Source organism: Girardinichthys multiradiatus, chromosome 21 (assembly GCF_021462225.1).
Source record: "Girardinichthys multiradiatus isolate DD_20200921_A chromosome 21, DD_fGirMul_XY1, whole genome shotgun sequence".
Taxonomy (NCBI): Eukaryota; Metazoa; Chordata; class Actinopteri; order Cyprinodontiformes; family Goodeidae; genus Girardinichthys; species Girardinichthys multiradiatus.
The window spans coordinates 5,565,109-5,637,197 of record NC_061813.1 but is presented as its reverse complement, the minus strand read 5'-3'; the positions used below and the strand labels follow the sequence as shown (position 1 = coordinate 5,637,197).

General features: G+C 40.5%; 1 long non-coding RNA gene across 1 annotated transcript; it reads right to left on the bottom strand.

Moving 5' to 3' along the window:
• Positions 1-35,207: 35,207 nt before the first annotated feature.
• On the bottom strand, positions 35,208-35,827 carry LOC124858428. Its single transcript, XR_007035832.1, has 3 exons — positions 35,526-35,827; positions 35,349-35,455; positions 35,208-35,275 (listed from the first exon to the last, which is right to left on the bottom strand). It is a non-coding gene; the product is annotated as an uncharacterized LOC124858428 (long non-coding RNA).
• Between the last annotated feature and the right edge of the window lie 36,262 nt (positions 35,828-72,089).

Genomic DNA, 72,089 nt, shown 5'->3' with positions numbered 1-72,089 from the left:
TAAACAAATTTTGAAATACTATAACTTACTCCGGGGACGGGTCTGTGTGATAAAACCTCCAGATTTCGCTTCTTGTTGTACTGGACTGATGCGCCTGTGTGAAACGCTGCCTTGATCTTTGAAAAGCGACCTTCTGGTGGGCGGCTTCAGTGTCGCATCTTTGGGTGCATCTGTAAACAGATTTATATGATATTTTATTGAATTATGCTTAAAATACATATATATATATATATATATATATATTGTTGTTTTTATTTTTTTTCACCCACCTTGCTGCTCGACAGTTGATGGCAGTATTCCAAGTTCGGCTTTAGTTTGCTTGATCAAAGCTGCTTCTTCTGTGTCTTCCAGAGCGTTCTCTGTCGAATCTGTAAACAGTTTTTATCTGAGGATTAATACACATTCACTCTCAAAGAAGACAAACAGCTTTTCAGGGCTTACTTTCTGGCCCGGGAGCAGCTGGTAACTTATCCGTTGTGTTTTCAGGGGAAATTATGATAATTTACGGAGGCGTATTTAACGATTCCGATTTTAATTATTTGTTAGAAGAAAGTTCAGAGTTTGTCGGGTTTTCTTTTTTGGAGATAATCCGCCTTCTCAACGTTGATTGTCGGGGGGAAGGTCGATTCCAGCCGCTGATCCCTCCAACTTGATCATTCGGGTTTACCTCTCTCATCAAATCTATAAATGTGTTCAATGTTAGCTGATTTATTCATTAACTATAAAATATTGTTGCATTTAACATTACTTACCATATTCTGATTGTGTCAAGATGAAATCCTAAAGGTCATCAGTGGTGGGTTCTAAGACAAAGAAACTATATATATATATATATATATATATATATATATATATATATATATATATATATATATATGTATATATATATATAAACAATATTAGAGAACATTCACATGCATTTAATGACTTCTTAAAGATGAATACTCACTTCTAAAGATGGCATTGTACTTCTGAGAATCATTAGAAGCAGATGCAGCAATTTCTTCGTTTCCTGAAATATGTACCGACATTTTTTTTCTTGTCAGTACTGGTATTTTCAATGTAACAAGTTTAAACTAGAGTTCTACTAGTATTTTTCAGTGTAACAAGTTTAAACCTATTTTAGCTGTAGCAGACTTGATGCTTGATGATGTACACAACTCTGAGGTCTCTGGGACTACTGTGAAACTAAACCTGTTTTTATTGCCAACACACTGAAATGCAAAAAAAGAGGTCCAATTACCATATTGGCTTTTCATTGCACTGTTTCTTGTGGACATAACTCAGTGAGCTCTGACATGGGAAAGCTGTGTCTATAAACTTTACCAAAATCAAAAAACAAGAATTTCCTTTTAGAAGCACGTATTAGCAATGAGAAACCAGCAAACTTTGATATACATCAGGCCCTGGGGGTCTCACCTGTTCATGAACCTATGTATTGACTCTTTTGGAGCGGGGGGTTCAGAGAGTTCTAATTACTTTATTGCCCTGTGTCACACACTTGGTCAGGAAATTGACTCAGAAGGCCGAGGGTGATGTTGACTGGGAGTTCAGTTACAGAATAACATTTGTTCTAAGAAGAAAAAAAAAATGTTTTAGAAAAGCTACAGGTAACTAAAATTATCATTCCTTTTCCTTTCATGTGACAGGCCAGCATTAAGTTGAGCATACCTTTAAAAATATATAAAGGATGTATGTCATTTTTAGATGTATTAACGCCTGAAAAACATACAGATTGTTAATAACACCCTTAAACACACCCCTGGGTTGTAATTGGTTCATTTAAGGCCTTCCCCGTAACACCCTTAAACACACCCCTGTATTAAAATTGGTTCATTTAAGGTATCGCCCCTAATGACGACAACCAATCAGCATCTACGGTTACGCCCCTCGGACACACCCCTGTTGACCCCATGACCTCCCCGCCCCCATCACCCATGACCCCCCTTAAGGTCAAAGGTCCCCTGTCAAGAAGTTTGATTAAAGGGTGTATTTTAGTCTCTCTCCTGTCCATCTGTCTTCGGTGAGTAAATAAATCTCATCTCAATAAAAAAACAGCCGATTTTTAATGTACGCATCTCCTAAGTATAAGATATTTGTGCCTAAACCTAACCAGGCCAGGTCCTTTCTGTACTTGTCTCAGTAAAAGTAATTAGTTGTGTCACACAACTCTGGCTTGCCGCACACCGCCACTATGATCTGGTCCTCCATCTTCACTGACAACCGCTTCTTCTCCGCTGTGGTCTGTCACCCTACTTCACAGCCACATCCAGTCCAATTGGTTGACGCGACACAAATTTAGGAAAAAGTTCAGATTTTTCAACTCATCCATCGTTCTTGCTCCGCTCTCGCTTCGCTCGATGCGCCTTCCGCACCGCGTCCTTCGTCTCCTTCGCGTCGCACCGCCTTGCGCCTCCTGAACGCGGCTCTACATAGGGATAACATGTAAATCGGCCGCTCCGATCCCAGAATCCGCGTTCGGTGTGAACACACCATAAATCGGCTACGAATTTAACAGTGTCTAGCTTTAATAGGTGATCAGATTGTATTTTGGATTAGTACTATTACAGTTCTTACAAAACACTAGTACACTAGTTCTTACAAAATTATATTGTTTACCAACTAGTCACATTGATGTGTGAGTGTCGAAGTGACATTTTCTAAGACCTGGTTCATTTATTAAGCTTTATTTTATTCTGGAAATACAAATGTAACCTAAGAATAATTAAGTGATTGGTTATTCCATTTGGGAAGTAAGAGTCGCTTACACGTTGTGCAGGCTGTTTTTTTGTTGTTGATAGAGTCTGCTTCCAAAGACTAAGCCGAGATGCCTGAGGACTGGATGGGGGAAGTATCTACTCAGGACGATCCATGCCATCACCACCTGTTCCTAGGAGGGTGGTAGGACTTGGAAGGATTTATTTTCTTTTTTCTTTCTCTCCTTCTTGGAATTAATTTTTTTTTTTTGGGTCAGGCCTGATTCCAGTTAGTAAAAACCCCGGGACAAGTGTATTGTAAGTGTGTAAACTGACACAGGCATCAAATTAAATGGACATAAGAACTGAAAAGAACCAAATAGTAGATAGGAATCGAGGGAAGCTTAAAGTGTCTTTAAGCAACCTCCTGTTGGTAGATAATCTATTAAAACATAAAAGTAATAGCACCCATCACAAAACCGAGCCGGACGTTTTGATATATATATTGTGGGGTTGCGCGCTACGGTTCGGGCCGCATTAAAGTGGACGGAATAATAATAAATAAATAAAGAGTCCAGTTTAGAGGTGAATAACAATAGGTGCCTGCCATGCATTGCATTGCTTTGGCAGGCCCCACGTAGAGTATACTGTGATCAGCGGTCATAATCTGTCATAATTGATCAAAGTCAACTCGTCAATTTTTCAGACAATAGTGTACAACTCAAAAAATGTTTTTATGACCCTTTAACTTCATAATTCATGAAAATAATTACAATGAAGTGAAAGAGCAATGTATGGCGATGCAGATGTAAAATGAGGGTATGAATTAGCAAATGTGGGAATTGACCCAGAGCCATTCCAACACTAGAAAACTGAGAATAGATCATAAGAGGCTTTTGCCATTCAAAGCAAGTGAAGTTACTTAAAATTAAGTAAATTAAGTTGTATAATGTTATATGTGAATTGTGTGAAAAACCCACATTTATCTCCCAGAATAATTTCCCAGCATAACCAGTTTGGGTGTTTAATAGTGTTTTTTTCAAGGGAATATGGGGCTACGAGGATACTTTTATTCAAAATACATGCAGATTCGTCCTTCCTGGTCACTTACTGTATTTGAAAATAAGTGGATGCAATGTGGTCCACTTTAATAACTTTTGTCAGAGAAAGATTGGTCCAGCAGACTTGAGCCAAACAATTATCTCTCCTGCCTTTGTCTATGGGGGGAAGACAAAAATATATTAGCAGTCCTTTCTATTCGCAGTGGGAGCACATCCATGCAGCATAGCCAACCACAGAGGAGAAAACAAGGACAACACAGAGGAAAGGACACAGACTAACAGATTCCCATCATTCATTTAGGTTCATTATGAGATGTTTCACAAAGCAGCCATTGGAAAGGACTTTTTCAATGCAGAAGTGATTAGTGTGAAGATGAATGGTATACAAGATGTGTTTACATTACCCTTTAAGATTATTGGCACCCCTAATAAATCCAGGAGCATACACTCACAGCATTCACTCACTGGAAAAAAAATGAAAATCCAACCTTTCATTTAAGTACATTTGTTCAGTGTTCAAAACTAACCAATATTAAGAATATCTTGTGATAAAATCACCAGTAAATCAGTGCTGTCAAAAAGTACTACAGTTGGCGCGGTGCACATGTAGCGGCTGTAGTCCTCAAAGTGGCCGTCCTGGGTTCAAGTCCCAGACCTGATGACCTTTGCCGAATGTCACCCCCTCTTTTTGCCCCTCCTTCCTGTCTGCCTACTATCAAAAATAAAGGCCTCTAAGGCCGAAAAAATTCTTAAAAAAAAAAAAGAAAGTACTACAGTTTATCCATCGATCCATTGTCTATACCCACCTACCCCTGCAGGGTCGCAGAAAGGGTGGGGCCTATCTCCAGCAGTCATTAGGTGAAAAGTAAGGGTAACATTGATTTGGACTCATAGATCTAATCTATGTTCAGTACACCTTTTTTGAAAATGTATCAGTAATTGAAACGTATTCAAGCTGCATTTATAAAGACCACTGTTAGCATAATTTCCTATGCAATTAAACCACTTTTTAATATTAAGTTTCTTAACCATATTTAAAAACAGTGAGTCTGTTAGCGTGCTGCTGACAGTGCAAGAGTGTGTATACAAATGCTCCATACACAACAGGAGTGTGTCTGGGGCTAAGCTTTCTGTGACTGTTGTTATAGGATAGTAGAGTCATATAATAACTAGGAATACAAGGCTGCAAACAAGCTCTGCACAACTGTGCACAATGCGATAACGACAAATTTAAGCAGAAAAATTGTTAACATCCAAATATTTTCAATGACTTAGGTCTTAGACCTGATTCCAGTTAGCTATTGCTAGGTATACTACAGCTAACTAACTAAAGCATACATTAAGCTTCCTACTAAAAGTAAAATTTCATATCTGACAAAATAAATATGTGGCTATATAAAATTTTAATTTGTGAATAAGAAGTTAGCACACAAAGTAGTAACCACTATTCTCTTATGTCTAGCTGTAGCCCTGTAACAGACAGGGATGTTTACAGTGTGTCACTGTATCAACACAGCCAAAGATATGCCTGTTTCAAAAGCTGACAAAGTGTGTGCTATCAGAACATATTAACACTACTTGAAAAAACGCCTAAATATTAGCCAATTTTTTGGCAGGCTAACCTAAAGTTTAGTCACCTGTAACGATGTCTTTAAAACAAATGTATCTTAAGATTTTTTTCAATGTCCTTTTGCATGTTAATCAGAATCTGCAGGAACCGTTAATTAATAATTGATTACTTTCTATTTCTTTGGAATTTAAAAATGATGTTATACAGAGACCTATTTTGCTTTTCCCCTCTTCAAAATCAGTAGAAGAAAAGTCAGAAAATATATATGAAAACAGAGAGCCACAGCAATAGTGATAAAAGCAACAGTTCAGTGCTGAAGAAAGAAGATAATTCTAGGTTAAAATATATCAAGGTTAATTATTCAGTCTCTCCCACCTTCTATCAAAAGTCCTTAAGAAGGATGAATTCTTGACCTCTTCGTATCACATTAAAAGAAGCAGACAATCATTTCTGTATATTTCACAGGATTACAATTTAGTTGAAATGAATTCAAAGATGACAAAAACCTTAAATAAAATTGAGTGATTATGAGAAGGATCAAAAAGAACTAGTTAACAATGTGAGCCGCACTGAAATATATTATTCATCAACACAATATATACTGTATATACACAATGATTAACTAAATGAAAAGAAACAAAATAGACATAAAATCTAAACATAACACATATCACTAAAATCATTTAATCTTTTAACTACTAATTGTAAAACATTTCTAAGTAGTAAATAACTGTTGAAATGCTATTATTCTAAATGCTTAATATCTCAGAATTACACATCATTCATGTTATGAATGGAGTATTTCAGGCCCACTGGGGTCCACAAAGCCTCCTTCAACCTCCAGTGATGAAACATCCTCCAGCTCAAAAGATCTATCCGTGGCGAAATACCAGTGTCGCTTTGCTCACTCTCAATGTTTCAATAAGTCAAATTAAGCTAGCTGCCACTTTCCTGGGGCGACGGTAGCGACAGTATTAGGGGTTTGTCATGTAACCGGTGGGTTGCCAGTTCAAACCCCCGCTCTGTCTGTCTCAGTTCTTATCCTTGGGCAACATACGTCACCTGCCTTGTCTGCTGATGGTGGTCAAATGCATGCAGCCTCACTTCTGTCAGCTGTGGCTACAGTGTAGCTTACCACTGTCAGTGTGTGAATATAAAGCTCTTTTGGGTCCTTGGACTTGATAAAGCGCTATACAAATGCAGGCCATTTACCATTACCTCCTGACCACAACCCCACATAATCCCCTCTGCTCATCCCCATACTTGACTGTTCCCCTCAGTGTCTCTTGACACTGCCCATGTTGGTGGCATTTTTAGAAATTTATCTGGGGGCAGGGTTATGCTTTTACATCGAGTTTAGTTCCACTTTAGGTGCATTTCAAGTCATTCAATAAACTAATTTTACAATCTCTAGTCATATAAGCATTTTATTTTTGACCCCAGAAAACCACTTGAGTGGAATAAGGGGTTATTTGGACTAGACCTAGGGTCTGGCAGTGACACACAGGAGAAAGGCAGTTCTGCTGGTAAAAGGCTAAATCTGAGGTGTTTGTGTGCACTACAAAGGAAACCAAGCAGAACATCAGAGTGACAGATGAATAAGAATATGGGTATGCTAATACAAAAACTAAAATTAGGTGTAAAAGAAAGTGTCACACAAAAACTAATGAGAAGAATTTTGTCTAAAAAAATACAGGGGCTTAAGATAACAATGTGGAGAATGTTGAGGAGAAAAAACCTTTCAGCATTAATCCAAGATAAAGAGTTATGACACTGAAGTGACAAGGTCAACCCAGAAACAAGGAAAAAAAGATTGAAACAAAAAACAAATGGACCATGACATTTTCTTACCTCCATATCACCTTCGACCTGAAAAAAACTGAAACAACTACAAGGAGCAAACATAGAATAATGAGGGGATGGTTCAGTGAGGAACAGATCTTACTTCAGAAAAGATGACTATGCAATAGAAGCAAAATGATAAAACAGACAATAACCTGGCCAATGTGACTGAGTATAATACATCAATAAATGGAGGAATAATAAGGAAATGGGCCACACAAAGGAAGAGCTACCAACCATGTCTGCTTCTTTGTGACACCATTTTGTATCTTAATAAGAACTTACACACACATACACACACTCAGTTTCAGACAGGGACAGGAGAGAATGTAATGATGTGGAAAGACTGCTCGGCACACTCGCACTAGCTTACCAGCCAATGATTCCTGCAATATTTTACGGCTTATACCTACCTCAGGTCCTTTGCTTAACACCCACTTTCTGATTTTCTTAAGTGGATTCAATGTTTCATCATGGCTCTCTCAAACAAAAAGCTTCTCAAAGCATTTTGTAGTGGAATTTTCTCATCAAAGTGGAGAGAAGTTGACTCACAACAAGAGAAAATCCGGACTTTGTCTTTGTAAGTTTTATTCAAAGGCATTAAGTGTTTCAAGACTCCATCACTGAGGTTAGTCAGTGAAGCAGAGCCCCGATCAACATTTACACACAGTATTTATACCAAACATGACAGTGTTATCTCAACTTCAAAGAGTCTGTGTTTTATGGCCTAGACCCTCCTCGGGTTCAGAGGTGGCAAAGTTATCTAGGAACAGACCCATCTGCTCTTCCTGAGACATCACCCTAAATGATGGGTTTTAACCATTAAACTTCTGATAATGGTTTTACAGCTTCCTCCTCTAACACAGATGTTCTGAGGAGTGAGGTAACCTAAAGGTCATACACTTTGGAGCACTTAATAAAATAATTTCCATTACAACTCCTTTCTTCTGATTACAAGATAATCACAACTAAAGGGAAATTCTTCAAAACCATCACCCCTCTCAGCTAACAGATAATCGAAAGCCATTATATTTTGCAAACTCATCGCTCTAAGAGCTTGCTGCTCCTTGGTCAGAACAGTGAAACATTCCTCTCTAATAATGGGCTGATTGAATTATAAGTTGTGACTGTAGGTAGTAAGTGAGCTAGATAACATACCCCAGACCAATTAGCAGGCAGATACAGATATGATCTATTTCCACACATCCAAACCATGGTCTTAGGACACGAGTACCCATCTCTACTAGGAAAAATAACAAGAACCCTGGTTAATTTACCTGCCTGGTCATACAATTTACTTCCATTCGGTAAGGCTGTAAGATTAAGAGTTAACACAAAAGGATGTGGGACCAAAGATCCTGAAAAAGTATACGCAACAGTTCTGATAGGACATGACTCAAATTTATGTCTGTTGATTAAAGCACATGAAACAGATATAATAGCTTTGCAACCTTCTGTCTTCCCAGGGAAATAAGGTGTGTTTTCCTCCTGTGCGATACAAACATCTGTACCTATATCTGGATATCCAATTGATTCCTATTACCCCAAAATCCATTAAGAATTCCTGTAGTAGCATATATTAAATTGGGCTCACTAGAAAATCTACTAACATTTCTGCTTTGCCTTACAATATTATTCCTCACCCAAGGACAAATAACCTCCACCAGCTGGTTATGTTGCCTATCTGGAAAGAAAGTATTATCAATAGGAACAGGTACTAAAAATGGTTGATCATTAATAGCACGTGAAATCAAACAACAAACGTAGCAACTGTCATTTATTATCTTCCTCACGGTTTGATGCATCAGTTGCCACCAGACACTATCAGCATGATCATGGTAGTCAGAAAAGTGATGAATCTCTCTTCGAATCAGCTGAGTATTATTGGCGTAATTACTCAGATTAGCCACAAATTATCTTTGCTGTACCTTTCCCCAAATGAACACAAGAGTAATAAAATACTTGCAATACCAATCATTAGCATCAGAATTAGACCATCTTGTAGGATCTCTGCTCCTCCCCTTCTGGTTGGTTCTGGCAGCTCATTGTCTGCAGCTGCAACGCATTCTCCTAATGAGCTCATGGGCTTCTTAAGGTGGCTGCTGATACAGACCTTTGCTGGAACATAACCTCAGTTATGTGGACTCCTGTGTGTCTGCCTATCCGTCTGCCTGCCTGTTGACCTGCCTATCTGCCTACCTTCCTGCCAACATCTGGTAATACTCCCTCCTAAGGACTGCACTGTAAATATTCTCATCACCAGTACTCTCTCTCTCTCTCTCCTGGGATTCCTGGGTTTACCTCATCCTCCTCTGGCTATTATGATTTCTAACTTTCAGGCAATTCGATGGCCTTAAGTAGATTCGGAAATAACGTTGCACTGCCCAAGGGATTGTTGTGCCCTTGTAAGAACAGTGTTCTTCAACCACCTCTTCAATCACTCGCCAGTGATGAGCTTACAGTTCCTTGTCTTGTAGTGGTCCGCTGTCCTCACACCTTTCAGGCCGTGGATGATCCAGTTGGAAGATGACTTGTGTCCTGGAAGCCAGATGAAGCTGGAGGAGCTGGAGCTTTCCTGCAGCTTTCCTGGGTGTCTAGTAGGATCTGATATGGGCCATTCCAGCGCCTGGACTTCCAGTGTTTTCTCCTAGATTCTCTGACCAGAATCCAGTCGTCAGGAATAAAGGACTGGAGGGTGGAAGTGGCTGTTTCTGGTAATGCAGCCTTCACCATCTGTGAAACTTGAGAAAACGCAGTGGACAGGTTTTGACAGTAAAACAACATCCTATCTTCACACAAAAATGTGGAAGAAAATGATCTTGGCAATATCCCCATGTCCAAATTAGGAGACCTGCCACACAGCACTTCAAAAGGACTGAGATTTGCCTGTGTCCTTTGTCTCAATCTCATATAAGTGAGAACAGAGCCTTCACAACGCTTGGCTAATTTTCAATTCAAAGTCCCATTCTCAAGCCTAAGTGCTTAACTACATGAACTTTATCAAAACATCCTACAAAATCAAAAGAATTGATCTTCTGACTTCACCTGGTATACTAGCAGTGACCATCAGCTAAATATTCTGAATATCAAAAAGGTGACATGATGTTTGAGGAAGGTCTGATTACAGGTCAATATTTCCATAGTTTCAGAATACCCAAAGAGAATTTCAAAAATGGTCTAATCGGTATAGATGTAAAATTTCACAAAAGAATCAACAGCATCCTCTCAGAGAGGTTTTCAGAATGTGGTCTTAGGGAGCTATGCACCATTTATATAAACAAAGTACAATGTCTCTCTTGCATTGTCACTAAGTCCTCACTGGAGGTATGAGCTACCCTTTTTCCCATGAGTGCTAAAACTTTTGGAACCCCATGTTACTTTATTCTGACATTCCCCTCTCCTGGCGCAGGGTCCAACCCATGCGACAATCCAGCAAAAAGTTTGTACAAAAATGGTCTAGTAACCAAGATCACATTACATAGAACCAAAGAAATGAATTCTGACATAACTATGTGTCACTATGAATTTACCGAAAGCAACATAAAGAAAATCCAGATGTTTTTAACTGCAATTCAGTCCCATTAACAACAAAACACAAACTTTAGTTATTCAGTTCATCAATGTCTCACTTAGAAATTAGTCACATATCATCCTGATTTGTCTTGTATGAAGATGAGTATTAGATTAATGGACATCTAATGTTATTCGGATGCATAAACCCTACAAATTGAATCTAATAAATAATTCCCACCAAGTATGAAGTCATGACTCAGATTCTGTATCAAAAATATATTCCTTACTTTTGGCATATCTTGAACTGTCAGCTAGCTTAATAGCACCAGGGAAAACTTTGATTCTAATAAATCACCAATGATTCTGCATGCAAAACAAATTCTTCAAACTAGTTTAAACTATTTCATTAACCTTTTAGTGGTAAAACACATACAGGTCCTTCTCAAAATATTAGCATATTGTGATAAAGTTCATTATTTTCCATAATGTCATGATGAAAATTGAACATTCATATATTTTAGATTCATTGCACACTAACTGAAATATTTCAGGTCTTTTATTGTCTTAATACAGATGATTTTGGCATACAGCTCATGAAAACCCAAAATTCCTATCTCACAAAATTAGCATATCATTAAAAGGGTCTCTAAACGAGCTATGAACCTTATCATCTGAATCAACGAGTTAACTCTAAACACCTGCAAAAGATTCCTGAGGCCTTTAAAACTCCCAGCCTGGTTCATCACTCAAAACCCCAATCATGGGTAAGACTGCCGACCTGACTGCTGTCCAGTAGGCCACTATTGACACCCTCAAGCAAGAGGGTAAGACACAGAAAGAAATTTCTGAACGAATAGGCTGTTCCCAGAGTACTGTATCAAGGCACCTCAGTGGGAATTCTGTGGGAAGGAAAAAGTGTGGCAGAAAACGCTGCACAACGAGAAGAGGTGACCGGACCCGGAGGAAGATTGTGGAGAAGGGCTGATTCCAGACCTTGGGGGACCTGCGGAAGCAGTGGACTGAGTCTGGAGTAGAAACATCCAGAGCCACCGTGCACAGGCATGTGCAGGAAATGGGTTACAGGTGCCGCATTCCCCAGGTCAAGCCACTTTTGAACCAGAAACAGCGGCAGAAGCGCCTGACCTGGGCTACAGAGAAGCTGCACTGGACTGTTGCTCAGTGGTCCAAACTACTTTTTTTGGATGAAAGCAAATTCTGCATGTCATTCGGAAATCAAGGTGCCAGAGTCTGGAGGAAGACTGGGGAGAAGGAAATGCCAAAATGCCAGAAGTCCAGTGTCAAGTACCCACAGTCAGTGATGGTCTGGGGTGCCGTGTCAGCTGCTGGTGTTGGTCCACTGTGTTTTATCAAGGGCAGGGTCAATGCAGCTAGCTATCAGGAGATTTTGGAGCACTTCATGCTTCCATCTGCTGAAAAGCTTTATGGAGATGAAGATTTCATTTTTCAGCACGACCCGGCACCTGCTCACAGTGCCAAAACCACTGGTAAATGGTTTACTGACCAGGGTATCACTGTGCTCAATTGGCCTGCCAACTCTCCTGACCTGAACCCCATAGAGAATCTGTGGGATATTGTGAAGAGAACGTTGAGAGACTCAAGACCCAACACTCTGGATGAGCTAAAGGCCGCTATCAAAGCATCCTGGGCCTCCATAAGACCTCAGCAGTGCCACAGGCTGATTGCCTCCATGCTACACCGCACTGAAGCAGTCATTTCTGCCAAAGGATTCCCGACCAAGTATTGAGTGCATAACTGTACATGATTATTTGAAGGTTGATGTTTTTTGTATTAAAAACACTTTTCTTTTATTGGTTGGATGAAATATGCTAATTTTGTGAGATAGGAATTTTGGGTTTTCATGAGCTGTATGCCACATTCATCCGTATTAAGACAATAAAAGACCTGAAATATTTCCGTTAGTGTGCAATGAATCTAAAATATATGAATGTTAAATTTTCATCATGACATTATGGAAAATAATGAACTTTATCACAATATGCTAATATTTTGAGAAGGACCTGTACATCTAAAAGTCATGCTACATCCAAAAAAAACATGTTATTAGGGTGACAATGAATACAAGCATTTTGATTGTATTATCTCATAAACAGTGTTAAAACTCAGGAAGGGAGGTGCTGAGCGTTTCCATGAAAGCAAAGGCATGAACAAACCTGGTTGGTGGGCGGAGTCAAGCAGAACTAACCTCTGATGGGCAGCCTATGTGCCGGACCCACAGTTTCTTCATTCCAACCCATCTTAGTGAACCTTAAACTGCAATACTGTTAACATGCACCTACTTCAGAAACAAGCTGCTTCTTAACTCTCCTGAAAACTCAAAGTTTTAATCAATCTGGGATTTAGAAACATTATTCTAAACATGGATTATTGTGACATACAACATACAAACAAACATTAATTCCAACAAAACAAGACAAAACATCAAAGACAGACAAATGACCAAATTTGAAGCTTCAAGAATTAAAAAAAATTTTTAACAAACTCTTTTCAAAATATGTTTTCTCAGCCATATCTTTTAATGCTATAATTGATCAATTTTGTTATGACAATCGTCAGGATCCTTTTTAAGATGAGTGCACATAGTCCAAAGAGATCTCAAACTATTTAGAAACACAGCAACAGTTTTCTCTTAAATGAATCCAAATTAACTGATGCTGAAACCTTTTGCCAATTCTTTGTAATGTAACTCTGTAATAATAATAACTACAACCCTGAGAGTTATTTTTATAATTCTCTTTTTGGTTGGCTCAATTTGATCGCAGCTGTATTCCAGAATTTCAGGTTAAATGCAAAGAAGTATTTTAAGTCGGCATTGACGTTTTTATGCAGTGTTAAACTTAACCAGAAATGAGGCTAAAAAGCTTGACTCCAAACTGGACTTTGTTCCAACATAGTGTTTCAAAAGGAGAACAGACATCATTTTCTTTAATTTGGCTTTTTAAATTTTGGGAGCTTTTACAATCCAAATGCTGATAAATGTTCCAATATTTTATCTCTTAGTAATCTGAAATCACCTTGTGTACCTTTGTACTCCTAGGTATTCTTTTAATCTTTAAACCCTTAATCTTAATCGCTCCAGAGTCAGACTGTCATGGCACACAGTCCTCTATCAGTCCAAAAAACAACCCAGGCCCTTCCCATGTCTGTTGGTGGGACATTCAATCCTTCTTTGTCCACTTTAACTTCTCCAGGAGGGAGAAAGAAGAAACTTTGCTCCAGCCTGTTTCTCTTCTGCCCGCATGAGATGTGCTTTCAATATAAATCCAGTGTATCGCTCTTGTGGCTCTGCAGCAGCATGGATCGTTGTCCATCTCGTTCTGGTGGAAACTCAAACTGTAATTTGCAGCAAGCAGGCAGGCAGGCAGACCCTCTCTATTTCAGGCCATGCTGAAGAAGCGTCTCTGGCAGAGTAACCATGGGAAGGGCAGGTTTCTAAATCTAGACCCAAAAACGCATATGTTGTACTCAAATCCCATATATGTGTATATGTGTGTGTGAGACAGGCAGAAGAAAAAGTTTAGTATAGGTTCAGATTTTGCACACAGAAATATTATCAGTCAATCAGTCAGTTGTCCACCTGCCTGTCACTTCCTTCCACAACATGAACTATACTCCTTTCTAAAACAACTTTCTTTTCGCATCTCTAATGTCCCTTTTCACTTTTACCTTCTTTTCCGACTGATCGCAATATTTAAGACAAACGAAACTTCCTTCAGGAAAGTTTCAACTCTTCAACCCCGTAATTGATGCACTCTGTGCTTTTTACCCTGTTTCTTATATTTTTTTATTTTTTCATCTCCATCCATCAACTGTTTTACTTGAAACTATTTAAACAATTTTTTTTTTCAACTATTTAACTTATTTACACTCAAACTTCCACGCTGTGAAAACCCAAACTTATCTTCCAAATTAAAGCACATTTAACACAATCATCCCCACATTTTCCTTTCATTATTTTATAAATCACAGAGTCTGGAGAAGGAGGCACCCCTGATGTCTCAAGGTTCCGGAACCATTTTTTTTTCCCTTTTTACCCATTCAGCGGCACGTCTGCCGTTTGGCTTTTCTCCTTTATGAGGTGTAGAAAATTGCAAAAAACTACCCACAAAACCCTGTGTTTTGCTTTATCTTATTGTTACCAATAAGAACCTCCCTGTTTTTCCTAACAGGGTGACCTGGCCCTCAGCTGATGTCCTCCCTCTCGCAACTCCAGAACTTAATTAATTACTTAGGAGATGATGGTTAATGTGTAAATAAAAATAATATACATTATATCATACAGAGCAACTTCTCACCCAGATATATTTGAAGACAAATAGTTCGGATCCAATCGGCCAGAAGCCGCAGGCAGGCATGAGGACTCCCCTCCGTAAAATGGAGGTGGACTGAGGACAACGTCTCAGGCTGGCCAGGCGTCCGTGTCCCCTCCTGCGGATTCCTCTGGCACGTTAGATCCTGTTCGTGATGCTAAAATTGTAGTGGAATTTTCTTATCAAAGTGGAGAGAAGTTGACTCACAACAAGAGAAAATCCGGACTTTGTCTTTATACGTTTTCTTCAAAGGCATTAAGCGTTTGAAGACCCTGTCACTGAGGTTAGTCAGTGAAGCAGGGCCCCGATCAACATTTACACACAGTATTTATACCAAAGTATAAATAGTCATCTCAACTTCAAAGAGTCTGTGTTTTATGGCCTAGACCCTCCTCGGGTTCAGAGGTGACAAAGTTATCTAGGAACAGACCCATCTGCTCTTCCTGAGACATCACCCTAAATGATGGGTTTTAACCATTAAACTTCTGATAATGGCTTTACAGCTTCCTCCTCTAACACAGATGTTCTGAGGAGTGAGGTAGCCTAAAGGTCATACACTTTGGAGCACTTAATAAAATAATTTCCATTACAATTTATAAAAACGGGCTAATCAACTGGTATTTATAAAAAGGGGAACAAAAACAAAAACCCAAATAAAAACATATCCCTTAATCAGCATACACAGTGCCTCATAAACCCTTTCATGATTTATTTGAAGTTTTACATTTTGTCATCTGACAACCACAATCTTAAATATTTTGTGATATACCAATGCAAATTATTAAAAATTGTAAGGAAAAAATCTGAAAAGTGTGGTGTGTACTTCTACTTTGCCCCTTACCCTAATACCTTTAAATAGCACTAGGGAACAAACAGCATCATGAACACAAAGGAAGACAGCAGATGGGTTTGGGATGAAATTATGAAGTAGCTGATTTCAGTCCATTATCTAAAAATAGAAAAGGTTTGGCACAGCCACAAACCTACCAAGACAAGGCCGTCCACTTGAACTGAGAGACCAAAGCAAGGAGAGCATTAACCAGCGACGCAGCAAAGAGGCCAATGGTAACTCTGAAGGAGCTGCAGAGATCCACAGCTCAAGTGGGAGAACTTGTCAATAAGACAGCTACATTAATTGTTCCACAGACCAGACCATTAATGAAGAGTGACAAGAAGAAAGCCATAAGAACTTCGGTTTAAAGTTTATCAGGAGTCACGTGATCTGGTCAGATTAGACCACACCTGAACTTTTTGGTCTACATGCAAAACATGATGTGTAGCAAGAAACAATCCCTGCACTCAACAGTATCATGCTGTAGGAGTGTTTTTGCTGAGTAGGAACAATAAAGCTGGTCAGAATTAATGGGAAGACGAATGGAACTAAATTCAGAACAATCCCTCAGGAAACATTTTAAAGGCTGCAAAAGACTTCAGATGGGTGGCAGAGGTATACCTTCAAGCAGGACAACAACCCTTAACATATAGCCAGAGCTGTAATGGAATGGTTGTGATCAGTGCATATCTGTGTGTTAGAATGGCCTAGTCAAAGTCCAGACTTCAATAGAGAGTATATCAAGGCTTGAAAATTCATGTTGATAAACATTCTACAGCATCCCTGTTCTTCAGAGTTTTTCCTGAAATCTACTGGGGTGACTATCCCAGTTTGGGGCTCCTGCAGTCTACATATCAGTAGCCACTGGTAGCATTGCTCAATACCAACCCAGTTTGCTGGAGGTACATGCAGAAAATAAAGGACTCAAATAAGCTGACCCAAAGACTGACTGAAAGTATGGCAAGACTATTTATTTTGGAGAATCCACAGACCCAAACAACAGTGAATCTAAGATTAACTCAGTTAAGAGATGCCATAGTCGGGGGAAAGAGGATGTATCAGTAAAGATACGGAGACACTTGTGAAGCACTTCAAAGGGAGTTGAAAAAAATATATTTCCAGAAATCTCCCTGTTGTGAGCCAGGAAGTCCTCAGATATATGATCAAAATAGTCTCGGCTTGATGAAGATAAATTTGTCTTTCCTGCCGTGATGCCAATTGTCCAGTATGAGCCACCAAGTGAGACTTGCCTCTCCAACAATCAATTTATAATCAAATATTTAAACAAAAAAACAGGCCAGTTTGTAAAAAAAAATGTGGGACTCATATTTATGTTTTTGCTATAATTTTTTCTTTTTCATTGTCCTTTGGAGTAGTGTGCAGAAAATGCTCATCCCATACACAAAATACTTTGGCAAGTGACCTGGCAAATGACTCAACATGTGACCCTGGCTGAATATTTCTTTACCTGCAGCTAGTGGTTAGCGACCCGCAAATAAAATGAAGATACTGCTCTGCATAGAAGCTCTAGTTGCCAAGAAACTAACCCCCAGGGGGTGCGAGAGCACAGGGGAGGCCCAGAGGTTGTGAAAATATATTTATTGTTTGTATATACAAAATACAAAAAACAAGTCAATTTGAATAATTAAAACTCTTCAGAAAAAAATGATGGGTTACCAACAGAACAACAGACAAATGTGTATATGCCACTATAGATGCACCTGTGCTGGCTGCATACACACTCAGTGAGAATTACGTAATATGCCTGGTATGTGAGCTTCTATGATCTTTCATGCAGAAGCAAGTTTCATTGGGTCAATAAGAATTTCCATAAATAAAACATGTCTGAGAAACCTAAAAGTAACAAGGATTTACCCTAATCAAAAAAAAAACAAGACAATACCTCGACATTTACCTTGATTTGGATTAATCGAAGCACAGGACATTTCTCAGCCAAACTGTGCAATTTGTGCTGAGAAGCTAGGTAATGACAGCATGGAGCCAAAGAACCTTAAATGACACCAAGAGACTAAACACCATGTAACTATTGGTGAAAGTCAGGAATACTTTGACAGGAAAAAGCAATTGGCACTGTCAAAAAGATCCACTGACATTAGAAAAATCTTTGAAAGAGCAGGTAGCAATTTACACATAGCCACAGAAGCTTCTTTTGAGTGTTCGGTTTTAATCACCAAGGCTAAAAAGCCACACAATATCAAAGAACAGCTTATCTAACCCACCTGCCAGAAAATTGTGGAATTGATGTGTGGGGGGCAGGCAGTGGATAAAGTGAAAACTGTCCAACTCTAACAACACTGCCAAGGACAGAACAGATAAAATGGCTGAAAATTGCCAAAACCAGCTGCATAGTAAGATTAGGAATGCTCCCTTTGCTGGATGAAAATACGAAGGTGACAGACGAGTCCGTGCTCATTGTTTATGAGCAGTATATTGGTGATGACTTGAAACAAGACATTCTTATGTCCATAAATTTAGCGACAAGGACAACAGATCATGGCATATCTACAGCTGTGAACTCTTATTTTATATCCAACAATCTGACCTAAGAAAACCTGGTTGCACAAACGAGGCTATAGCAATGATGAACAAAAACAAATGTTGTGAAAAACTGCTTGAAAGAAAAAGACCCAGGGTGTTTGATTTTTCACAGCATGCTTCATCGCCGAGCTTTGGCAGGAAAAAAACTTTTAGAAGACCTCAGGACCATCCTCTCAATGGTTGTTACCATTGTAAGTTTTATCAAAGCTCTCCTTTTGAACAAAATAACTTTTGCCCATTTGTGCGAGGACAAAGTGAATCAAACGCTGCTGCTGCATAAAAGAGGTGTGGTGGCTGTAGCATGGACAAGGGCTTGTGCATTTTCTGGAACTGTAAGAAAATATACATCTTGAATTTATTTGATGTTCCAGCCTTACAAATGAAAAATCACCGAGCAGTGCTAAAACAAGTTTATTTAGAGAGTAGTTCAAATTGTAGTACAGAAAATAAAAATTATTAAAAAAGAATATTGAAATGTTTACACCTGAATTTACAGCATAATGATTCTGATTTTAATTACATTTTCCCATCTAAAAAATACTTAATTGAGTAATAAATTAAGGTCCTATCCAGCTGAATTTGATTTTTTTTTTTTTTTTTGTATCTGCATTCCTATTCCAATTTTGGATTTGTATAACAGCCTTTTACAGCAGGAACATCATCTAGAACCTGTTTAAGGGAGGAAAACTCAAAAATCAATAAATATAGTGAAGGGAAGACAGGAGGGGAAGACGGGAAGCAGATAGGAGAAAGAGAAGACAGAATGTAGTTTCATGTCTTAAATGGTAAATATTCAATAAACTAGTGTTGGACCATTATGGTCCCAGCATGGATTGCAAATGCATTGCAGCCCAACGGCGCTGCAGCTCAACAGCTCTGCATTGCAGCTCTGATGTCACCAGAGTTATAAAAATGCGGAAAACAAATTTCGGGCCCATTTCCACCATGGGACGACGCAACGGATGCACATATCTGGAGCGACAGAAGCTCGCAGGTGAGTTAACCTTTCATGGCCATCCCATAAGAGTTGAAAGCTGGAATTCTGTCTGATAAAAGAAGGTCAAAAGATTCATAAACTGATCAAAGACCCTGCTGACACTCTGGCACAGATGAAAGCCCACAGAGGTGTTTCCAAGGAGACATGTTTAGTTCTGTTCTGGACGGAGAAGTTGACAGTTTTTGAGTGATCACGGACGCGTGACGCTCCAGCCCCTTTGTTTATCTTCAGACCCACGACCCACCCTCAAGCCGTTGAAGAGAAGAAATCAATGTCAAAGTAATGTCATTCTTTTTTATATTAAATTGGATAGGTGCATTTAGAGGTCTGAGCAGAGTGAGGCATAGTTATGGTGAATTAGTATCACCATTAATTAATCCAAGGTATCAACTAGTTGCATGCAATAGTGATTTAAGTGTTTTATGCTGAGCTGCTTTGATTTGCTGTGTGAGTGCTGTAAACCGTGATTTGCGGCAGCGTTTATATTTTTGTCTGGCTGATCCCAAATCAGCTAGAAGTTAAAGATGGACTTTTTAGAAGTTTTTTCATTCAAAGCAGACTGCAGCTGCGGTCTGGGCCTCGTGGCCTGACCACTTCTTTGTCCCACCATTCTACCAGCTGATAGCCGCCATCGAGACATCAGCACACCAGGATGACTTCTCTTTCCAGGTAAACCCAGTTTGCACATTTTGTCCATAAAACTGTCCATAAAACTGCTTAAATGCCCCTGGTAGGGTCTCCCATGGCTAACAGGCTGTAGGTGACGGGTCAGACGAAGAGTGGTACAAGAACCCCTCATGACGACCATTAAATCGAGGCACATGACGTCGCCCGGTACAGCGGAACCGGGGTCCCACCCTGGAGCCAGGCCTGGGGTCAGGACTCGTCGGAGAGCACCTGGTGGCTGGGTTGCTCCTCGCGGGACCCGGCCGGGCCAAACCCGTACGAGAGACGCGAGGCCACCCCCAGTGGGCCCACCACCTGCAGGGGAGCCATGAGGGACTGGTGCAAAGAGGATTGGGCACCAATCTCTGGATGCTTAGGCTGGATCTAGGGACGTGGAATGTCACCTCGCTGGGGGGTAAGGAGCCTGAGCTTGTGCGGGAGGTCGAGAGATATCGACTAGAAATAGTTCCACGCACAGCGTGGGCTCTGGAACCCATCTCCTTGAGAGGGGCTGGACTCTCTTCTACTCTGGAGTGGCCCATGGGAAGAGGCGGTGGGCTGGAGTGGGTTTGCTTGTTGCCCCCCAGCTCAGCCGTCTCGTGTTGGGGTTTACCCCGGTGGATTAGAGGGTCGCATCCCTGCGCCTTCGGGTTGGGGACAGGTCTCTGACTATCATTTCAGCCTACGGGCCGAGTGGCAGTGCGGAGTACCCGGCCTTCTTGGCTTCTCTGTCGGGGGTGCTGGATAGTGCCCCTCCCGGGGACTCCATTATTCTGCTGGGGGACTTCAACGCCCACGTGGGAAACGGCAGTGACACCTGGAAATGCGTGATCGGGAAGAATGGCCTCCCTGATCTGAATCTGAGTGGTGTTTTGTTACTGGACTTCTGTGCTAGTCATGGATTGTCCATAATGAGCACCATGTTCAAACATAAGGATGTCCATCAGTGCACATGGCACCAGGACACCCTAGGCAGGAGATCAATGATTGACTTTGCTGTCGTGTCATCAGACCTTTGGCCGCATGTTTTGGACACTGGTGAAGAGAGGGGCTGAGCTGTCCACTGATCACCATCTGGTGGTGAGTTGGATCCGCTGGAGGAGGAGAAAGCCGGACAGACTTGGCAGGCCCAAGCACATAGTGAGGGTCTGCCGGGAACATCTGGCGGAGCCCTTGACCAGGGATGCATTCAACTCCCACCTCCGGAAGAGCTTTGACCAGATTCTGGGGGATGTTGGAGACATAGAGTCCAAGTGGACCATGTTCTCCGCATCTGGCAGTAAGGGACGCTGTCAAGCTGAAGAAGGAGTCCTATCGGCTGTGGTTGGCTTGTGGGACTCCTCAGACGGCTGACGGGTACTGTGGACATAGTCCCTCCAGGACACGCTGGAGGGACTATGTCTCTCGGCTGGCCTGGGAACGCCTTGGGCTCCCCCCAGAGGAGCTGGAGGAGGTGTCTGAGGAGAGGGACATCTGGGTGTCTCTGCTGAGTCTGCTGCCCCCGCGACCCGGTCCCGGATAAGCGGAAGACAATGAGTACGAGTACTGCTGATTTGATCTTAAAAGACACTCATATGTCTATGAAGATCAAACCAGCAGCATAGGTTTTTTTTTTATTATTAGTTTTAGGTAGTCCTTTTACTCTTTTTGTGAATAGTGCATGTTTAGTTAGGTGAAGGTTTTTGGACCAGTATTGTAATTATATCAGGGCTATATGGATTCAATAAATGTTCATATATTTAAAGAGAAGCGTTTGTGTTTAGGTTGTGCAAAAGAGATTTATCTCCACCATTCGGTGGAGCAGCTGATTAAACAGTGACATTTAGTGTGGTTTTGGTTAATAATCATAAATTATTAATTTTAATTAGCCAGTCATTTTCTACCGCTTATTCCATAGTGGGTCGCAGGGGAGCTGGTGCCTATCTCCAGCAGTCTATGGGCAGGAGGCAGGGTACACCCTGGACAGGTCGCCAGTCCATCGCAGGGCAACACACAAACATTCATTCATACACCTAAGGGCAATTTAGAGTGACCAATCAACCTAACAGGCATGTCTTTGGATTGTGGGAGGAAGCCAGAGTACCTGGTGAGAACCCACGCATGCACAGGGAGAACATGCAAACTCCTTGCAGAAAAACCCCAGGCTGGGAATCGAACCCAGGACCTTCTTGCTGCAAGGCAACAGTGCTACCAACTGTGCCAATATTAGGTAATCAATAATCATAAGATCATCTAAGATCATCTTGTTCTTGGCCAGGGTATATATAATAACAAATCAAAGATATACATCAAGAGAATTAAATAAACATAAAATGGGATGAAAGTTTAGACGGGTGATCCAAATTCCACTAAGTGTGACTCGTGTCTAAATGTAAAATAGGTGATAAACACTTAACTGCTGACATTTATAGAAATTCTGCTTTAAGACAATTACAATTACAGGCTTTAAGAAAAAGCCCCTAATGCATTTACAGCTCAAAGGCCTTCCTCAACATAAACTGGAGATGTGTATGTGCAGATATATATGTTAAAGGTACTCTGTAATTAGCAGGCAGGGAGATTGCTGTGGGCTGAACCAAGCTGTTCTGGTTTGCACTGATGCCTCCCAGCTGTGATGGCTTTCTGAGAGGATTTTAAATGTTCTCCTGATGTATGTGTGAGCTTTCTCTGGAAGAAAGAGAACAAAGATGAATCTGCAAGTCAAAATCCAGTGTAGATACAAAGAACTCTTATTTATGAATGACATTAATTTAAAAGTATACAAATAAAAGAACATGCAGTGTAACCATCTGCATAACTATGATGCATGTTATAAACATTTTATGTTTCACCTCTGGGTGGTGAACCAGTGTCTGCATATTTGTAGGGGCAAGGAGAGGGCTTGTTTTAATTGTGACAGGAAGCTAAATGGTTTAGGTTAATGACAAACAAGCATCGTCTTTGTAAATATCAACAGCATACATAATCTGATCACCAGCTAAACCAGGCTGACACATGTTTTAAAACAATGTTGAAAGGTTTCTGTGGCTTGAGCTTTGCAACTTAGAGATCCATCCATCCATTCATTTCTATACCAGCTTCTTCCATAGTGGGTTGCAGGGAAGCTGGTGCCTATCTCCAGCAGTCTACGGGCAAGAGGCAGGGTACACCGTGGACAGGTCACCAGCAACATAGAGATGTCATATACAAATAACATCTTTAATGTGATAGTACCAAGTTCAGCCCCCCTTTTCAGAAGTGCCTTATTTCTTTGTGGCATTGATTCAACAGGGTCATCTTAAATGGTAAAAAGCAACTAATTTAGTCCTTACGCAGTAGCATACATACAGATTTAATACCCTTCATCCTAATACCCAGGCTCTATACAAAATGAGGGCCCGTCATAAGCAACAGACATACTTCATACACCTGACAATACTAACAGTTTTATAGAATATGTTTTATTACTTGATGTTTGCCCCCCCCTTGAAATAATTATTTAAATAGCCCACTATACTTTGCAAGATGTGAAACAGTGTGAAATTATCTTAATGTTTTCTTTGACAATCCCATAATTCCAAACTTTTATCATCATCACTGTCAGGAAATGACTCTTTGACTTTGAAACCACTTAAAACCAGGTAACTTTATCTTATATGTCCATTAACAGACTAATATAGTTACCACTGATAGTGGTAACTATATTTTACCACTCAAGAAGCTTCTATGTCTGACTTATGACTTATGACTTATGATTTTCTTTTAAAATAACTTCTTTAAAAGACTCTCCTGCTCTCCTGACATTTTTCAAATACAAGTAATTTATTTAATAATAGCTGGACTAAAATAGGAAAGGTTTAGTATGATTTAAGGTCAGACTGTGGAAAAACACCCATCTGCCGGGTCGTCCTGCTGAATCACAACAGCTTCTGTTAAAGCAGTCGATGATGAGGGGAGGTCTATGCTTATGCACCGATCTTTCTGTGGGCTTATTTATGCCACAACCTGAGTAATATAAATTTCTTAGTAAGATGAAACCCTTGCACTCACAGGTGACGCAACTGTTGCCCTAAATAAACATTTCTACATCAGATCTTTCTGAATCTCAGTCTCTAGACTTATTTCTGCAATGGAAAAATCCGATGACAATTTAGTGTGATTACAATGTTACTGTAATTGGGCACCAGATGCGAAAACATCAACTTTTGTAGTCTCAACACCCTCAGTAAACTGTGCAGGGATAGTTTTGTATCATAATCATACACTGTAGATGTATTTCATTGGTTTTCATACATATATATATGTGCCACCTTCCACTTGTTATAATTTAGAGTAGTTTGCTGTGTTTAGTGAGCTTGCTTAATATGTGCTGACCATTGCTGAATGTGTCACTGTTTTGGATGTGATTATAATTGTTTGTGCAATGAAGCCATCTGCTTTTGATTCTCCCAGTACAATTCCATTAATTAGTGGCATATTTGATCATAGAAACAGCATTGAGAGTGAGCATGCTGAAGTCAAATTTGAAGAGGTGACAGAGGAAAAGACAGGGGAAGTCATAGGTAGCACAGGCAGAGAGGAAAAGAAAGAAATAAAGAGCGTGCCTGGCAATGATTGCAAATGCAGATGGTTGTGGAGCAAAGGCAGATGGCATGTCAGATTGATTATTGTCACCAGTGCTGCATGATAGATGCAAGGCAAAGAGTGAGCTCTCCCCTCATTTTAGATGACTCAGAGTGATAGAGATGTGTCAGCTCGCGGGATTAATCTTACCATCATTTGAACCGTTCCGAGCCATTTGTGGCCACCGCTGTGTGCCAGGCTGTTCATCCCCATCAAGGCGATTACACCTGTAAATAAATATGGTCACCACTCCTGTGATCACGCTTTGGACAGGTGGGAATTTGCAGCTGATGTGCTCGGCCATGGTGCTTTAGCACAATTTCTTCGCGCAGCAGAGGGGAGAGTTCTCTGTGGTCACATTATTTCATCTGGGTGGCATTTCAGCTGTCTCTATCTTTATCTTTATCCATGTTTCTCTCCATCTCTATATTTAACTATGTTTATATGTTTCTCTCCGTCTCTCCTCTTATTTTTAGCCATGGTTCTCTCCATCTCTCTCTTAAGCTATATTTATCTGTTTCTCTCCCAGCAGAGGCAGAAATGACAGTGTTGCGAAATGCACAACGTATAGACCTGTTTTATATAGGAAATATAACCTTAAATGACTGCCGTTGCGATCTACATTAGTTAGAAAATATATTTTTATTATTATATTAGATATAATTATTTACCTGACCATCTGGGGGGGATCATTGAATATAACAGGGGAAACACTGGAGGTTTTCGCTGAGGTAGTGCAGAAAAAAGTTAATAAAACTCATGAGTGACTACAAGAATATTAAGGACCACATTGGCCAGAGCCAAAATATAATTTTACTATTTACAAATTATAAACCATGCCTGAAACCTGAAAGAAAGAAAAAGAACACATCAGCTTTCTGAATTACACTAAGGCAGGTCGCTGTATTTAATAACATCCTAAACCAGCTGATTACACAAAATCAGCTGTTCAGGCGCACAAACATTTCCCCAAAACTAACAAAACAATACCACCATGAAACAGCCTGTTTGGTCTGCAGAAGGAGGAAGCAGGTAGAGAGAAGCTGCCTGTAATCAGATGCTTAATCCACACAGCATGATAATCTAATATCAAACCTAAAACCTAGAACTAACTTTGCCGCGGTCAGAAGTCCACGGGTTTGCGCTTTGAAGCCCTTGTCCTCGTTATTGCCATTGCTGACAAAAACTTCATCATTAAGCCCAAAATTGTAACTTCTTCAGGCAAACTTTGGAGCTTCACCAGTCCAGACAGCAGCGTCTCTCCTTTCTGCTTCTCTTGCCACACCCCCTTCACATCAGAACCCTTGAGCCTTATTTTATAAGTTCTGGCTGGGCTGTGGTCCAGATAATTATCCCAGTGGATCATTTTATACAAAAAAAGACATTAATAAGACTTTCTTGCACATACAATAATAATAATACAAACTTTACAAAACTTACAAACTTACAATTGTTTTTATTTATGTTTTTATTTTCTATTTATTTATAATATTTTTATAATTTCACTCAGATTAATTTAATGTGACAATGTCACGCAGTAACATTAATACCAGCACAGCGCACTACACTGACGGCTGAAGGCAGGACTTCAGCCGCTGCTCCAGACGTCAGTGGGTCAGTGGAAATAAAATCGGTTCCCTGCCGAGTAGAGCAAAACCGTGTGGAGCGGAGCTGCGCCAGCTAAAACGAGCCAGTGGAAAAGGTGCATAAATGCAGTAAAGACCCATTGCCGAACTTGAAACCAAGCAATAAGATGGAAAAGAAAGGGGGTTTAAGTGACTTCAAATGTGGCATGGTTGTTAGTGCCACACTGGCTGGCTATTTCAGAACCTGCTGATCTATTTCCCATAATGTAAGAATTTATTCACAAAAACAATTCAACTCCAAGTTAAATTAAAGCTGCAAGCATCGTTGGCAGCCCTCGCACCTCAAAACCAGTGGCGATTGCTCTAAGACTGCAAGGAAAGCTGAGCTTCCCTTAAAATGTCAAAAAATAAGTGATCAAATATATACTGTTGTGTGTACATGTCATTGACTAAATATGCGCTACAACGTGCTCAACCTTTGCTCAGAATCAGCTTCTTATCACTGGTAATGATGCGGCTTTCCTCTCACTCATTCCAGCAGCTTTACAGTGCTTTAAACAGTGAGTTCAAAAATGCTGGGCTTTGTCCCGCCCATCGGACGCTCAGCGTCTCTGGAGTTCTATGGGGCAGCCTCGGCTGCAGCGAAACGAGACACGTCATTGAATAAATGCTGGGCTTTGTCCTGCCCATCGGACGCTCAGCGTCTCTGGGGGTCTATGGGACAGTGGGCTGACCTCGGTTGGCCTGGACGCTCAGCTTCTGCATGATGATTGGATGATCTGTCTGAGGCTGAACCCCTTTTTAATTGACAGCGAAATGAGCGAATCAGCATTCTTGAAATTGAGCTTCCCCTCCTTGAAAGACCAGCATCCGCCACTGCTCAAAACTGCTCCGACTTGTGTGCCATGCCCCAGGTGAGCCCGCCACTCAATTCCATTGAAAAACCCCACCAAAGTATGCCACATTTGACTTTTATGGCAAGAAGTCGGATGTTGATGTTGACCACACCCACAGGCTTTGATGTAGCGAAACCCTAATCCTATTGACCTGTTTGTGGGGTGACAAAGATCATTCATATCAAGTTTGGTGCAAATCGGCTCATGCATACTGCCAACCGTATGCAAACTGCAAGATACTGAACAAAGCACTCACATGCTTTGATGCAGCTAAAACCTTTTGATAACTTTTGATCCCCAATGCCTTGAGAGTATAGGTGCAGTTTGCTCATAAATGACGTGAGTAAACGAGAGAAGACGGTGGATTTGAACCAAAATGGACGACTTCCTGTGGAGTTAGGACCATGGCTCCAAGAAAGGTTTTTTGTAGGTCATGAAAAGTTACATATGTGTAATGAATTTCATAATCCTTAGTTAAAGCATGGCTTGGGCCGGATTCTTTAAAATCTTCTAGGGCACGCGATGGAGGAATAAGGCCACGCCAACCATTTTTTTCACTGGATATCTTTTGGGGGCCAGACTAAGATCAATCATACGGAATTTGGTGCAGATCAGAAAATATATGTGGAAATTAGAGCCAAACCTATGGCCACCGAGTGACTTCTCACTTTGTCACGCCGCCACGGCCACACCCTCCAGCGAAAACTCTCAGTGTTAAACACAAAGTGAGACCAGCTTGTTATGTGTCTTCTGACACAATTTCAAGTGAATTAGGCCAAAAACGTCAGAGATGGACCTTTCCAAGTGAAAAAGTGACTTCTCAGGGGGTGGGGCTCTAATGATGTCAGCATTTGAACACACAGGATCGTTGAGTATCCAAAGGGGATCAGTCATACCAAGTTTGATCCAAATTTAAATGTGATTCAATAGTGCTGTCTGGGGGTTGACAAAGATCAACCATTTTCAGTTTGGAGTAAATCGGACCTTCCCAGATGGAAGCTGCACTCACTTGTTTGTTAGTGGCGGGGCTAAAATAATATCAATTGACTGTACTCACATGTTTAGCATTGATCCATGATGACATATACTACATTTGAAGGGGATCCGATGTTGCTTGAGAGCTGTTAGGGGACTAACAAAGATCAACCATATTCAGATTGGTGTGAATCAGACCATGCATGTGTAATTAAGTGCCAAAGGTATGGCCATGGTGTGTCATCAGACGCCATGCCGCTGGTGCGACACCCTCCCTCCAACCCAGTCAGTATTGGATTCTATCTTTGACCATCATGTTATCTGTCACTTGGGACAGTTTCACATTGATTAGGTGAAGGAAACCAAATATGGACCCTCAAAAGGAAAACATGACACTTCCTCTTCTCAGGGGGCAAGGCTTTGATGATGTCAGCATCTGATTAGTGAATATTTTTCAGTGCCAGAGGCACATTAGTCTCAGAAGGTTTCATGTCTCTGTGACGTTCCTTGTAGGAGCTATATCAATTTTGTCTTTTAAGGCGATAAATCATATTTTGAGGCTTGGCCAAGCCCACATGCTTTGATGCAGCAAAAATATTTTGATAACTTTTGATCCCCAGCACCTTGAGAGTATAATGAGTGATTTTGAAGTCTCTAAGTCAAAAGCTGTAGGAGAAGTTCGCTCAGATACAGAGGCTAGAAACGGCAAAACTTGGGTCAAAATCGCAACTTCAATCCAAAATGGCTGACTTCGTGTGGGGTTTGGTCTCCCAGAGACTTTTTTGTACGTACTAAGAAGTTACATATGTGTACCAAATTACACAATCCTGGGTCAAAGCATGGCTTGGGGCTCATTTTATAAAATGTTCTAGTGGGTGCTGTGGAAGAATTAGGCCACGGCCACCAAATATCTCATCAGATCTCTTTTGGGGACTGGACTAGGATCAATCATATTGAATTTGGTGCAGATCAGATGATCTATGTGGAAATTAGAGCCAAACGTAAGGCCATGGCGTGACATCAAACTTCGCTGCACTACCACGGCCACACCCTTTTATGAAAAGTGACTGTGCTTCAAATCGAAGTTAGACCCACTAGTTATCAGTCACCTGACACAGTTTGAAGTGGACTGAGTATAGGTAGCCAGATAGCGACTTTTAGTAGTAAAAACAGTGACTTCCTGGTCTGAAGGGGCGGGGCTTAGATGATTTCAGCATATGACCCCATAGGATCGGCAGGAACCCAAAGGTCCTCCTTCATGCCAACGTTGGTGTAAGTTCATGGCCCAGCCATGCCCCCTAAACTTGGCTGAAAAATCACGATTTGGATAACTTTTAATCCCCCGTGCCTTAACAGCATATTGACCAAATATGAACCTGATAGCTTAAAATCCCTAGGAGGAGTTTGGTAAAGTTTGAGGTGAGTAAAAGTGAAAACGTTTAATTCTTTACTAAGCTTAAACTGATCAACTAAACTGCCAAGCAAAATAAAGGAATACATTAATCCCCAAAAAAAACTAAATCATCCTAAATTAATTTATCTGCCCAGACACCACCTCTTACGTGAACTGTTCTGATGAAAAGACGTGAAGAAGTATGTTGGGTTGTGTGGCAAAGGCGATGAACAAAGAAAACTCTTGGTAGCTCTTGGTAGCAGCTGGGAGGTAACTTCTGCACCCCAGAGCGGCACGCAGGAAAGTGTGTGATGATGGCGGTTCCTACGCTGTCCTCTCTCAGGACAGTGAAAGGAAGCCACTGATTAGAGACAACGTCTCCTCTGGGGAAATCTCTTTCTCAGATTCCTTTTCTGCAGAAGCTCAGAAAGAAAAGTTAAAACAGCTTGTCTTAATTCCTCCCAGTGATTTGCTGCATGCACACATAGTAGATCATAACTCTGTTGGGGCCGTCCATTTTGGTCGCACATTTTGACACACGCAGCTCAACAGAGGTCGCAGCTCTGACGTCACTGGGAGTATAAACCGGCTGAGACGGAGAGTTTCGTGGCCATTTCCCGCCTGTCTCACAGGACAGCGCAATGGAGGCGCACATCTGGAGAGACAAAAGCTCGCAGGCGAACCTTTGCTCCACAAGGCCATTTCCGGAAGAGCTTGAAAGCTGGAAATCTGTCTGATATAGATCAGAGGATTTATTTACTGATGGAAGACCACGCCGACACCTGGCGCAGGTGAAAACCTACAGAGGTTCTATTTCCAAGGAGATGAGTTTTTCCTCCTTGTGTATGCAGTCGACTAACGGTTCTTCATATTTTCCCCTCCTTGACAGAGGAGAAGTTACCGTTTTTTTTTTCTTAACCTGATCATGGACGCGTGGTCTGCCCCCCTCCCTTTTCTTCAGACCTGATCCCTCCTCAACCGGTGCAGAGAAGAAATCAACATCAAAGTAATTTAATTATTTTTATATTAAACCGGATAGGTGCATTTTAGAGGTCTGGGCAGGATAAGGCATAGTGAAGGTGATTTAGAATCACCAATAGTTAATCTAAGGTATTAACTTGTTGCATGCAATACTGATTGAAGTGTTTTATGCTGATCTGTGTTTTGATTTGCTGCGTAAGCACTGCTGAATCGTGCGTGGTTAATGTTTTGTCCGGCTGATCCCAAATCAGTCAGGAGTTAGAAGTTGGACTTTTAAAAGTTTTCCATTCAAAGCAACTGCGATCTGTACCTCGTGGTCTGACCACTCTTTGTTCTTGTTTATTGCTGGAGATTTTCCACTGAGTTCCCGCCTCAGAGTTTTATGACTCTTTGTTCAAGATTTGGGGCGTTCAGCTGCTAGAGGCTAAAGGGGCGTGGCCCCATCGTTTTATCAGCTGATCGCTGCAATCGAGACACCAGAACACCAGGAGGACTTCCCTTTCCATTTAACCCAAATTACACATTTTGTCCATAAAACTACTGGTTTGATCTTCATAGACACTAAATGCGCATATATTTTTCTTTTATTATTATTGTTAGGTAGTAATTTGTATTCCCTTTGTGTAGAATATTGCTTGTTAGGTAGGTGAAGGTTTTTGGACCACAATAATGGTATATCAGGATTATTTGGCTTCAATAAATCCTCATATATATAATTAAGATAAGCGTTTGTGTTTATTTTGTGCAAGAGAGATTTATATGTCAAAACAAGGTCGAAGATCCTCCACTTTCGGTGAAGTGGTTGAATAAACAGTTACAGTTTGTGGTTTTGGTTAATAATTTGTAATTATTAAAGAGCTTTGAGCCCATAATGCCACACCAGAGGACATCTCTGATTTCTATACGTAAGTAATGATTTTTGGTTAAGTAATTAATTATTTTTCTCTCAAATTATGATTTTAAATTATAATTCATGATAAATATTAATTAATCAATAATCATAATCCTTACAACTCAACCTTTGATTGTTCTTCGATAGCCGAATAAACTAACATTTGATTGTAGTCAACTTTGTATCCAAGGGTTCTTCCAAGTAGTAGTCTTACTCTCCAGTGAGTTTCAATGACATCCGGATTCTTGCGTGCTCAGTTAAGTTGATCAGTTTAGCTGTTGTGGGTAATGATAAATAGACGTGGCTGTGAGAAGTGTATTGTTAGTAACATCTCAACCAGAATCTTATTCTTGCAATAACAAAAATGCAAACTAAAGCACTAAACCTTATTGAAAGTGATGTAAATATGTTGCAACTATTTATTGCCTCTAAAAGCTAATAATGTTAATAATGTGTTTAAAATTGTTTAAGTGCAGCAGTGGCGCAGGGGTAAAGCTTGCAACCCATGGGGATGGGGGGGTAGCCACTAAGTTCTATGCCAGCCAGCTTCAAACTGCCAGCCTATGTTTTCTCACTATCCTGTCCCATTTTATGTTCATTAATTAATCACCTATGCACCAAATCTTAAAAATACTTTCTGAGTTTCTGGTAGTGTTTATGCCAAAATTCGACAATCTACTGATTTGTGGGGACTATAACATCTATGTTCGCTGCCCCTCTGATCAGCTGTTTACTAACTTTATTGCCCTTCTGGAATCCCTGGATCTAACTCAATCAACAGCCTGTCCCACCCATCAGCTTGTACATACGCTGGATCTAGTCATTTGCTGTGGACTGGCTGTGTCAGTAAAGTAGCAAACATTCCTATCTCAGCTCCACCTACACCCAAGCATCTTACTTCTCGTTGCTGTGCTATTATCACCTCCTCAGCAACCCATGCACAGAGGTGACAGTTTGGGCAGGCTGAGCGTGAATGGAAGCAAGACAGATTGCATCTGTCATTGGGTATCCTAAGAGTCCTCCCGCCTAGCAAGCTCTGTAAAGGAAGCAAAGTTCCAATATTTATCTAACATTATCTATAGTAACAGCCATCATCCTAAAGTTTTATTCAGCACTGTAAATTCTGTTATAAATCCTGTTAGTGCTGTTTTGAGCGATGTTTCTGAACACACCTGCAATCCATTTCAACAATACTTGGTAGACAAGGTTTTGTCTATTAGATGAGGTATTCCTAAGACCCTAACTGTGGTACAGCCTGACTCTCCTGTACAGCACGTGTTTAAGAGTTTTGATTCTAGTTTTCTCAAGGAAATTAAGAAATCAGTCCAACTGCCCTCCAGACATTATCCTTACTAAGATAACGGAGGTGATCGACACAAATCTCTCCTACTTTGTAATTTTTATAAACAGTTGTGTCAGGATGTGTACAGTCCCTGCTGCCACTACGTACGCAGTAGTTACACCACTCTTGACAAAACGCAATCCCCACTCTTTCCCATTTTATATCTGTCTATTCTGTCTAAGGAAATGGAAAACAAAATGTATCGTCGTAGCTGTAACCATGTATCTGTTATGATTTGGGGATGTTTGGTTTTTGGTTTCGGGTTTTTTCTTATGTTTTTCATAGTTCAAGTTTTGAATCATGTTTCTGTTTATTTTCCTGGTCATGCTTTAGTTTTGTCATCTTGTTCATGTTTTGTCAAGTTTGGTTTTTGGATCTGGTTATGCTTTTGCTTCATGGTTTTTTCTAGTTTCTGTTAGTTTGTGTTCACGAGTCTCTGTTTTGCTCCAGCCACGTTTTGTTCTGTTAATTCGGATCACCTGCACCGATTAATCTGTCTTCTTGTTTCACCTGGTCACAATCCATAAATACACACCTGTTCTGTCAATTATCGCGGAAACATTTCTCAGATCATGTCTTGTTTTCATGCTCAAGTGTTGTTTTCGGATCATGCCATGCCTGTCTCGCCTGCCCGTTTTTTGTTTTGTTCCTGCCTCCTGCTGTGAGTGAGTTTTTGTTATTAAACCTTTTGCACTTACCATCACGCTGCCTGTTCGTCTGCATTCTGGGGTCCTATATCTCACAAACCGTAACAGTATCTCATTTCATGAAATTGCTGTGTCAATCAAGTTTTGGGTTCCGTCATAGTATGCACTACTGAAGGTCCACAATTACATTCTCACAGGACTAGATGCAAATAATTCAGTTGTGCTTGATATGTTAGACCTAACAGCTGCCTTTGACACTGGAGATTATGCAATTCTCATTTCACTGGCTTCCAGTATACTTTAGGATAGACTTCAAGGTCCTGCTGTTAGTTTTCAAGACCATCAATGGCCTTGCTCCAGCTTAATTGTGGAGAAAGCTCCACAGTTAAAAGTTCAGACAAGGCCCGAAGACAAAAATGTGTGATCGTTCATTTGCTGTTTTTGCTCCTAAGCTCCTAAACGTCTTTGTTCCAGAGTTTGTTGGAAAATGCTGTATAAATAAACTATTATTGATTAATTGATTCCCACGACCCTGTACAGAATAAGCGGGTATAGAGAATGGATGGATGATTGATAATTTGATTGATTAATTGGTTTTAGACACTGGAGGCAGTTTATTTTATTTCTTCTAACAGACGCTCTAGTTTGGATGACATAATTACTTATACAACATGAAAAGGCCATGAGGGGGGGTTGTAAATTAGAGCTCACAACCTTAGGCACAGATAAATAAGAGGTTTTAAGTATATAAACACCAATACTTGTTTATAATGAAACACATTAAGCTAGTCTTTTATTTATTGGATGCTTTATTTAATTTTCAATATATTTCTTCTGGCCGGAAAGATAAGACAACAGCTGGGGTAGATTCCAATCTGGCCAGAAGGGATAAGACAGATAATGGTCATAAATCACTGATAAATCTGATAAGGCATAATGAAGGTAATATGGTAATCTCAGTTCATATAATGATTTTGGGTTACTTGCTAATATTTTTCTTTATTATTTCAATATTACTTATTTTTATTTTCTTGTTCGGCACTGGATCCAACACATGGTTTTATTTTCTGCTGTATATGGCGCTACCATTTGATTGTATACAATTGGGTTGTATTGTCATCGTTGGAGCATAGTCAAATTATTGAACCCAGTCATCTAAGTGTTGTGAAATGATTGTCTTTTAGCAACTAATAATTCAAATTCATAATTATTAGCAATTTTTTAACAGTAAGCCCTGCACAGATATATACAGGGTGTCTGCGCATCCTTAGTCTGAAATTCATGTAAATAAAATTAAGGCTTTAAAATGTAAAATATAGGGAAAAATCTAACTTGGCTTTAGATTCGTTAAAAGTCTTAAATTGTCATGGTCGGACTGTTTAATTCTTGTATACGTAGTTTTTTCTCATGGGACTTTTCTGTCAAACAAAAGTTTGAGCCACACGCAGACATCTTCATTGCTTTCTGTGTCTCAAAGCTGGTAAGCTTTTATGTGTCTATTATGGGTGAGTGCAAAATTATTGCCAGTTGGCTGGACAATGTTTGTTTTTGCCACACTACTGTTGCCGGAGCCATACGAGGCTAGGTGCATTCTGTGCAAAAAAAAAAAAAACTTTTAAGCTTTGCACTATGGGGGTTAAGGCTGTAGAGAGCCATTTGAAGTGTGAGAAGCACAAAGTTGCTGCCAAGAGCCACATATGGCCTTTTCCAATGGCTCATTTTAGGCGCTGCGGCTCAAAAGAACAAAGCTGTCATTGTTTTCTTAATTGATTTGACCCACATGCAGATAAACACTCAGGAGGCAGGAGAAAAGTTAAAGTTGTATTATTGTTCAGGAACGTAATGTGGAACTGGAGTTGGGACTGGAGGCACAGCACTGGACAGAGAAGAGGTAAGAACTCAGAAGTCTGATGGAGATTACTGTAAACTGGATTGGGGTTTTTGCTTACCGTTAGATGAAGAGGTGGTTGGAGTGGGAAAATGATGTGGAGTCTGGGAGGAGTGACTTTATGCTGCTATGGAACCGGGGAGTTTGTCCAAGGAGGCGGGGAATGCTCTGATGAGGTTGCAGGTGAGTATTTGACAGTTAAACATTATCCAGATCTTGGTTTCAGAGACAGAGTTACCTGGTGAGGATTCAGTAGAATAGTTGGTGGAGGGTGAGCAGGGTTCGCTTGCCTGGGGATAAAGGTCTTGAGCTGTCAGCTGGGGCTTATTCCAAAATGGGTTTCTCCTGAGGCTTGAACACTTTGGCTGTGGCAGGATCCAAACTGAGGACTTGGAGTCAGAACAGAGAGTCACAGGAACTAGAGACCAGGACTTGACGTTTCCTAGAAAGGAGCACACAAAAGGTAAGTAACTTTGACTAGAGACTCAAATTTCATAGCTTGGCCAGAGTTACCACAAAGGTTAACACCCAGGCACTGGAGTGCTGACATCTCCACCTTCTTATACTCCTCCAGGCTGATGGAAATAGGAAACACCTGGTACCATCCACACTGGAGTATCTTGGCAGCACCTAGTGGTGAGTAAGTGTTAGCAGCAGGCTAACAATAATACATGAAACCAGACTCTGACAAAAGCGAAGAGTTATGAAAATACTGATAAAATATGGCAACAATGTAATGCTGTGAAAGTAGTATACACCTTCATGATTTCTTCTGTTTTCAGACTTAAAAGTTTCAGAGCAATAAACTAATTTAACCATAGAAAAATATTTATATAGACAAACTTGAGTAAATACAAGATACAATCTTGAAATGATGATTTCATTTATTAACAAGAAGTTGCTACCCTAACAATCCTGGCCTGTGAAAAAGTAATTGACCTCTTGTTAAAATGTGAATTAACTTTTATAAACCACAGCTTTGGAAAGCAGAGTTTAATTCCATTGTTCACTCCCCAGGCTGATTGTTTCCAGGTCTGTAGAACAGAGAAACCACTTCAAATGGGACCTGTCTGAAAACATGATGTAGGCTAAAGGTCTTAAAAATCAACACATCGTGCCCTGATCTAAACTACTTTATGAATGAATAAGAAGCAAAGTCTGTGACATCTTAAGGTCTGGCAGATAACTGCTGTTGCTTCAGGATCTGGAACACTTAGCATAATTGATAAAAACATGAATTCTGCTTTCTACCAAAAAGTCTTGAAGGACTAGGTCCAAAAATCAGTTTGTGTCTTTGAGCCAAGCACACTTGGGTTATGCAGCAGGAGAATAATCCAAAGCACACCTCCAAGCCCACCTCTGAATGGCACAATAAAAACAAAATAATGGTTTTACAGTGGCCTGGGTTTTACAAAGCCCAGACTTAAATCCGGTTAAGATACTGCTGCTGTAACAGATAGCTCAGAAGACGTTAAATTTCAGTCGGACACAACTGATAAGATTCAAAAGATTTATTGATCTTTCAGGAAGGTGTTCGGCAGGAAACCACCAGCGGTAAGCACAGGAACCTCTGGAGACAGACAGACTGGTTAGTGGCTGAGCGAAGAACTTAGAATATACAGGGGTTGGACAATGAAACTGAAACACCTGGCTTTAGACCACAATAATTTATTAGTATGGTGTAGGGCCTCCTTTTGCGGCCAATACAGCGTCAATTCATATTGGGAATGACATATACAAGTCCTGCACAATGGTCAGAGGGATTTTAAGCCATTCATCTTCCAGGATAGTGGCCAGGTCACTACGTGATACTGGTGGAGGAAAACGTTTCCTGACTCGCTCCTCCAAAACACCCCAAAGTGGCTCAATAATATTTAGATCTGGTGGCTGTGCAGGCCATGGGAGATGTTCAACTTCACTTTCATGTTCATCAAACCAATCTTTCACCAGTCTTGCTGTGTGTATTGGTGCATTGTCATCCTGTTACACGGCACCGCCTTCAGGATACAATGTTTGAACCATTGGATGCACATGGTCCTCAAGAATGGTTCGGTAGTCCATGGCAGTGACGCGCCCATCTAGCACAAGTATTGGGCCAAGGGAATGCCATGATATGGCAGCCCAAACCATCACTGATCCACCCCCATGCTTCACTCTGGGCATGCAACAGTCTGGGTGGTACGCTTTTTGGGGCTTCTCCACACCGTAAAACTCCCGGATGTGGGGAAAACAGTAAAGGTAGACTCATCAGGGAACAATACATGTTGCACCATTGAAAGCGACGTTTGGCAATGGCATGAGTGACCAAAGGTTTGGCTATACCAGCCCAGCCATATATATTGACCCTGTGGAGTTCCCGACGGACAGTTCTGGTGGAAACAGTAGAGTTGAGGTGCACATTCAATTCTGCCGTGATTTGGGCAGCTGTGGTTTTATGTTTTTTGGATACAATCCGGGTTAGCACCCGAACATCCCTTTCAGACAGCTTCCTCTTGCGTTCACAGTTAATCCTGTTGGATGTGGTCCGTCCTTCTTGGTAGTATGCTGACATTACCCTGGACACCGTGGCTCTTGATACATCACAAAGACTTGCTGTCTTGGTCACAGATGCGCCAGCAAGACATGCACCAACAATTTGTCCTCTTTTGAACTCTGGTATGTCACCCATAATGTTGTGTGCATTTCAATGCTTTGAGCAAAAATGTGCTCTTACCCTGCTAATTGAACCTTCACACTCTGCTCTTACTGGTGCAATGTGCAATTAATGAAGACTGGCTACCAGGCTGGTCCAATTTAGCCATGAAACCCCCCACATTAAATGACAGGTGTTTCAGTTTCATCGTCCAACCCCTGTAGCGACACTCAGAAATAAAGCCACTAACCTTTTTAGAATCTGTGAGAGGATGAGGAAACTGAATTTCGGCTTCTCAGTGTGATTGTCAGGAGGCAGCAGGGCTATGCCACACTGGCTGTCAGGTTTGCAAACCCAGTGTCTGAGCAGAAGGTGGTGGTCATGGGACAAAAACCAGGTCAGAGCCAGGAGGACAGAATCAGGCAACAGGATCCAAGGGAGAGGCTTGAATCGTGAGTCGGGGCACAGAAGCGAGGTCACGAACGGGGAGGCAGATACAGGCATACGGATCTAAAGGTTAGGCAGAGAGGGCTGGTCAGGAGGCAGAAGCAAAGTCGTTTGTCTAGAAAGCAGAAGCCAATGAAGTATCCGATGGCGGCAAGGCAGAGCAGGGAAATCCGTGAATCAAAACGAGATCAGATCAGGTATACAGACAAGGAAGGAACGCTGGATACTACTCACACAAAGGCTTTGAAAATCTGGCATCACCAAGGGCAGCACAACCAGTTATTAGCTTTAGGGGCCACTGATAACTTATTTCCCTTACTAAATAAAGTCAGCACTGGAAACCTTCCTTGTGTATTTAGGTTATTTTTGTCTTATAATATACAGAACCTAGTTTGGTAATCTAACCAAATAGAAAAAATCTGCAAGGAGACAAATAGCAATGTATATGCTATTAAATTAACAGGTTTGTAAATGCACAAAAGTTTCCAGGTAAGAGATAAAAATAAAATAAAAATGAATTATCTCTAGGCAAATACCTTGTTAATTTTATTAAGCAAGTAAGAAATAAATACAATCCTTGCAGTCAGTGGACATTAAAGATGAGCTGTCTTCAGATGTTAATGCTCTGATTGGTCCTAATCGTGAACTCAAAGGAAAAGAAAGTAAATATTTTAGTGCTACGTGTGAATTTATGGGCCCCCTACTTAATCTTTGCCTAATCATCCCTTCGGCAGATATGTACACAGCTAAGAGTCAGAATTGTCTGCTAGTCTTTCTGCAGATTAATAAACATTGTGTGATATTTTAGGCTGTCTTGCAGCACAGCATGCCTTAGATCTCCGGACAGATTTTCATTTATGTTCCCCAAGCTGAAGCGGTACATGTGACTGTCCTCTGCACTAGTATAATAAACTTTAATTACCATCAGTCAGTTCACATATTATTTGCAGAGCCTGTTTGAACAAAAATCTGTCATGCTATTTGCTGGGGCAGCAGTGGCTCTTTTTGGAGGTTCAGTCCCCAACTCATATTTAAAATTGTCCTTGAGAAGCCACAGAACACCCAGACCTAACACAGCATTCATAAGATTGATTCAGCCCTTAAGTAGTTCCGTCTGCTGGAAGACAACAGATGATCTCTTTGAAACGATAGATGCCAGGAAATCATTTGTAATGAATCAAAAGAGGAACATAAGACTTCACTATAACAAATCACACTAAAGGCTTCTACACCGCTCAAAAAAATAAAGGGAACACTCAAATAACACATCCTAGATCTGAATAAATGAAATATTCTCACTGAATACTTTGTTCTGTACAAAGTTGAATGTACTGACAACAAAATCATACAAAAATCATCAATCAAAATCAAATTTATTAACCAATGGAGGCCTGGCTTTGGAGTCACACACAAAATTAAAGTGGAAAAACACTATATGCTGATCCAACTTTGATGTAATGTCCTTAAAACAAGTCAAAATGAGGCTGAGTATTGTGTGTGGCCTCAACGTGCCTCTATGACCTCCCTACAACGCCTGGGCATGCTCCTGATGAAACTGAGGATGGTCTCCTGAGGGATCTCCTCCCAGACCTGGACTAAAGCATCCGTCAATGCCTGGACAGTCTGTGGTGCAATGTAACGTTGGTGAATGGAGCAAGACATGATGTCCCAGATGTGCTCAATCGGATTCAGGTCTGGGGAACGGGCGGGCCAATCCATAGCTTCAATGTCTTCATCTTGCAGGAACTGCTGACACACTCCAGCCACATGAGGTCTAACATTGTCCTGCATTAGGAGGAACCCAGGGCCAACTGCACCAGCATATGGTCTCACAAGGGGTCTGAGGATCTCATCTCAATACCTAATGGCAGTCAGGCTACCTCTGGCGAGCACATGGAGCGCCATTCGGCCCTCCAAAGAAATGCCACCAAACACCATTACTGACCCACTGCCAAACCGGTCATGCTGAAGGATGTTACAGGCAGCAGATCACTCACCACGGTGTCTCCAGACTCTGTCACATCTGTCACATGTGCTCAGTGTGAACCTGCTTTCATCTGTGAAGAGCACAGGGTGCCAGTTGTGAATTTGCCAATCCTGGTGTTCTCTGGCAAATGCCAAGCATCCTGCACGGTGTTGGGCTGTGAGCACAACCCCCATTTGTGGATGTCCTGCCCTCATACCATCCTCATGGAGTCGGTTTCTAACCGTTTGTGCAGGCACATGCACATTTGTGGCCTGCTGGAGGTCATTTTCAGGGCTCTGGCAGTGCTCCTCCTGTTCCTCCTTGCACAAAGGCAGAGGTAGCGGTCCTGCTGTTGGGTTGTTGCCCTCCTACGGCCTCCTCCACGTCTCCTGGTGTACTGGCCTGTCTCCTGGTAGCGCCTCCAGGCTCTGGACACTACGCTATCAGACACAGCAAACCTTCTTGCCACAGCTCGCATTGATGTGCCCTCCGGGATGAGCTGCACTACCTGAGCCACTTGTGTGGGTTGTAGAGTCCGTCTCATGCTACCACGACTGTGAAAGCATCACCAACATTCAAAAGTGACCAAAACATCAGCCAGAAAGCATAGGTACTGAGAAGTGGTCTGCGGTCCGCACCTGCAGAAACACTCCTTTATTGAGTGTGTCTTGCTAATCGCCAAAGATTCCCCCCTGTTGTCTATTCCATTTGCACAACAGCATGTGAAATTGATTGTTAATCAGTGTTGCTTCCTAAGTGGATAGTTTTATTTCAGAGAGGTTTAATTTACTCGGAGTTATATTATGTTATTTAAGTGTTCCCTTTAGGTTTTTGAGCAGTGTATATACTCCACAAAAACCAATACATTTACTTTAATGAACCAGTGCTTCCTCTGCATCGCCCACATATAGAGAGGTTGTTCCCTGCCCCTAGCCCACCTGGGAAAATAGTGGCATCATGGCCTTTGACACTGAGCTTAGATAGAGGTTTGGAAGTCGTTACAGTCTGTTCTCTATACATCGAAGCAGAACTTTTCTTCTCTTATGATTTTCTACAGCTATGGTGTGATTGGTTAAAAAATTGTAGTGGTCAGGATTAATGCAGAAAAGACAGATGCAGTTTTGTTTTTAATTTTTCTAGAAATATTAAATGTCCTGGCCAAAACAAATTTTGTTCTTATTCTTTCCACCTTAAAATAGACCACATTTTCACTCATATTGGGGTACATACAGACCTTTAGTCTTAAGAGAAATAAGTAGCAATGTTTTTCTGCCCCTTCCCAGAGTTGTCCATATGGGTAGCCTAATGGGGAGAGGAGAAAAAAACATCTACAGTAACCTGGTTGTATAAGTATGCACACAATTAACTAATAGTTTGTTGAACCAATTTTTCATTCAATTTTAGCCTTCTATCACCATCCCACATATCAGCCCACTTCGTCTCCAAACCTTTGAGCTAGTACGGACATCTCCTTTCGATATCATACTCTGACCCCACCGAAACTCCAAAACTTTTTATGTTGACTTGGATTAATGCTTTGACTTACTGTGATGATGATAAAATAAAATCCCTAATTTTTCTAAAGATTTGGGGCCAAAATTGACTGGTATTTTAACATATTGATACTTATACACATGCTAACATAAAACCTCAGTTCCATCTGAAAAAAAGCAGCCCCAGATTATGATCCTGCCTCCACCATCTTTCATTGTAGATATGTTGTTCTTTTGGTAACGTTCAGCGTTGTTTTAGCCCATCTTTGGCAGGTGTGAAGTCAAGAAGACTGAATGCTCAAACTGTATCATAAGATGCATAAGATCATATATGTGCATGCACATTTCTGCTGTTTTTATTTTTTTTGTAACAAATTAGTCTTTTACTCAGATTGTATGAAATAAATATCACATTCAAGGTAAAATATTCTTTGAGTACATATAGAGCAGTAATTCATTGTGATAGTTCCACAACAAAGAAATTGCCAATTGTTTAAATAATACTTTAGGCAACCTTGGAGAAGTTCCATCCACCCATTCCTTGTCTACACCTGCTGCAAGGTGCAAGGTTGTAGAAGGGCTGCAGTGGTAAACCAGTCATCATTTGGCAAACAGCAGGGTACACCCTGGACAAATTAGTCTTTTACTCAGATTGTATGAAATAAATATCACATTCAAGGTGGAAAAAGGTGAAAATATTTATCATGGTCTCATTTGTTTAAAATACAAAAACTTGGCATTTTAACAGAGGTCTGTACACCTTTAGGAGCAACTGAGACATGTCAAGCATATACGAGGTAATTGGGGTGTGTCTAACCCAAGGACTATACAGCATGCTGCGGACTCAATCTATATCCTTCCAAATGATCGGCAGTGACTCTAAACATCCTCAATTTCTGATGTTTTTTCACACTGCATATTTACTAAAATATAGTGCAGTCATAAAATGATCTTAGACAGACTCAATATTAAAATCTTAAAATTAAATTAAGATTGGGAAAGTAAAAAAATAAAGAAAAGACAACCAAAAATTACAAAACAAATAACATTTTCACTAAAACGAAAACCAAAATTAAACCTTTCATGAGGCAACTATTAATAAGGACAATTTGTCATTTTTAACAGTATGAACCATTCTAAAGCCACAAATGATAGTTGTTTTACATAAATCCATCTGTAAAGTATTAGTTGTAAAGATATAAGTAAATATCATAAAATACTTAATGACATTTACTGACTACGTCTATCTGACCAGAAGAACAGAAGGTGACAGGTGCTGACATTAAATGGTTGCCAAACAGTAGGCAGAGGAGTAAAAACATACTAACCAAAATTCAAAAAGCAAGAAGAGAATGAGGTGGGAACAGCTACTCTGTATTTGTTTTCCAGCATATTTCAATGTTAAAACGTTAATCCATTTTCAGATTATAAAAACAACTTTTTTTATCTCACTATTATACTAATGTGTTATTACAAGACTCGAAGTGGAACCCAAAGTCCTAGAACAGTGTTCTGTCATTATTAATTTCAACAAAATCTCCCAGACATCATGCATGGTTTTTATGTTTAAACACCACAGTTATCTAAATACTGCTGTAGTATTATGCTGTAGAAAAATATCAGAATATGTATTAACAAAAAAAAGAAATTCAGCCTTAACTCTATATTGTCACGATGTGGAATTTTGGTTTGGTGTTTGTTTGTGTTTATTCAGTCAGGTGTTTTGTTGTTTACTTCACTGCATAGTTATTTTGTGGTTCTATGTTTCAGGTGTGTTTTCCTTTCCTTATAGGTTGTCTAGGTTCTGCTTTGCTCTGTGTTCTTATGGGTTTGATGATTGTCTGTTTAGATCTGTTCATCCTGTTTTTAGTTATGAAGTTTATTTCCTGCCCTGTCCTTCTTGTCTCTGTTCTCTCCCCTGTTTTCCGGTCTCTTGGGTTTGTTTACTGTTTGTCTGGTCTGGCTCCTCATGTTCTCGTTTATCCCTATTTGGTTCACCTGCCTCTCAGTCTCCTAGTCTGTCCACACCTGTGTCCTGTTCCCCCCTGATTACCTGCCCTATTGTTTCAGGTCCACCTTCGTTTGTATTTAAGTTCATCTTTATCCTTTGTTCCATGCGGTGTCCTTAGTCTAATTTGGTTTTAACTAAGTTAGTCTTATTTATTCTGTTTGTTCTTGCTGCATGGAGTTTGTCCTGCGATCCAGAAGCCAGGACTGTTATAATGAACTTTGTTACCTGGATTGCCTGTTAAGCCCGCACCGGTAAGTTGGCTCAACTCATTAAAGCGTGATCATCTCACTAACTGTCTCTGCTCGTCCTGCACCTCTGGTCCACCTCTAAATTGAAACATGACATATATTTGACAAGCAAGATGAAAATTATGTCAATGTTTCCCCCTGCAATATAGTTTATCTCATTTGTCCTACTTTTATATATGAATAATTCTCCACTGTTGATCTTCTGACCTTTTACTCAGCGGGGCTTTATAAAATACCAACCATGCAGGTTTTTGATTTTCCCCAACTTTTAACTTATCTCTCCAACAATTTTTGTCCAACCCCTGAACAGACATTTTTCCAACAATTTTCCATATAAAAATCAAAGCTTTTGTGATTCATCAACGAGGGGCCTGTAAAATCTTTATTTAATCCCATTTCTGGAAAAGGAACCCTTGGTTTAGGAATCTCTGCTCCACGAATATAGTCTATCAATATCTCCTTTTCAACCAAACCTAAATTTTCAAACCAAAGGTTTGGTGTGTTCCTCATAAGGCAGCTTGATTTTAGTCCAATCAAAGATGCTGTTACTTTAGTGTATTGAAATTCTGGTCCAGCCACCTGAATGTACATTCGTTTGCCATCCGTCCGTCCATCTATCCATCCATCCAGTTTCTATACCCGCTTCTTCCGTACAGGGTCGCAGGGTTGTTGGTGCCTATCTCTAGCAGTCTACTAGAATAAAGCTACTTACTGGTCTTCAGTAAACATCTTCCTACTTTCTCATCAGGTACTGCTTAATAAACTGTAGTCTGAAAGCTGTGCCTCTGCTTTCAGGGTGAACTGGTCTCTGACCTGAAAAAAGCTAAGCCTGGGGTATCCAATGTCTGTTATCCCCCCCCCCCCCCAAAAAAAAAGGTAACCATACAAGACTGAAGTTTAACCAGAAGGAGAAGCTAATCTTTGCTACAGTATGAGGCAACTAAGTTGTTTATAATAAGCATCCTCCCTCTATTGGACAATGTTAAACAACTGTCTCTACTTCCCTAACCTCTGCTCCACTTTCTCCAACACCTCTTCTCATTTGTTTTTCATTGTGTCTTCATCTCTTCAAGTACACACTCAGATCTGCATTTTTCATTTAAAACCACCTGGAAGTTGAAGGAGCTCATCAAGCCATCTGCAAGAGCCTCACTTTCAGCACAGTTAAACCATGCAACTGAGATTCTGCTGAACTCATCAACAATTGTCAAACTGTTTACATCTTCCTGCTTTTTAACAATTAGAATAATATCATCTTTATAGGCAGATAAGTTAAAAACATGTTAAAACCTGGTAAAAACATTCTATCGACAGAAGACCTAATAACACTGGTTCAACAGAAAGTACATATAACAACCCAGACATTGAACAACATTGCCTAATACCTCTAGTTACTTTAAAATACGTTTTCAGATGCAACCATTTATTTTCAGCACACTTTCAGTTTCTTCATACACCAAAATAAATTCAAGCTTAGACTTAACCTTGCTAACAAACTCCAGAGATAAGATGCTATACCCTGTCAAAAGTAATATTAAGTAAGACTCCGCTAGAGGTATAGAGCATTATTGTCTTTTCAATCTTCTAGAGGCCTTCTTTAAACTATACAGCTCTACAAACTAAACCAGGAAAACAAAATCCAATGACTTAATACCTTCTTTTTCAAGGGGCCTACATTGCCTAATACAATACACAACAAAGATGAAATTCTATGAATTACATCTATTTCTGAGTTTAGAAATTAAGTTGTTGCCCACTGCTGTGTTCAGTGATGCTGATGAAATCACAAATGGAATAGATTCTTAGAAGATTGTTACAGCACTGTGTGAAAAAGATCTGAAAATTTCTCACATGGCCAGTGTACATGGATGGAATAAACTCAAATGTTATTAAAAAAGGATCAGACATGACAGTGTTGTGAGGAAATACTGCTATTTGTTCACACTCAATGCCATATGTTAGGTAAAGATCTGGAGTATGAAGACCAAAGTAGGTAGGTCTGTGGATGTTTGGAGCACAGCCAGCTGAATCTAAGATAGAATTAAAGGCAGATTTAGGCTCACTTCCAATGTCAAAAGTCCCCCAATGTAATGACCTTTTTAGTATTTAACTTTAAGTCAGATAAGACATCTAAAAACGAATCTAACATTTCAGGGTAAGGGTCTGGTGAATATCACATAACAACAAACAGAAATTGTTTTTTTTTTTTTGTGCATTGGAATTTTGGGTAAAGAAAAATTAAGAATTATATGTTTGAAAGAATGTAGCTATTAATTGGCCTAGACATAATCAACATATCTGATAGAAAAGTCTTGCTACCTCTCCACCTTGCCTAGTATGTTGAGGATTTTTTTCTTAAATAAAAATATTCTGTCTGAAATCTAAAAGATAGTGGTAAAGCATGTTAGGATCTCGAGCTCCCTAACTGCACCAAACCCTACCAATACCACATGCTAGCTTATTTTTTTTAAAAGATGGGTAAAGGTTGTTTGTTAATAAGAAAAAAATATTTGAGTGGTGTTTTTGAAAGAAAAGTAAGGCTTGACAATAGTATAAAAGTGCTGTGTCTATCATCAAAGGAAGAAATTGTGTATTTATAATCCAAACTGTCCACTCAAAGTCCTGTCTCCAGTTCTATATTTATATGTGAATCATGTAATGAGGAAAAATATAAAAATGTATTTTGATAATTATTTTAGCCAATTACCTTTTGACTGAAGAGGCCTGACTAAAAAACTGACCATTTCCATTCTGCAGAGGCTAATGGCAACAAAGTTCAAATGTATTAAAGCTCAGTACAGGGTAAAATTGATTCATTGTCCTCCAGCCTTCATGTTTACCCCACTGCTAAACAGATAGCCACAACATGTAAGGTCGATTTACATCATGGAGAAAACTGCCTTTTGACATCATTTGAATTGCGTCCAACAACTCAACTGACTAACTAGTAAGTGACAGTGATCCCGAGGTCAGCAGGAAATCAAAGCATATTTTGTTTAATTCAAGAGCTTCATTACCTCAAATGCAGATGACCACATAAAGGTGCAGTTGTCTATGGGCTGAACCAGAAATTACATGAAGCAATGATTGAAAAGATGCACGTCATGTACTTGCTTTCAGAGATAACAGGTGAGTTTCACTGCCTCAATTTTTTTACGATCCATACCTTACAAATATTTCCATCAGATTTTTCGTGAAAATGTGTTTCTTTTGAAGATGGAATTTATTGGGTGACAGAAATGGAATTTATGTTTAGTCATCTTGGTCACGTTATGGAGCTTTTATAAGATAATCCAGCTTTATATTGGCTCAAACTGACTTTGATTAATGATTTAAAAAGATCTAAGGAGAAAATAAAAAACATCATGGCAAAAGATCACTTATGGAGCACTTATCTCTTAATTTATAGAAAGATTGACATCAAGTAGAGCAATGAAGTTTTGACAAAAGCATTCTAAGAAAAAGGTTTTTAGACTGTGTTACTAGTAAGATTAATCTGACGCACAAACTGTAATGCTAGTCAGAAAAATAAAATGCAAAGGTATATGTACCTCAGTTAGAAAATAATATTTAACTTTTTGTTAATACAAGTAGACAATACAGGTCCTTCTCAAAATATTAGCATATTGTGATAAAGTTCATTATTTTCCATAATGTCATGATGAAAATTTAACATTCATATATTTTAGATTCATTGCACACTAACTGAAATATTTCAGGTCTTTTATTGTCTTAATATGGATGATTTTGGCATACAGCTCATGAAAACCCAAAATTCCTATCTCACATAATTAGCATATTTCATTATGGGGTTCAGGTCAAGAGAGTTGGCAGGCCAATTGAGCACAGTGATACCATGGTCAGTAAACCATTTACCAGTGGTTTTGGCACTGTGAGCAGGTGCCAGGTCGTGCTGAAAAATGAAATCTTCATCTCCATAAAGCTTTTCAGCAGATGGAAGCATGAAGTGCTCCAAAATCTCCTGATAGCTAGCTGCATTGACCGTGCCCTTGATAAAACACAGTGGACCAACACCAGCAGCTGACACGGCACCCCAGACCATCACTGACTGTGGGTACTTGACACTGGACTTCTGGCATTTTGGCATTTCCTTCTCCCCAGTCTTCCTCCAGACTCTGGCACCTTGATTTCCGAATGACATGCAGAATTTGCTTTCATCCGAAAAATGTACTTTGGACCACTGAGCAACAGTCCAGTGCTGCTTCTCTGTAGCCCAGGTCAGGCGCTTCTGCCGCTGTTTCTGGTTCAAAAGTGGCTTGACCTGGGGAATGCGGCACCTGTAGCCCATTTCCTGCACACGCCTGTGCACGGTGGCTCTGGATGTTTCTACTCCAGACTCAGTCCACTGCTTCCGCAGGTCCCCCAAGGTCTGGAATCGGCCCTTCTCCACAATCTTCCTCAGGGTCCGGTCACCTCTTCTCATTGTGCAGCGTTTTCTGCCACACTTTTTCCTTCCCACAGACTTCCCAATGAGGTGCCTTGATACAGCACTCTGGGAACAGCCTATTCGTTCAGAAATTTCTTTCTGTGTCTTACCGTCTTGCTTGAGGGTGTCAATAGTGGCCTTCTGGACAGCAGTCAGGTCGGCAGTCTTACCCATGATTGGGGTTTTGAGTGATGAACCAGGCTGGGAGTTTTAAAGGCCTCAGGAATCTTTTGCAGGTGTTTAGAGTTAACTCGTTGATTCAGATGATTAGGTTCATAGCTCGTTTAGAGACCCTTTTAATGATATGCTAATTTTGTGAGATAGGAATTTTGGGTTTTCATGAGCTGTATGCCAAAATCATCCGTATTAAGACTATAAAAGACCTGAAATATTTCAGTTAGTGTGCAATTAATCTAAAATATATGAATGTTAAATTTTCATCATGACATTATGGAAAATAAACTTTATCACAATATGCTAATATTTTGAGAAGGACCTGTATATGACAGAAACTCAATGCATTTAGTCAAGTTCAAAAAGGTAGAAAATGGGAAGAAAGGGAATTTAAATGACTTTGAAAGTCCTGCATCTTTGATTACGCCTAAAAGGCTCATTTGAGTATTTCAAAAACTGTTGATATAGTGAGATTTATTTACACACAATCTGGTTTACACACTTGAGGTCCTGTCAATGAACACTATAAACTAGTGACAAGGGACAACCCTGATGAAGTCCAAACCCCACTAGGATAAAGCATGACTATGACACAGCCCTTGCTTTGAGTATATACAGTACAGACCAAAAGTTTAGACACACATTCTCATTCAAAGAGTTTTCTTTATTTTCATGACTATGAATATTGTATCTTCACACTGAAGGCATCAAAACTAGTAATTAACACATGTGGAATTATATACTGAACAAAAAAGTGTGAAACAACTGAAAATATGTCTTATAGTCCAGGTTCTTCAAAGTAGCCACCTTTTGCTTTGATTACTGCTACGCACACTCTTGGCATTCTGTTGATGAGCTTCAAGAGGTAGTCACCTGAAATGGTTTTCTAACAGTCTTGAAGGAGTTCCCGGAAATGCTTTGCACTTATTGGCCCTTTTGCCTTCACTCTGCGGTCCAGCTCACCCCAAACCATCTCGATTGGGATTTCGATTTCGATTTCACGGACGAGTCCGATGAGGTGCAGTCATTTGTGTACAGAGAGAAGAGGATTGGTGATAGAACACACCCCTGGGGGGCACCAGTACTTATTGATCTGGATTGGGAGAAGATGCTCCCCAGTCTCACCTTGAATGAATTTGTGCAAAAACTGTAATTATCGTGTTTTGTATAGCCCATAGATCTATCCCAAATATTTAAAAGGAAGTATAATAGGTCTGAAATTAATTAAATAAAACAAGATAAACATTTATTTTAACATAATTATTTAGTTTTATTTCATGGGGATGTTTATTTATTTCACGGAATATTTGTCTAGCTGAAAAGATTAACTTTATTAGATTCTGTGGCACTAGTAGAACACAGTTAAGTCACTTTGTTTTAGACAGGAAAGGGGCAGGATGTCAGAAGTTGAACATCAGCATCTACAATGGCTCTTTGAGGAAACCTTCATAATATGAGCTATAACAACATTTAATTTCCCTTTGGGATTAATAAAGTATTTTTTAATTGAATTGAATTGAATTGGACAGCTTTGTGGTTGGATAATAGTCTCCATGGTCCCAAGGGAGCTGATGTCTACTGCATTTTAATGTTAAACCTTATAGAGATACTTTGAGAGTGATGCACTTTCTAAGGGGATGCTGGTAATGAAGAGTGAACCACTGTTCTGAAACAATTATACCTGAACTAAACCATTCGAGATATCAGGAAGACTAAGAAAGAACCCTACCTTGTGTGCTTGAGGTTTGAATTTAAAAAGGCACATAGTACTTTTAAAATATTCTTTGAGTACATATAGAGCAGTAATTCATTGTGATAGTTCCACAACAAAGAAATTGCCAATTGTTTAAATAATACTTTAGGCAACCTTGGAGAAGTTCCATCCACCCATTCCTTGTCTACACCTGCTGCAAGGTGCAAGGTTGTAGAAGGGCTGCAGTGGTAAACCAGTCATCATTTGGCAAACAGCAGGGTACACCCTGGACAGTATATCAAAGTGCAACATAGCAACAAACAACCAGACACACACACACTCACACCTAATGGCAATTTAATGAGAATTCACCCAACATGCATGTTTTAGACTGTGGGCAGAAGCCAAAGTACCTCGAGAGAATCCACTCCAGTTTCTCTGCACAGTTCAGTTCATGAATGTAAGGCCCCCAGTCAGGACTTGAACCCAGGACCTTCTTGCTGCAAGGCAACAGTCTTAACAACTAGGCACATATTCCACACGTATGAAAATCATTAACAGGGTCTTTATTTCAGGTTTTGTTTTATTTGGAAGTTCTCTGATAAAATCAGCTGATAATAAGTTAATACATGGACTCTCTAGGAGGCTGGAATCTGTAACACCAGTCAATGGACAAAAGGCTAGTCTACAATTATTCTGGACTTAAAGAAAACCTACATTTGCATGTAAAAACATGCAAACTCTACACACAAAGACCCCAGCTAAGGTTTGATAGCTTCTACGTTTTGAGGCAGCAATGCTAATCACCTAAGCTAATGAGCTAAGTTTTGATGCAGCCGTCTGTTAACTAAAAGCATCAATAGTAAGTAGGTAAAATTGAGGTTTGTGTTTTGAAAATGGAGTTGCCCGCTCAGGAATTTGGGAAAAGAACCCCTTTCTGCTTCTTCCAGGCATGTTCTTTTCATATTGTTTAATTAAAAATGGATGATGATAATAAGCGTGGTTTACATTTTTCATTAATTTTTTTAACTGACTTTTACAGGGGTTGGACAATGAAACTTAAACACCTGTCATTTTAGTGTGGGAGGTTTCATGGCTAAATTGGACCAGCCTGGTAGCCAGTCTTCATTGATTGCACATTGCACCAGTAAGAGCAGAGTGTGAAGGTTCAATTAGCAGGGTAAGAGCACAGTTTTGCTCAAAGCATTGAAATGCACACAACATTATGGGTGACATACCAGAGTTCAAAAGAGGACAAATTGTTGGTGCACGTCTTGCTGGCGCATCTGTGACCAAGACAGCAAGTCTTTGTGATGTATCAAGAGCCACGGTATCCAGGGTAATGTCAGCATACAACCAAGAAGGACAAACCACATCCAACAGGATTAACTGTGGACGCAAGAGGAAGCTGTCTGAAAGGAATGTTCGGGTGTTAACCCGGATTGTATCACAAAAACATAAAGCCATGGCTGCCCAAATCACGGCAGAATTAAATGTGCACCTCAACTCTAATGATTCCACCAGAACTGTCCGTCGGGAGCTCCACAGGGTCAATATACATGGCTGGGCTGCTATAGCCAAACCTCTGGTCACTCATGCCAATGCCAAACGTCGGTTTCAATGGTGCAAGGAGCGCAAATCTTGGGCTGTGGACAATGAGAAACATGTATTGTTCTCTGATGAGTCCACCTTTAATGTTTTCCCCACATCCAGGAGAGTTACGATGTGGAGAAGCCCCAAAGAAGCGTACCACCCAGACTGTTGCATGCCCAGAGTGAAGCATGGGGGTGGGTCAGTGATGGTTTGGGCTGCCATACCATGACATTCCCTTGGCCCAATACTTGTGCTAGATGGGCGCGTCACTGCCAAGGACTACCAAACCATTCTTGAGGACCATGTGCATCCAATGGTTCAAACATTGTATCCTGAAGGTGGTGCCGTGTATCAGGATGACAATGCACCAATACACACAGCAAGACTGGTGAAACATTGGTTTGATGAACATGACAGTGAAGTTGAACATCTCCCATGGCCTGCACAACCACCAGATCTAAATATTATTGAGCCACTTTGGGGTGTTTTGGAGGAGCGAGTCAGGAAACGTTTTCCTCCACCAGTATCACGTAGTGACCTAGCCACTATCCTGGAAGATGAATGGCTTAAAATCCGTCTGACCATTGTGCAGGACTTGTATATGTCATTCCCAAGATTAATTGACGCTGTATTGGCCGCAAAAGGAGGCCCTACACCATACTAAAAAATTACTGTGGTCTAAAACCAGGTGTTTCAGTTTCATTGTCCAACCCCTGTATATCTGCAACTCTTTCTGTCAGTCAGTCATTTTCTACTGCTTTTTCCATAGTGGATCGTAGGGAAGCGGGTGCCCATCTCCAGCAGTCTATCGGCAGGAGGCGGGGTACACCCTGGACAGGTTGCCAGTCCATTGCAGGGCAACACAGACATGTATAGGACAAGCAACCATGCACACACTCATTCACACCCTAGGGCAATGTAGAGAGAACAATTAACCCAACAGTCATGTTTTTGGACTGTGGGAGGAAGCCAGAGTACCCGGAGAGAAGCCACACATGCACGGGAAGAACATGCCGAAAATCATCAATTAGAAAGAGGCTCGGCTGGGAGTTGGCCTGCAGCGTGTGGGGCTGGAATCGGCTGGAAGCAGCTGAGCACCTGTGGGTGGAAGCTGGGGTGGCCTTGCCTCACCATTGTGTTATGTGGTCGGAGGCAGGATGCAGCGGGGGTGCTTGGAGCAGGGTTGTGTGTGAAGCTTGCGCTGTGTGAGTGTGGCTGCGTCGGCTTTTCGGGGATGGAGCTCACCTGTGGGGGTGTGCCCCTGTGGGGAGGGGATTCATGACATTTGGGTTTGGAGGCATGTGTTAGATATCTGTTTTCTGGTTGAGGGTTGGCCCTGTGGGGAAATTCATGTTGAGGTTCATGGGGGGCTCATGGGGTCGAGATCAGAATTCATTAGGGGTTGGGACTGTTTCATCCTGTGGTGGCTCTGGTTGGCGGGCTAGTTCGGACCATGTAGACCCCTCTTTTGTACATGGTCCCCTCTCCGGATGAAGATGGGGGTCATTGGGGACTGGGGTCGGGGTGGGGGGTCGGGTTGCGGGCCGGGGTCACCTGGGTTCGTACAGCTGGCACTAGGTCTGGGCTGGTGCTGGGGTGGTCTGCCTGTCTCCACCTCCGGAGGGAAGGGGACCACCTCCTGAGTCCGGGGGATGGTTGCTCTTATGGGGTATCAGCACCTGGGCTGGGAGTATAGAATATGTATGGGGAGTGTGAGTGAGTGTACGACATCCATTGTTGTTTGTCTTTATGTTGGGTACGTGGGTGTGAGTGTTTTTATGTGTACGCATGAGGTTAGTATTTTGATCCCTGTATTTATGTTTATACTTTAGATCTGTTTCCCAGAGTGTCTTTAGCCTAGTTTCCCCCATGTCTCTGTGTTCCCCTGCGCCAGTATCCACAGTAACCTAATTCCCTCAGTTCCCTCAGCTGGTCCTCACACCTGTCATTTATCATCTGATTGCCTGCCTACATTCCCATTGGTTCACATTGCACTTCCCTTTGTATATTAACTTGCCGGTTCTCCTTCTTCCCTGTTGGTTTCTCCTGTTATCTTCCTGTGTCTCCTCCTCCGTGTCGTCGTGTAAGTCATTTGTTTAGTTTTATTAAAGAAGAAAATTCCTAAACTATGTGGCTTCCAACCTTCTGTCTGCATCCCGGTCCCAACCAACCACAAACCGTGACAACTCAGTGTAAAACATACATAGCTCTTTATGTATACATTTATTAATAACTGTAAAATTAGTACCGATAACAGGACAAAGGATGAGAGTCCAAGAAAGGTCCAGGATGAGGCTCCATGTTCTATTTTAAGGTGTATAATAGTAAAACTAATGGCTCAGTGGAGAACAACTGACTAATTGGAATGCATGGCTGGAAAGATGGCAGTAAAACAACAGGTTCATGAAAGAAGGAACATATTTTTATGAAATGTTGAAATAGCTCACAGCATAATTAAAACAAATGTGTTTTTAGGCTTACCATTCCATTAAAATCTAAGAAAATAAATTTTTCTTTTTAGAAATGTAAGAAAGAAAGGAAAAGTGAGAGTAAAATTTTAAAAAGTCATTTTTGTAGATGAGAAAAGAAGTTCATTTATTTGAGGCACAGTAAACATAGTTTTTTAGTTTAAGAACAACTTTAGTCCCACAGATTGAGCAGAATGTATTTTCTAAATATCACAAAATGTGTCATTCAATGTTTCAGCCAAATGTTTTTTTTCATCAGTTATAAACTGTTTCTCTTCATCCTTCACGTCAACCACTAACAAAACATTAAAACCAAGTCAAATTATTGTGAAGCTTTTTTGTTTGATTCACAATAATTTATATTCAATTAAAACTCAGCCAAGGTACATGTCCTGTGTTACTTTAACTTTAAGTGACTTATAAAACTGGGCCGATGTCATAGAGCTAAATTGGGGCCATAAAGTTTGTTCAAACAAAAAAAATTTGAACCTGAAAAATAAGTTTGTTCAAAAGAAAAAAATTCGAAGCTGAAAAATTATTTTGAACCTCCTCCAAAAATAATGTGAACTTGCAGATTTTTTTTTCGGTTTCAAACTTTTGGCCCTGTTTTGGCGTGAGGGGCGGGACCTCAGATCACGGGGGTGCGGAATCATGACTGACAGCTCAACACAGTGGCTGAACAACATACAGGTCCTTCTCAAAATATTAGCATATTGTGATAAAGTTCATTATTTTCCATAATGTCATGATGAAAATTTAACATTCATATATTTTAGATTCATTGCACACTAACTGAAATATTTCAGGTCTTTTATTGTCTTAATATGGATGATTTTGGCATACAGCTCATGAAAACCCAAAATTTCTATCTCACAAAATTAGCATATTTCATCCGACCAATAAAAGAAAAGTGTTTTTAATACAAAAAACGTCAACCTTCAAATAATCATGTACAGTTATGCACTCAATACTTGGTCGGGAATCCTTTTGCAGAAATGACTGCTTCAATGCGGCGTGGCATGGAGGCAATCAGCCTGTGGCACTGCTGAGGTCTTATGGAGGCCCAGGATGCTTCGATAGCGGCCTTTAGCTCATCCAGAGTGTTGGGTCTTGAGTCTCTCAACGTTCTCTTCACAATATACCACAGATTCTCTATGGGGTTCAGGTCACACAGTGATACCATGGTCAGTAAACCATTTACCAGTGGTTTTGGCACTGTGAGCAGGTGCCAGGTCGTGCTGAAAAATGAAATCTTCATCTCCATAAAGCTTTTCAGCAGATGGAAGCATGAAGTGCTCCAAAATCTCCTGATAGCTAGCTGCATTGACCCTGCCCTTGATAAAACACAGTGGACCAACACCAGCAGCTGACACGGCACCCCAGACCATCACTGACTGTGGGTACTTGACACTGGACTTCTGGCATTTTGGCATTTCCTTCTCCACAGTCTTCCTCCAGACTCTGGCACCTTGATTTCCGAATGACATGCAGAATTTGCTTTCATCCGAAAAAAGTACTTTGGACCACTGAGCAACAGTCCAGTGCTGCTTCTCTGTAGCCCAGGTCAGGCACTTCTGCCGATGTTTCTGGTTCAAAAGTGGCTTGACCTGGGGAATGCGGCACCTGTAGCCCATTTCCTGCACACGCCTGTGCACGGTGGCTCTGGATGTTTCTACTCCAGACTCAGTCCACTGCTTCCGCATGTCCACCAAGGTCTGGAATCGGCCCTTCTCCACAATCTTCCTCGGGGTCCGGTCACCTCTTCTCGTTGTGCAGCGTTTTCTGCCACACTTTTTCCTTCCCACAGACTTCCCACTGAAGTGCCTTGATACAGCACTTTGGAAACATCCTATTCGTTCAGAAATGTCTTTCTGTGTCCAGAAGGCCACTATTGACACCCTCAAGCAAGAGGGTGTCAATAGTGGCCTTCTGGACAGCAGTCAGGTCGGCAGTCTTACCCATGATTGGGGTTTTGAGTGATGAACCAGGCTGGGAGTTTTAAAGGCCTCAGGAATCTTTTGCAGGTGTTTAGAGTTAACTCGTTGATTCAGATGATTAGGTTCATAGCTCGTTTAGAGACCCTTTTAATGATATGCTAATTTTGTGAGATAGGAATTTTGGGTTTTCATGAGCTGTATGCCAAAATCATCCGTATTAAGACAATAAAAGACCTGAAATATTTCAGTTAGTGTGCAATGAATCTAAAATATATGAATGTTAAATTTTCATCATGACATTATGGAAAATAATGAACTTTATCACAATATGCTAATATTTTGAGAAGGACCTGTATTCCCAGCTGTTGCCTTCAGGGACCGTGGGAACTGGAATTATCTGTAATACATCATCGATATTCTATATATATGTGATTGGTTTCGAAAGATAACATACTTCACCGATAGAAGCAGCTTACATGAATACATGACGCACATCTCAGAGGAGACAATATGATCTTGACAGATTGGCACAGCATTTTAAGTCCATGTTGGAGATTTCCCATGCCCTCAACATAATGCAAAAGAAACCAGATGCAAAACGAGTCGGTATTTTCCGAATATCCTTGCATAATTAAGCCTGGACTCGTTTTCACATGGACTGGACTCGGGTTTCGGTTTCTGGTTCATTTTTGATTAAAACGTGTTTGGTCTTCATTTAGTGAAGTGACTCACAGCCAGGGGCAAACAGGCATACGGGGCAACCGAGGAAATCCCCGGGAGACCGCTGGCTTAGTGGGACGGTGGTTCACTTCAGCCCGTGAACCACCGGCCCCACGAGCTGAACCACCGGCCCAACGCCCTGCACAGACGCAGGGGGAGCGCGACATCAAGTACGCTAGAGGCGACAGTTTTTGGGGCTGATATTTTTCTGGACCATTGTGCCCTAAACTATGCCATATCAACCTGTTAAGGATAACCTTTATTTATATGACTCATAGCAGTTCTTCCCACTTATACCATAATGATATAAAGCATAAGTTCTAATGTTTCCTTTTTGTTAGAATAGGATATGAATGGTCATCGACACACATTACAAAGATAAAAGGCCCAAGGTCTGTCATTAATGACCTGTGGCTGGGGCACTGGGTTTGATGGTGGAGCAGGCTGTAACTGGTTTTATTATAATGCAGCAACACACTTAGATTAAGGATGAACACCCGCTACTACACAACCTACCAGATAGACACCACAATGGTGACACATAGTCTACTGATAAACACTGAGGGAGGGCACATCCATTGCATTGGAGTGCCAGATATAAAACTACATGTGACCTTCTTTCGGGGCTCTTCGTCATCCTTTCACAGACGGCGACGGTCCTAGACGGGAGGATCGGCGCTGATCTCGGCAATCATTCCCCTGCCTAATTTAGATTAATGGATCTTAAAGTTGGAAACAGTTTGAGAGTCGTTCCTTTAAGAGTCAGGGTTAGAGTGTGATTGCTTCTGTGGACCAAGGACAGGAGGAACTCCATGATGTCTGACCGCCAACAGGTTGCGGTAGCTCAGACAAACTTCTCCTCTGCTCCAGTCAGGCAGATCAGCTCTGCTGCGCACTGGCGAACAGCTGATCTGTAACAAATTAACATGTGCTTCAGGGCGGCCAGCTGAGCTGACAATGAAGAGCGGAGATCAGAAAAAAAACCCAGGCTACTAAAGCAAACAGTGGCACTTATATTTATTTTCACGGGCTGAAGTGAACCACCGTCCCACTAAGCCAGCAGTCCCCCAGGGATTTCCTTGGTTGCCCCGTATGCCTGTTTGCCCCTGGCTGTTAGTCACTTCACTAAATGGAGACCAAACCATTTTAATCAAAAATGCACCAGAAACCGAAACCCGAGTCCAGTGCATGTGAAAACGAGTCCAGGCTTAATAATGCAAGGATATTTGGAAAATACCGGCTCGTTTTGCATCTGGTTTCATACCGTCGCTTAGTCTAGCGGTTCTTTTGCTTTATGTTGAGAGCATGGGAAATCTCCAACATGGACTTAAAATGCTGTGCAAATCTGTCAAGATCATATTTTCTCCACTGAGACGTATTCATGTCAGCTGCTTCTATTGGTGAAGCATGTTATCTTTCAAAACCAATCGCATATATATAGAATATCGATGATGTATTACAGATAATTCCAGTTCCCACAGTCCCTGAATGCAACAGCTGGGAATATGTTGTTCAGCCGCTGTGTTGAGCTGTCAGTCATAATTCCGCACCCCCGTGATCTGAGGCCCTGCTCCCACGCCAAAACAGGGCCAAAAGGTTGAAGCCGAAAAAAAAATTTGAATCTGAAAAGTAGTTTTGAACTTTTTTTTTTCCAGTTTCACATCTGTTTTTTTTTCAGTTGCAAATCTTTTTTTTCAGTTTTCAAATTTTTTTGGGGGAGGTTCAAAATAATTTTTCAGGTTCAAATGTTTTTCTTTTGAACAAACTGTTATTTTTCAGGTTTAAACTTTTTTCTTTTGAACAAACTTATTTTTCAGTTTCAAATTTGTTTTGTTTAAACAAACTTTATGGCCCCAATTTAGCTCCATATCTGGTCCGATGAAAATTTAACTATTGAGTGCCCAATGGGTTAGACACTAAAAACACCCCATCGTGGAACAAATTAATTTGTTCCACGATGGAGCTTTTAATTGGAATTATTCATGTGGAAACCATATTCCTTATTAAAATGAATTGAAATACAATTAATCCATTCCAGACCCCCAAAACATCACAATGCAGCATTCATGAATATGAAGGTGCTCTAAAAATGTTAAATATTTGGTTATGTGTTAGAAAAAAGATGAAGTAAAAGTAAGCGTTTTGTTAATTGCTGAACTGATGTGGAACAGAAAAACTGCAGAGTAAGAAAACAGGAAAGTTAAGTAAAAACAGTTAAAGCATTTGAATACATTTCTAAAGCAGGAATGCCAAATTTGCCTGACTCCTTTTACAAAAGTAAATGATTCAAGAAATAAATGACTAGAGAGAAACTTAACCCCCAAAATGCTAGACCCAAAGTTACACCCTTGCTTTAGTTCACGAGTTTTAGTTATTCCTTTCTATCCACATTGTTAGTTATTCATTGATTAATTGATCTTTCACTTTGTTATAGTTTTAATATTGCTTTCGTTACTTGGTGGTGGTGAAGATAGGGAAACTCTCATCTGCCCCACTGATCCTTAACACTGGCACGATGCAGGGTTGTGTTCTCAGCCATGCCCTCTTCACCCTCTTCACATAAGACTGCTCTGCTATTCACAAAGCAAACATGGTTGTGAAGTTTCAATACAAACAAAACCACACATCATGAAACAAAACCTTTTTAGATTATTTCACCCTAAACTACTTCTCTCTGCCCAAAACACAACCTCTTATGTGAACCGTGCTGAGGAAAAGTTGTCCGAGTCGACGAAGTTGAAGAAAGCATTCACAGTGAACAAAGGGTTAACTGCAGCTAACCTCCGTAGCTGTGGGGTGGGGCGGCTCGTTCTGTCGGCCGGCCAAACTGCACGTTACAGCTGTAACCACGGTGATGCGGTCCCGTTATGCTTTGTTCAGACCGGGAAAACTGCTCCACCCGGCGTCGTAGAGATGTAAATACTAAATACTATATGCCACATTTCATGTACATGTGTTCTCTTTTTCTAGAAATGTTTTTAAATTTTGTAAGGGTCAACTGTAACCTACATGTGTATCTTTTGAGCCTGGTCTCAGCTAAATTACATTATGGTGACATAATGACAATAAAGAATCTTGGAAGTGTTGTGATTTACATCATACAATGAAGACGATGGCTTGTCTTTTCTGTACTTTATTTTCTTTCCACAAAACTGCTCACATCTCGCTCTTACACTTCTTTTCTCTCCCTCCTACCTTGTCACACAGCAGCACCTCTGCTCGGAAGGAAAAATAGCAAACATTCACATTTGCTTTTAGTTTGAAACACAACAGGTGGTTAGTTGAGTGTTACTAGTTAACGTGGAGAGTTTTTTGGTTTGCATAATTTGACTGTGAGGTTAAACTATTTTGTTAATAAATTCTCCCATGTATATGATATAAGTTATTTGTGCCTATTCTGTGTAGGTGTACAGTGCCTGCTGTTTCAAACACTAATGCTCAAATCTCTTCTTTCACCTGTTGTCATATAATACAACCACATTGGGATGGGATCAATAGGACAATACCTGACATACTGAAATTTGTTTGGCTAATGATCAGAGGGTGCCAAAGTTTGTTAGTCTGACAGAAAAATGTATTACTTTATTAATAATTTTGTCAATGTTTGTTCAATATGATTTATAATTATTATTCCCAAGAGCCAAACGGTTATTTTCCAACATCACGAACATTTGAAACAAAGTAGAATATTTTCTAAATTGAGGATTACCGAAACTCTGAGGATCAATAAATCCATTTCGAAAAACCATGAACATAGCATATGGTGTTTTAGTGCTAAATGCAGATTTGTCTAATACAGGGTCAATGACAGTTGAAACCACCCCCAAAGAGCAGGAGAAGTGTATTAAGTCAGGGATCATCTTTAAAATCAGAATCAGAATCAGAAAAGCTTTATTGCCAAGTACGTTTTTGGACATACAAGGAATTTGTTTTGGCGTAGTCAGTGCAATACAATACAAATTAAAAAGTATAAACATATCTACAATATAATATAAATATATGTGCACAGTTTTAAGTGAGTGAGAGTAAGTATAGAGCAGTATAAGATGCAAGAGCAATACAACAGTGCAGATGATCATTGTGCAAGTATGGCAGTGCAAGTAAAGCAGGAGTCCAAGCTGAGCGTTAATGTAACGCATAGAGTTACAGTTTACAAGTGTCCTGTCAGCAAAAAAAGGGGGGAGGGGGGGGGGAGGGGGAGTGTCAGTGTGGTTTCCGGGCTTTGTTAACTCATCTCTGATGGTGACGAGTCCGCGTACAGATAAGCAAATGGACTTTTGTTAACATTCGAGGCATAAACATGCACCAAAAAGACAGAATTGCTAATGAGGGTCCCTACAACAATAAATTATTTTCCATTTTTGTCTGCAATACCTTAGAGAAAAGTGTATTTTATTCTTTATAATTAAGATAGTAATGCCTTTGCCCACGGTGTCAAAGTTTCAGTGTTGTGTATGACCTACTCATTGGGTAGAAACAGAAACTGTTCACCTGACCATTCAGCCGTTTGACGTTCCAGGACAAGAACTTTACAGTAATATTCACTGAACTTTAACCAGCCATAAACACATTTTAGTGGTAATGTAATTATGAGAAAACAACTACTTGAGAACTAAAAGGGATAGCGTAATAACCAGTTTAATATTCGCAACATGGTATGAGAGAGGAAAAAAACGACAACAAACCAATCAATTATGGACCGATAAAACAAAACATAATAGCCACACGTGTGGACTAAATCAACCCTTTCATCACTTGGCCACATTCCCCAAATGAGGGTGACGGCAGTGTATTCTGCATACTGCACAGCGATAGCAGCTTCATAAACATAGAAATGTTATACGTAAGCTTTTATTTAAATGTATACTTAAAAACCTGATCAGTTCTAAATAAGGAGGGAGGACGGGAGGGAGGGATCGATGGGTTGCATAACACCTTTGAGAAGAAAGCATGTGATGTATGCCAGATGAGTGTAAACATGACAGGCTAAAGCCAGTTGTAACTGTCAACTCTATGATTAATTTGCCTTAATTATTTGTTTTATTTACAGCTTTATTTGTAGAATATTCACATGTAACAGACATGTATCAGGCTCAGTAGAGCAAGTGGTACAAACTACTTCAATTCAAGCTATTAACAAAATTATGTATTTGAAAACTGACAAACAGCTGATAATCAATTCCCCTTCAAAGGTCCCAACAAATAACAACAAATGTACAAACGAAGCAACCCTATCAAGTAAACAAGAAAATAAGGCCTAAAGGGCTTAATTTCTAGTTTACTTTACTTATTAGGATTTGAGTTTGAATTTGAACTTGATGTTTTCCAGTTTAACAAAAAAACAGAACATCTTTCAGAGTGTTGCAGCTGGAGGCGGAGGAACAGCAAAATTGGATGCTGTACCAGCAACGAAGTAAAAGCAATAATATCCAGCTGTTTATAACTAAACTAATTGAATAGAATTCTTAGGGACACCAAATGGCAACTAATGGGCAAGGCTTCAATGTAACCCTCAAAACATGAGAGAGCACCCTAAAATAACAAATCCAATATGAAGCATAGGGCAGGTAAAGAACATAGAGGTTAAATCACAGAAGCAATGCACCTGTCACAAAGGTCAAGGGTGCTGGGACATGTCTGGGATAGTCTACATTTTTAAATATGTAGTCTGTGTACTGTGTACTTTTGTAACAAGAATCTCCCCCAAATTTAAGTTTCTGCTGCCATCTGGAAGATAATGTTTTGCTTGAATAATAGCCCCACACAGTAATGGAAGTGTACATGTGTGATATAAGAGCCTTACTGTGGAGTTTAAACTCAAATAGGTCCTCTCAATAATGGTTAGAGGGCTTATTTTTCCAAACTCTAGGAAAATAGAGGACAGTGCCTTGAAAACAGTGGAATAAATGATAGGCAGGCATACAAAAATACAGTTCACTAAAGCTGAGAGAAGTGTTATCATTAAAACAATCATAAAAACATTTGATTCCCTTTCTTGACTATATATCGCAGGAAGAGTCCAAATGAGAGGGGAGAGAAGAGGATTGGGGCCAAAGCAGAGGCAGGGACAGAATTGAGGTGACATCAGAGTTAATACCATATTTTCAGAAACAATTACAACATAGTTCTCTGTTTATTGCAACAGGTAAACAGGAAGAGATGAGAATAATATTGCTGAGAGGGAGGTACAGGGACATGATTGATCCTGAAGATGACACCAAGTATCATCAGGTATATTTGGCTAAAAAGTGTACTTTTGAGGATTGCCTGCACAATAATAAAACCAGACTGAAAATTTTCAGTAATTCCATAAAGCTGTAGTGCTCATGTTTGATCATTGAGCCATGGCTCTATAACTTCTTTATAGTGTCTACATTTAAAAGGAACAATATCATCCAAAATAACAGTACAAAATAATTCAGGAACATATCGACATCTCCATCCTGGTGAAAGTCCACAGTGAGAGGCTCAAAGTCTGTAAAAGCAGCCAAAAAAAGGGATGATGTCTGTCGGTTGTTCAGACAAGGGGAGCAACCATCAGGGTTTGAGTTAGCATAGCCAGATCGTTTAAATCTCTTTACTCTCTCTTTCTTTCCCATTTTAACTGAAATTAAGGCATGTTTTAAAAATTGGGGTTCCCTCCCTTTCTCTTTAATTGAGAGGATAAATACTGTCAAAATGAATGTTCTATCAAAGTTCTTGTTTCAATGTCTACCTATATTTCTACCCAAAAGCTTTTTCAAAACAGTGGACTCAGTTAATTGTAATTGTTTTATGGGATGGCAAAATTATATTAGCAGAACCTTAAAAAAGCAGTCATAACACTTGGCTACACCAAGTTGTAAACTACCATTAGGTCTCCAAGAGCAGCAATATTAGTCGGTAGGGTAAGGGTTTACCTCCCAATGTATCACTTGTGTTTTATCCTACTGAGTTTAACTATGACCACATGAACTAGAGTCTAGTGGCTGCCATTGGATCACGGTTATGTTGAAATTAGTAAACAAACAGCATCATGAAGACCAAGGAACACAGCAGACATGTCAGGGAGAAAGTTGTGAAAATGTTAAAAGTTGGGTTAGGATCTAAAACAATGTCACAAGCTTTGAACATCCCACAGAACGCTCAGAATCATGGGAAAATAGAAAGTGTATGACACAACTGCAATCACAACAAGGCACCTAAACCCAACAGGCTGGGCAAGGAGAGCAATCACCAGACAACCAGCAAAAAGGTCCATTGTAATTTTAGAGCTGTAGAAATACAGCACTTAGGTAGGATAATCTGTCAACACGAGAAATATTACATGTGCAGCCCATACATTTTAGCCTGTATAGAGACAAGAGAGTCATTTTTGCAGCTAATCACAAGCCATGTTGGTGACACAGCAAATATGCAAAAGAGGGTGTTCCATTCTCAGATGAGCCCAAAAGGGTTACAGTTCACACTTTTTGGCCTACATGCAAAAGGCTGATGACTGAAAGCTAACAGTACAAAACACCATGAATACACCATCTCCACACTGAAATATGCTGTTGGGTTGTTTGCTTTTGCAGGCAAAGGGAAGCTGGTAAAATATGTTCATGTGTTAGAAAGTCCAGACCTAAATTCAATTAAATCTTTTGAAAAACTTAAAACTTAAGTGCACACCAATGAAAACAGTCTATAGCACAAGTCCCAGACACACAAGCCAAGCAACCGGTGTCCACAATTCACCAGCAACCCCAGAATGCCCATCAGAACCCTACAATCCCATCCGGCATGGCTGTAAATTGAAAGCTAGAAGCTGCCTAGAAGTTTAGCCCAACACTGCAACCTTAACACCACCCAGAATGCTGGACAGTGGTCCAACCAAACAACACAACAGCCCTAAAGAACCATTGCATCCAATGGAGCCACTCCTTTTATGCAACAACCCCATCCGGGGGAGATGGCAACAAAGAAAGCACCAATAGAGACAGAGATGAATCTCCAGACACCATGAATCAGATACACATTGTATCTGGTTCAATAAGTTTGAAGTTTGTAAGTGGTATATTTTATTGTTTTACATGTATGTTTGTGCTATGTGGCTAATAGCTAAACTGCTTCTAATAGGTAGCTTCTACAAGGTAGCACTTGCTCCCATACCATCAATTCAGTCTAGCCCAAGGCTTCAAATGATAATGCATAAATAATTTCATTTAAAAAGTATTTGACACCACATCATTTAAACTAATCATTCAAAGATTGAAAAAAAAGTTTTAAAAATTTGTATCTCATTGTAGCTCTGGCATATTTAGGGTCGTGTCCTGGAGGAGGTGTACCTCTGCCTTGTGTCTTTGCAGCCTTGAACCAGTTTTCTTGCTGGATTGTTTCAGATTTTAACTTCATCCATCTTCACATCAACTTAGCTTCTCTATCTGTCCTGAAAAAAGGACCTTCAGAGCATATCATCTGATACATTTCATAGTGGTTTTGGTCGCTTCAGGGTCATCTGCAGTGATTTTTTTTTACCCCAGAGTTTGCACTAGAGTTCTCCATGTCTTTTTGACTGACAGACTCAAAAAAATCCTTTTATCTATTTTTTTCATTTTTTAAATGATTATAATTAAACATTAAATAGCTTTCATTCTCATTAATTTTAATGAAGACTGTGGTCTCAGTAACTACATATAAACAATGAAATTAAACGACTGCATCTAAAATATGAACAGATTACCTGCTCTGGCTTGAACGTGCAGTCTCACAACTTCCTTCTGGTCCACTTGGACCTGAATTGCGCATCTGCATGTGTTTTTTCTTTATACTCCACTGGATCCGTCCCTCTTGTTTCACCTCTTTTAACAACATCATCATCGTTATTGAGCTTTTTGAAAAAACTTCGGACACTCAGCTGTCAAGTGAAGCCAAAGAGGTCATGCGTCACGTGAGAAAACAACTAATTAATATGCTAACTTGCCACCAAGTCAGGGGTGTGTATAGCAATCTGTCAAAATGACATATGGCCTTTAGAATTTTCCATGCACTTTTATTTAGTTTATTATAGGAAAAGGGGCTGAATTGAGATTTTTCAGATGGAAACCATGTATCCTTTTCATTCCACTCCACAATTATGCACTACTTTGCTTTGGCCTATCACATAAAATAATGAACACCATGTTCAAGCGTAAGGGTGTTCACCAGTGCACTTGGCACCAGGACACCCTAGGCAGGAGGTCGATGATCGACTTTGTAGTCATGTCTTGGGACCTTCGGACACATGTCTTGGACACTTGGGTGAAGAGAGGAACTGAGCTGTCCACCGATCACCACCTTATGGTGAGTTGGATCTGCTGGAAGAGGAGGAAGCTGGACAGACTTGACAGGCCCAAGGGTACAGTGAGGGCCTCTTGGGAATGTCTAGCAGAGCTCTCGGCAAGGGATGCAATCAACTCCTACCTCCGAGAGAGCTTTGACCAGTTTCCGGGGGAGGTTGGAGACATGGAGTCCGAGTGGACTATGTTTTCTGCCTCTATTGTTGACGCTGCTGCCCATAGCTGTGGCCGCAAGGTCTGCAGTGCCCGTTGCTGTTGCTATCCCTGAACCTGGTGGTAGACAACGGCAGTAAGGGATGCCGTCAAGCTGAAGAAGAAGGCCTAAAGGCTGTGGTTGGCTTGTGGGACTACTAAGGCAGCTGACGGGTACCGTGAGGCCAAGCGCACTGTGGCCCGGGCAGTAGCATAGACAAAAACTCAGGCCTGAGAGGAGTTCGGTGGAGCCATGCAGAAGGACTACCGGTCGGCCTTGAAGCGATTCTGGCAAACCGTCTGGTGCCTCAGGAGTGGGAAGCAGTGCTTCGCCAACACTGTTTAATGTGGGGGTGGAGAGCGGCTGACCTTTGAAAAACGAATTCATGCGTTCATCTTTAGTAGAATTGATTACTGCAACGGTGTCTTCACAGGTCTGCCTAAATAGTTGATCAGACAGCTTGATCCAAAACATTGTTGCCGGCGTCCTCACTAGAACTAAGAAAGTGGAGCACATCACCCGGTTTTAAAGTCCTTACACTGGCTCCCTGTAGCTCAGAGAATAAACTTTAAAATACTTCTGTTAGACTATAAATCACTGAATGACTTAGCACCAAAATACATTCCAGACTTGTTGTCAGTGTATCAACCACCCAGACCTCTCAGGTCTTCTGGCTCAAATCTACTCTGCATAACCAGAACCAAACATGGAGAAGCAGCTTTTGGTTCTTATGCTCCACTAATCTGGAATAAACTCCCAGAAAACCGTTAAAGCGCCAAAACCCTAAATTGCTTTAAATCAAGATTAAAAACTTATTTGTTTAGAGTGGCCTTTGTTATCTAAACATTATTAGTTAAGTTTTCAGTCCAATTTTCCTTTCATTTTCTTATCTATTATTGTATTCTTTGTATTTTTTTTAATTACTTCTGTTGTTTGATTTTCTGTGTCATTGTAATGTTTTTCCTTATGTACAGCACCTTGAGTGCCTTGTTGCTGAAAAGCGCTATATATATAAACTTGACTTAACAGGGGACATTATTGGGTGGTGAAAGGAGGAGGATCTCCTCAATCCTGCCGTCACACCTTACCTGGTGAAAGCAGAGATGCATGTTAGACTCTGGCATGGCTGCCCTTTGTCAGCGGTCCTGTTCATAACTTTTATGGACAGGATTTTTTAGGAGCAGCCAAGGGCCGTATGGGTGTCTGCTTTTGAGACCAGTGAATTTCATCTCTCCTTTTTGCAGATGACATTGTCCTGCTGGCCCTCCCTAGCCAAGACCTACAGAATGTACTGGGTCGGTTCCCCACATCAAGAGGAGTCAGTTGAGGTGGCTCAGGCATCTATTTCGGGTGCCTCTTGGACGTCTCCCCCGGAATGTGTCCAGCCACCTCCCACCAGGAGGAGGCCCAGAGGACGGCCCTGGGCACGCTGGAGTGACCATGTCTCTCGGCTGGCCTGGGATTGCTTTGGGCTCCCCCCAGAGGAGCTGGATGAGGTGTCTGGTGAGAGGGAAGGATGGGCATATATATGAAGTCTGCTGCCCCTGCCCGACCCGGTTGCAGATAAGGCTGAATACAATGCATAATATTACGAGAATGAGACTAAAGAATTGTGACCTTTAAAAACACATCAACAAAAGAAAGTGTCTTGTCTATGTTAGTCCTCCCATATACAGCACATGATCAAATTACAATTAAATTATGATGGCCATTGATGGAAATTATATCATTTTGTGATTTTTAGCAACTTATAGGACGGTCAACATCTACTTTCCGTACAGTTAACTTTAACTCAGACAATGCTTTCGGGTATTTTAAAATGATTAAACACATATCTGAGGCAAAAAACTTAAGATAATATTTTTCTTGGTTAACAATTTGAATGAACTCTTTGACGGTATGCTCCTTATTTACTGAAGAGAGATTCTGTCATGTTGGGACCACAGCCATGGATTTCAACATGAAAACTCCGGTACAAACTTTTCTGTAACTTTCAAAATAAATTGCATTTAACCAACTTCCAGCACAACTTCAGAAGGGGAAAGTGGGGTAACAGCGGACTTCCCAAGATGCCACTGCCCGTATAAAACCCCCATCTTTCCAACGGTCCTTTCTCTACCTCCGTGCGAGGCTGGCAAACAAACATAAACTCTTCAACTGGATCTGAGAGTGTCATAAGATCACTTGATCATATGCATGAGTTAAGTACGAATTAATCACTGTTTGTGTATCCGGTATTCATTCATACAAAGGGAAAATTAAGGTATAAGCATTTTGCTTGACTTTCTCTCTGAGGCCTGCAGAAGCAAACTGTGTTCCAGACAAGTCCCCAGTAGAGACGCTGTCTCTACGAAGCCAAGTGGAGCGGTTTTCGCAGTTTGACAGGAGGACAACAGCAGCCGCATCACTGTGGTAACGTGCAGTTTGGTCGGCCCGACAGAACGGCCGCCCAGTCACTGCTCCGGAGGTTAGCTAGAATCTAACCCTTTTGTTCACAGAGCTTTCTTTAAACGTCGTTGTCGCCCGGACAACTCCTCCTCAACACGTTTCAAACAAGGTTAGGGTTTGGGCAGAGAGATTTAGAGTAAAATGATCTGAACGTTTTGATTTTCTGAAGTTTGGTTTTGTTTGTGTGAAACTCTGCTATCTTAGTGCTAGCAGGCTATCTGCAGCACATGTGTTCAGTTTTGTGTTATGTTTATATGTTTTTAAAGTTAAGACAAACTTTATTTAAAGGTTGATTTTAAACACAGAAGATTGATCATAACGTGCCGTCCGCTTACGCATTTTAACCCTTTCATTGACGGTATTTTAAAGGTGTGTGTTTGATTCTGGTGCTAAGCTATCAGCTTCTTTTGTTAGCTTTAACTGCTAACAGCTTAGAACACGTGCTTGGTGCTAAAGAATATTTACCCAGAAAGGTTGTTAGTTTTCAATCTAGTAAATAATTGTTCCCTAAACATTATTTTACTAAACTTGATAACTAAGTAAACACCATTAAGCCCCAATTTCTCCAGAAAGATTTGGCTATTTTCCAAACTATTTCCTTGAATATTTTACCACTTCCTTAATAATATTTCTTTGAATATCATTTTAATAAATAAAGGCATCTAATGAGACATCGTTGAGAATTAGTCATCCAGAAGGTTGGTTTTATTCAACAGATCATTCTTTAAAACATTATTTTATTAAAATATTTTATCTGATCGTGCATTGTGAATGATTGTCTAAAGGTGTACTGATTATTGCCTAAGTTGGTTCCAAGACTAACTTAACTCCATTTCCAGATTCTTCAAGATAATCCTTGGTTCTCAACCATGAACATTGCATGGTAATGTTGCATCACTCTTTCGGTCATGATTTTCAATCATCTTTAATCAACTTGTTTATATTGTACATAGCCCACTAGTCTTCGTTATTCTTTAATTCTGCTTGGTAGTTTAGTTGGATTGCTTTAGCATAGTAAAGAGTTTGTTGATTGAAATATGTTTGACTTTGAGTTGACTTATTTTTGTTAATAAATTCTTGTATTTTAAGAAATTGTGTGAATTAATTCCATGTGTGTTCAGAGTTGTGCTGTTCAATGTCAGAGCTTGGCTCACACCTTTCTATTTTGTCCTAATGCCATCGCCTTACTGGGCTGGTATTCACAGGATGACCCTTAACAGACCAAAATATTATTTGATAAAATATTAAAATATTAATATTAAATAATATTCTCAGATTCATACAGGTCCTTCTCAAAAAATTAGCATATTGTGATAAAGTTCATTATTTTCTATAATGTAATGATGAAAATGTAATATTCATATATTTTAGATTCATTGCACATTAACTGAAATATTTCAGGTCCTTTATTGTCTTAATACGGATGATTTTGGCACACAGCTCATGAAAACCCAAAATTCCTATCTCACAAAATTAGCATATTTCATCCGACCAATAAAAGAAAAGTGTTTTTAATACAAAAAACGTCAACCTTTAAATAATCATGTACAGTTATGCACTCAATACTTGGTCGGGAATCCTTTTGCAGAAATGACTGCTTCAATGCAGCGTGGCATGGAGGCCATCAGCCTGTGGCACTGCTGAGGTCTTATGGAGGCCCAGGATGCTTCGATAGCGGCCTTTAGCTCATCCAGAGTGTTGGGTCTTGAGTCTCTCAACGTTCTCTTCACAATATCCCACGGATTCTCTATGGGGTTCAGGTCAGGAGAGTTGGCAGGCCAATTGAGCACAGTGATACCATGGTCAGTAAACCATTTACCAGTGGTTTTGGCACTGTGAGCAGGTGCCACATCGTGCTGAAAAATGAAATCTTCATCTCCATAAAGCTTTTCAACAGATAGAAGCATGAAGTGCTCCAAAATCTCCTGATAGCTAGCTGCATTGACCCTGCCCTTGAAAAAACACAGTGGACCAACACCAGCAGCTGACACGGCACCCCAGACAATCACTGACTGTGGGTACTTGACACTGGACTTCTGGCATTTTGGCATTTCCTTCTCCCCAGTCTTCCTCCAGACTCTGGCACCTTGATGAATTTGCTTTCATCCGAAAAAAGTACTTTGGACCACTGAGCAACAGTCCAGTGCTGCTTCTCTGTAGCCCAGGTCTGGGGAATGCGGCACCTGTAGCCCATTTCCTGCACACGCCTGTGCACGGTGGCTCTGGATGTTTCTACTCCAGACTCAGTCCACTGCTTCCGCAGGTCCCCCAAGGTCTGGAATCGGCCCTTCTCCACAATCTTCCTCAGGGTCCGGTCACCTCTTCTCGTTGTGCAGCGTTTTCTGCCACACTTTTTCCTTCCCACAGACCTCCCACTGAGGTGCCTTGATACAGCACTCTGGGAACAGCCTATTCGTTCAGAAATTTCTTTCTATGTCTTACCCTCTTGCTTGAGGGTGTCCATAGTGGCCTTCTGGACAACAGTCAGGTCGGCAGTCTTACCCATGATTGGGGTTTTGAGTGATGAACCAGGCTGGGAGTTTTAAAGGCCTCAGGAATCTTTTGCAGGTGTTTAGAGTTAACTCGTTGATTCAGATGATTAGGTTCGTAGCTCATTTAGAGACCCTTTTAATGATATGCTAATTTTGTGAGATAGGAATTTTGGGTTTTCATGAGCTGTATGCCAAAATCATCTGTATTAAGAACAATAAAAGACCTGAAATATTTCAGTTAGTGTGCAATGAATCTAAAATATATGAATGTAAAATTTTCATCATGACATTATGGAAAATAATTAACTTTATCACAATATGCTAATTTTTTGAGAAGGACCTGTACTTTCTGTAATGAAAGTATGTAGAGCAACAAATAGTTAATAGCTAGGCAGACCTTTATCTCTTTGTGCTGATTCAGAGCTCTATGCGGTCTTTTTTCATTTTCTTTTTTGTCTAGTACTGAGTCTGTGGAAAAACATCTAAGTAAGTGTGTCAACAGTTTTGTAGCCTACTTATCTCCTAGAAAATCTGACTCAGAGCA